The sequence below is a fragment of the Moschus berezovskii genome, chromosome 26 (assembly GCF_049115385.1).
Source record: "Moschus berezovskii isolate FMDL1 chromosome 26, NW_MosBer_1.0, whole genome shotgun sequence".
Taxonomy (NCBI): domain Eukaryota; kingdom Metazoa; phylum Chordata; class Mammalia; order Artiodactyla; family Moschidae; genus Moschus; species Moschus berezovskii.
Genome location: NC_142485.1, coordinates 35,748,397 through 35,820,485, shown reverse-complemented (window position 1 = coordinate 35,820,485; position 72,089 = coordinate 35,748,397).

Below are 72,089 nucleotides of genomic sequence, written 5' to 3'. Positions count from 1 at the left end.
CAAAACATAGAAGAAATACAGAAAATTAAAAAAAAGAAAGAAGAAATTCAGTGGAGCAATTTCCTTAATATAACATGCAAGTTAGACATTTCGTAATTAACTCTTCCCTTGTGTTCTAGCTTATGCAGATGTCAGTTATCTAATCACTGATTTATTAGATTGCAGAGATTAGATGCCTTCTAATGGCAGCTGTACATTTTGTGCTTCACTGACATTCTAGGACTCATCGCTGTGGTCTGGATAAGAAAACTCTTCACTTTGTGTTTCAATGATAGAAGGAAATTGCATACTAAATGTTTAACAGAAGAACTCTCTTTGAGTTTAACATCAAAACTACAAGTGGTTAGTGAAGTGTGAGGCTGAAGCTCTTATTCACTGAACTCATCTTCATGCCAGAAGAGGGAAAAAAGCCAAGATAACAAGCCTGCATGGATTTTCCAGTGATATGAATCAATTAAAATTCAGGAGGAGAGAAAACTAAAGTCCAATGCAATTTATTAATTTGTTTACAGCTGTTTGAATATGTAATATGAAAGAGGAGTTTGGGGAATCGCTGTAGATTGGGGGATATATTGATTTTGACGGTAGTGCTCAAAGAGACAGACAAGTGGTTTTGATGTATAAACTGCTACAGTGTAACTTGTTTAGTCTATTGATTCATGTGCTTTGATGGAGTTGTATATGCCTGCTGTTCTGGGACTCACTGAAAAATGAGATGCCATTTCAATGTGTGGAATAAGGAGTATATTTAGATGTGAAAAGCTGCTGGTTCCTTCTGTTATTTTACTGTTGTTTATTGCTCATTCAGCGAAAGATTTTTCAGTAGCAACGACTGCTGCTGCTGCTGCTAAGTCACTTCAGTCGTGCCCGACTCTGTGCGACCCCATAGGCGGCAGCCCACCAGGCTCTGCCCTCCCTGGGATTCTCCAGGCAAGAACACTGGAGTGGGTTGTCATTTAGGAGTGAAAATAATACATCAATAGTAATAATAATTTAAATATGCTCAATTAAAATAAAAGAAACAATACTGCTAGACTTCATAAAGGAAGTAGGAATTTTTGTAGATAATGATAGAATCTTAAGATAAAGCAACAGTTTAGTGATCACAAAGGGAAAACAACTGAGATATTATTGAGGGTAAATTCAATGTTAAAAACTTTATACTGCAAATAAAAAAAGATGTAAGACATAATTGTACAATGGGTTGAAAATTTCTTTTACTCTTAGGCTTCCTAGATGAGAAATTACTTACTCTTGATTTCACATCTTATATCACTACCTAGAAATAGGTATGATTGTCTTCCTAGATAATTTTTTTAGAGAATACATTTTGATATATATAGATTAAAAGTATACTTCAAGTAAATATATTTTTTTACTCAATGCTTCAAAACTAAATCACAGTAAGTAAGTTGTGATAACTGAGGTTTGGAAGATGCAACAGTTTTGGTGGAAGTTACCACTAACTTAGGGCTTCCCAGGTGGCACAGTGGTAAAAATAAATCTTCCGCCAATGCAGGAAACACAAGAGACACAGGTTTAAAATACGCGGCTTCTATCCTTGGGTCGAGAAGATCCTCTAAAGTAGGAAATGGCAACTCACTTGAGTGTTCTTGCCTAGAGAAACCCATGGACAGAGGAGCCTCTTGGGCTACACAGTCCGTGGAGTTGCAGAAAGTCAGACATGACTGAACATGTGCATACCCATCACAAAGCTACACTGTTCTTTTCACTGCCACACCATGAGGGCTGCAACATTTGATATCAAGTTATAAAGAATGTAGCTAGGGAGAGTTTGATTTACAATATCTTATACATGCACTCAATTATTAAGATGTTGAAAGAAATAATATGTCTTTTCAGTAGCTTATAGCTTATCTATATTTTATCAAAGATAAAATATTTCCTCCACTTTGTTTTACTTATATGCAAATATTTGAATATTCTGATTTTTATTCTAAAACAGAATTATTAAAATGAAAATATCAATATTGGAAGTCAAATCCTCCATAGATTTATGGTGTTTTTCTATGGTCTCTGCCTCTGAGATGCTCCCCAGGGGTATTTGTTGATTTTCAGTCACTAAGTTGTGTCTGGATCTTTGCGACCTTATGGACTACGGGCTTCGCTGTCCTTGACTATCTCCCAGAGTTTGCTCAAACTTATGTCTACTTAGTCGGTGATGTTGTTTAGCCATCTCAACCTCTGTCATCCCCTTCTCCTCCCACTCTCAGTCTTTCCCAGCATCAGGGTCTTTTCCAGTGGGTTGGTTCTATGCATCAGGTGGGCAAAGTTTTGGAGCTTCAGCTTCAGCATCAGTCCTTCCAATGAATATTAAGGGTTGATTCCCTGTTGTTAAAGCTCAATTTCTGTCTTTCCACTCTTCAGAGACATTTACTTATATTCCATAGTAATAACTCTAAGATACCTTCCCTTTTTTCCCTCAGAAGAGATTTCCTAATACCTAATACTATATGGAGAGTCCCTCATGGCTCAATTAGTAAAAAATCTGCCTGCAATGCAGGAGACCTGACTTTGATTCCTGGGTCGGAAATATCCCCTGGAGAAGGAAATGACAACCCACTCCTGTATTTGTGCCTGGGAAATCCCATGGGCAGAGGAGTCTGGTGGGCTACATTCCATGGTGTCACAAGAGTTGGACATGACTTAAAGACTAAATTACCACCACCAAGGGTACTGTGTAGTCTAATTCCCTGGAAGGAAAAACAAGATGCTATGCCACCAGACCCAAAACAGTGCAGCATCTCATAATCCGGGTGTCCTTCTACTATGGCACACTTCACTCTGTGTACAGTTAACGTCCAAGCATCATCAGAACAAGATGTTGCTCTAGTTGCTATTCTGTGAATAATAAAAGACCTATTGCTTTGCTTTAAGAATTTTGTGTCTTTGTATAACACACACACATACTTGTAGTATAACTCATTACCTTGCAAGTAGTAATATCTTCAGTTTCTAAGTTAACAATAAGACTTAAATCTACATTTGTAGAGATAACAAAACAACATTCAAAAGCAAAGCACAGAGATTCCAGTTTACAACAACATTCAATGTGTAGAGATTGAAAGATGACTCCCTGCTCCCAGAAAAGTTTATTCTCTAATTTACAAAACCTGTAAATATGCTACATTACAGGGAAAAAATGACTTTGCGTCTGCCTCCAATGCAGGAGACCCGGGTTCGATCCCTGGGTCGGGAAGATCCCCTTGAGAAGGAAATGGTAACCCCCTCCAGTATTCTTGTCTGGAGAATCCCATGGACGGAGAAGCCTGGTAGGCTACAGTCTACGAGGTCGCAAAGAGTCAGACACGACTGAGCGACTGAACGGAACGGAACGGAGGTGTTATTAAAATAGAGATGGTGAGATGGAGAGACTTCCTGGCTTGTCTCATGAATCTTTAAAGGCAAAGAATCTTTCCTGGATAAAGTCAGAGAGAGAGAAGACAGAGCAAAATGTGGAACATCCACAAAGCATGGGGCAATTTCAACTATTTGTTGTTGGCTTGGAAGATGAAGAAAGTGGGTCTTGAGTCAAGAAATGATGGCGACTTCTAGAAGTTGGGAATGGCCCCAAGATGAGAGTCAGCAAGCAAATGGGGACCACAGTCTTAACAGCATCAAGAAACTGAATTCTGCCAACCAGTGAATGAGTAAGGAAAAATTTCCCCATTTCCAAGGCTTTCAGGAAGGAAGGCAGCCCAACAACACTTTGGCTTTAGCTCAGCGAGAACTATTTAAGTCTTCTGAGCCACAGAACTGTGGTATAATGAAATTGTGTTGATGTTAAGTCTCAAAGTTTGTGATGGTTTGTAATGCCCACAATAGAAAATAAATATACTATGTTACCCTTTATCAAACTGACTTTGTTCACAATATCCATCTCCTCCTTCTTCCAAGAAAAGTTTTCTTATTTTCACTGGAAAGATCATAGCTCCCCCATCCAACCTGTGAGGTTGGAGTAAATTGATAATATCCTTCCCTGGTGGCTCAGAGGGTAAAGCGTCTGCCTGCAATGCAAGAGACCTGTGTTTGATCCCTGGGTCGGGAAGATGCCCTGGAGAAGGAAATGGCAACCCACTCCAGTATTCTTGCCTGGAGAATCCCATGGACAGAGAAGCCTGGTAGGCTAGAGTTCATGGGATTGCAAAGAGTCAGACACGGCTGAGCCACTTCACTTCACTTTATTTCTGAATGAAAAATATTTGCTCAAAGAATCACATATATTGAAAGGCCAAATGAGCTAAAGTGAAGTCGTTCAGTCTTGTCCAACTCTTTGTGACTCCATGGACTGTAGCCTACCAGGCTCCTCTGTCCAAGGAATTTTCCAGGCAAAAGTACTTGAGTGGGTTGACATTTCCTTCTCCAGGGGATCTTCCCGACCCAGGGATCGAACCTGGGTCTCCCACATTGCAGGCAGACACTTTACCATCTGAGCCACCAGGGAAGTTTTTTAAAGTCAGAAATAAACATATGGCCTAATAAAGAAATACTGGACTCTGCTGGAGTTTCTGCTAAGTTGTGTTTTTCTGTCTTTCTTTTGTTTGATGGGGTGAAATTAATTTTAAGGCTGTAACCACATTATGGCCATAAGTAGAGAGCCTAAAGTGAAGGGAGACCACAAAGAGCCTGAAAAGATATTAAAAGATATTCTTTTAATCCTCTTCTCTTAAGCCCAAAATTTCCTTTTCCCTGTTCCTATGGATTTGAGTTTCTCTCCTTGCAATAAAACAGTCTAACATATATATTACAGATTTTTCTTCCTGCATTTTGCACTTAAAATTCTGAACCTGAAGATAAATATCAAATTTAAGAACTTTCTATCACAGTATTTTAGGGCAAACAAATGAATGGGAAATTCACTTATGAGATTTATCAAAAGTAAAGAAGTGAAGAATCACCATATTCTTTGTAAATAAGAATCTTTGTGTGTAGAAACAAATAATCTGCATTTTTATAAAATTCTGAGGTTATTCATGAAATTCACTAGGATTTGAGAATAACTCCTCTAATAATAACAAGTTAAAATAGAAGACAATGGTAAATTTGAACAAATTCCAGAAGTTAGTGAAAGATAGAGGAGCCTGGTATGCTACAGTCCATGGGGTCACAAAGATTTGGACATGACTTAATGACTGAACCACAACGTGTTTTGTTTTCCTCTTCTTCATGTGTAAGAACATGCAGTCCAGGTTTGACACATGATACAGGATGCATGGGGCTGGTGCACGGGGATGACCTGGAGGGAGGATATGGGGAAGAGGGAGGTGAGAGGGGGGTTCAAGAGGGGGAACACATGTACACCCGGGGCAGATTCGTGTCAGTGTATGGCAAAACCAACCAATATATTAATGTAAAGTAATTTGCCTCCAATAAAAAAAAAAAAACATGCTAGAATGTATCTGTTCCTGTATAAAATTACAAAAATATAATCATAAAGATTATACATCTAATAATGACTACCTGCAAAGGTAGACTGGGATTCCTTTTCTTCTCATTCTTTGGTCACAACTAATCACACTCATTTTGGTAAACTAGTAACTTAATCTTCTTCTGTAAGAAAAAATTCTTTCTCTGGACTCATTATGTTTAAGGATAATTATCCCAAATCTCACTACAGATTGGATCTTTGATGTCCTTAAGGGACTCTGTATATTCTACTTTCTTAGCTCTGCTAGCTTCAACCAAGCACAGCCAGTGAGGCAAGGGCAGATATTACTATAGTCAGTGGTAAAATAAATACTCTACTCCCTTCCATGCCATGGTTAAAAACTCTCTTTTGGACCAATAGAGGAATGCCTTGAGCTTCTGGTGTTGGCTAAGTAAGGAAAAGGCTCTTCTCATCACTTGAGAATGAAGCCTGCAGAGCCAAGGTATAGAAAAAGAAATAACTATGACCTTGATGACATTGTCTGAGTCATGAAATTTAGTCTTGACTGAAGCCAGCACTATCCTAGGATTTTTCATTACTTGAATCAATAAAGTCAGTTTTGCCAAGGCCAGTTTGAGTTGGATTTTATATTACTTATCACATCTTGCCCTAGCTTTCAGTATTTCATAAATGCTATGTGATCTTCTATAAAAAATCATCAATATTTGTTCATCATAAAGTATTTATATAACCATGATATTCATATGGTTGAAATAAGTATTTTGAATAGAAATTTTCTTATTATGTATGTAATTCATAGATTTCAGTGTTTGTAGTTATTAAAATGTGACCTCTACAGCAACATCCTCATCAGCACCTGGGAAGTTATAAGAAGCAAATTTGAAAACTACTGATTTAAGGGAACAGAAAAATTACTATTATCTAGCTCATCAGTAGTTTCAATTTGGTACCTCACAATACAAAATAAAAGTGACATTGTGTAGCACTAAACATTGGTGAGCCTTTAGGGGAAATAGAGATTTACTGTTTATAGCAACATAATTCAAAAAGAAAGAAATGGGCATTGATTTTTCAAGATGTGTTATTGATAAAATGAAGATGGTTACCTCAATACTTGTACCATTTTTTAATCATTATAGGGTGAACTGTGGTAGCTAATTTTTCCCCTGCATATAAATTTGCCCAACTTCTTTATTTTACAGAAAACCTACAGCAATGGACATTTGGCTCTAGCTGATCTATGTATCAAATCTATCTTCCTGTGAAGTCAAAGTTGCCCAGTCGTGTCCAACTCTTTGCGACCCCATGGACTATATAGTTCATGAAATTCTCCAGGCCAAAATACTAGGGTGTGTAGGTGTTCCCTTCTCCAGTGGATCTTCCCAATCCAAAGATCAAACCCAGGTCTCCCACATTGTAGGCGGATTCTTTACCAGCTGAGCCACCAGGGAAGCCCAAGAATACTGGAGTGGGTAGCCTATTCCTTCTCCAGGAGATCTTCCCGACCTAGGAATCGAAGTGAGTCTTCTGCACTCCAGGTGGATTCTTTACCAGTTGAGCTACCAAGCAAGCCCTGATCTATCTTCCTGAGCGATGGACAAATGATCAAGTATTAATAATAGCAATTTTAAAAATTCCTAAACTGCTATGCAAACATTGGGAAAATTTGCTTCTTTCTGCTGACATAAAACTACACTTCAAATCATTTAGAAAGAATTTGTTGGCAAAATAAAGCAAAACACCCAACAGATAAAACCTGAGTTATTTCTTTGATTCTGTGAATTATGTGAGTACTCAGGACTTACTTAACATAAAATTTATTTTTGCTGAAGCTATTTGAGCTAGCTTCTGTCACTTGCCAGTAAAATAATCTTTGAAAATTTGCATAAAACAGTGACTATTAAATCTGCATATATATCACAGGGTGGAATGCAGACTGGTATATTAACATTCACCATTTTCCTCAATGCATTTTTCTCAAACAGTAAACACTTTCCCATAATCAATATCCTTATTAAATTTTGCCAATTTTTGACCTGATTGTCAATAACACAATGATGCGGATGGTCCCAAAGTTCCATTTTTTTTCTAGTCATTAAGGAATTATAGAATATAAATAAATATGAATTCTTCAATTAATAGGCTTAAAACAAATGTATGCCAGTACTCATTTAAAGTTATTATAATTCTTAAATATTATTCTTAATAAATAAAAATATTGCCTTAAAATATGGGCTGCATTTAACAGTGAGCCATCATAGACTCCATTTTTAACTATCAAAGCAATTCCTTTATGCATAGTCCTTTTACCATTGGGATTACTTAAATCGGTGGTTCTCAAAGCTGGCTAATTTAAGAATCACTTGGAGAATTTAAGAATAAAAACTTTTAAAAACTAAAATTAAAAACAAAACTTTTTATATACCTATCTCCATTACCAAACCCCAGAAATTCTTATTTCATAGAATTGGCATGGTTATTTGGTGTTGAAAATCCCACAGGCAATTTACTGTTTAGCCAGTGTTGCACAGTATTGATTTAAATCATTATATCAAATATAAGAATCATCTAACTGTATACAATAAGGAACTGTATACGATATCCTGTCTTAAATCATAATGGGGAAGAATATAAAACAAAACAATGTCTATGTGTGTATAACTGAGTCATTTGCTATATAGTCAAGATTAACAAAACATTATAAATCAACTATATTTCAGTTAAAACAAACTAAATAAAGCAAGAATAATCTAAGTTTGATGTTATATTAGGATTATATATGTATTTTAAGAAAAAGTGATTATATTCTTGATATATTCTTTTAAATTATGGTGACACATAAATTTATACCTATATATCTCTCATGTAACAAAATATTATTATTATTAATACTACAAATTGAATGTACTTAAGCAAGAAACATAGTCTAAACTTATCAACTCGATCAAAACTGCTCAAACTCTTATGTTACAAGTCTCAATTTGGGGAACAATTATAAACCCCGTCAGTAAATAAACAATTTAAGCCAATCTCCACACCATTGCTGTCACTTGGTAAGAAATTTATCACCAGTCTTCTCAATTCTATTGGAAAGCAGTTCAAACAGATGGACAGCATAGGTAGCAAAAAACATGTGCCATGTTAGGGGTATATCAATCCTTATTTCACAAACTTTGGTCATCTTTATTATCTCCATTGGAAAATGCTCACTGTTTAGATTGTTTTTTATTCATTAAATCTTTCTAAATTCTTACCTACATGAACTCTTGAGATATGCTTCTGGATTCTGGGCTTCATCTAACCTCTTAGATTCATGACTTGATGCTTTTAGTTTCATGGCTATATATGGGTCTAGAGAATATGGCCAACAAAAATCTGTATAGTCAAAGCTATGGTTTTATCATTAATCATGAATGGATGTGAGAGTTGGATCATAAAGACGGCTGAGAGCTGAAAAATTGATGCTTTTGAGCTGTGGTGCTAGGGAAGACTCTTGAGAGACCCTTAAACAGCAAGGAGATCAAACCAGTCAATGCTAAAGGAAATCAATTCTGAATATTCATTGGAAGAACTGATACTGAAACTGAAGCTCCAATACTTTGGCCACCTGATGTGAAGAACTGACTAACTGAAAAAGACCCTGATGCTGGGAAAGACTGAGGGCAGAAGGAGAACGGGGCAACAGGGGATAAGATGGTTGGATGGTATAACCGACTCAATGGACATGAGTTTGAGCAAACTCTGGGAGATAGTGAAGGACAGAAAAGCCTGTCGTGCTGCCAGTTCATGGGGTTGCAAAGAGTTGTACACGACTGTGTGACTGAACAACAACAACATCGAATATGTTACTCATGTTTCAATTTCTTTGAGAACATTGGTGTTAATATGACAAATAAGCTCAGTCAAAATATCTGAGGTTAAAGGTAAGATGAAACTATAAATTATAAGACTGAATTTATTATGTTGTTTCTCAATAGTTTTGAGGTTATTTCCTAAAGAAAAGTTTCAGAAATATTTTGCATAATGAAATTTCCTTAATAAGAAACTGCTAGTTTCTTCAGTATTTGAAACTACAAGAAAATTCTAAAGTCCATCAAGACATCATTATGTAACAAGAGCTAGAAAACTGAGGGGTTATTTTACTTAACTATTTGCTTCTGTTGTTGTTTAATCACTAAATCCTATCCAACTCTTTGCGATCTCATGGACTGTAGCCCACCAGGCTCATCTGTCCCTGAGATTTCCCAGGCAAGAATACCTGAAATTGAAAATTGATCATTCGTATCCGACTTTTTGCAACCCCATGGTCTATACAGTCCATTTAATTCTCCAGGCCACAATAGTGGAGTGGGTAGCCTTTCCCTTCTCCAGGGGATCTTCCCAACCCGGGGATTGAAACCAGGTCTCCCACGTTGCAGGTGGATTCTTTACAAGCTGAGCGACCAGAGAAGCCCTTGAGAAGGGAAGAAGGAAGAATACTGGAGTGGGTTGCCATTTCCTTCTCTGGGGATCTTCCTGACTCAAGGAAGGAACCTGAGTCCCCTGCATTGGTAGGTGGATTCTTTACCACTGAATCACCAGAGAAGCCCATGTTTAACTATTTACATTATGATAAAACAATTTTGTAGGAATATAACTGTACTGGAGGGCTACAGTTCATGGGGTTGCAAAGAGTTGGACACGAATGAGCACAGATGCATGCAGGTATGCACTCAGCTATACTTAAAGATTTGAATGAACTAAGAAAACTGTGTTTGTACCAAAGCTATTTCATGGACTCTTGTGGTAAAAAGAAAAAAAGAGATAAAAGACAGTGGATTACAATGCTTTATGGGATCAGTGGATAGCTTCCCAAAGTGGACTATTTGAGTAAGTGTCTGTATTTAAAAATTTACAATTCTGCAACTGCATTTCATAATTCCACCACCTAGGGGAGTATTAAGAGCATAATTACTAGTGGTAAAAGGTTACTAAACTTTTGCTGCCTGGTTGATATTAAAAGTTTTTAGAATAATAGCAATGAAAATTTAATTTATAAAGGGCATAAGCTACCTGAAATTTAGAAGTCATAAAAGATTCTGAAGTGTGGGATCATGGGTGATTAGTTTACTTTTATAAACTAATTCTTAAGTTATTTGAATCTTGAAAATAACTTTAAATATTTTTGATTTTTTTTTTGGTTTGGGAAATTATTTATTTTATTATTTATTTTATTTTTTTAATTTACTTATTTTAAATGGAGGCTAATTACTTTATATTATTTTATTGATTTTAAAAATGAGTCCATATCTAGTTCTATTTTCAACAAGCTTCAGGGCTGTCTAATACAAAGAATAATTTTTGTTGGATCAATAGATTACAAAGACATATTCAATATGTTTTTTTTTTTTTCTAATTGACCTTGTCATTTTGAAGTGTAAGTAAGAGTTATAGTGCCATGAGGGATTTTGCAGTTTTCTTAAAAAAAAGCAAAAAACAAAAAAAAACTTTGAAAAGATAATGTTATATAGTTTGGCAATGCAATTAAATGTTTGGAAGAAAACTATAGAAACTATTAAAATAATGAATACCAGACCACCTGACCTTCCTCTTGAGAAACCTGTATGCAGGTCAGGAAGCAACAGTCAGAACTGTACATGGAACAACAGACTGGTTCCAAATAGGAAAAGGAGTACGTCAAGGCTGTATCTTGTCACCTTGCTTATTTAACTTATATGCAGAGTACATCATGAGGAATGCTGGGCTGGTAGAAGCACAGGCTGGAATCAAGATTGCTGGGAGAAATATCAATAACCTCAGATATGCAGATGACACTACCCTTATGGCAGAAAGTGAAGAGGAACTCAAAAGCCTCTTGATGAAAGTGAAAGAGGAGAGTGAAAAGGTTGGCTTGAGGCTCAACATTCAGAAAACAAAGATCACGGCATCTGGTCCCATCACTTCATGGGAAATAGATGGAAAAACAGTGGAAACAGTGTCAGACTTCATTTTTTGGGGCTCCAAAATCACTGCAGATGCTGATTGCAGCCATGAAATTAAAAGACGCTTACTCCTTGGAAGGAAAGTTATGACCAACCTTGATAATATATTAAAAAGCAGAGACATTACCTTGCCAACAAAGGTCTGTCTAGTCAAGGCTATGGTTTTTCCCATGGTCACGTATGGATGTGAGAGTTGGACTGTGAAGAAAGCTGATTGCCGAAGAATTGATGCTTTTGAACTGTGGTGTTGGAGAAGACTCTTGAGAGTCCCTTGGACTTCAAGGAGATCCAACCAGTCCATTCTAAAGGAGATCAATCCTGGGTGTTCATTGGAAGGACTGATGCTAAAGCTGAAACTCCAAAACTTTGGCCATCTCATGCGACAAGTTGACTCACTGGAAAAGACTCTGATTCTGGGAAAGGTTGGGGGCGGGAGGAGACGGGGATGACCGAGAATGAGGTGGCTGGATGGCATCACCGACTCTGTGGACATGGGTTTGAGTGAACTCCGGGAGTTGGTGATGGACAGGGAGGCCTGGCGTGCTGTGATTCATGGGGTCGCGGAGAGTAGGACACGACTGAGCGACTGAACTGAACTGAACTGAATCTAAACAGTAATAGAAAATGAAAGTGTTGGTTGCTCAGTCTTGTCTGACTCTTTGTGACCCTAGGACTGTAGCCCACCAGGCTCCTCTGTCAATGGGGTTTCCCAGGCAAGAATACTGGAGCGGTCGCCATTCCCTTCTCCAGGGGGTCTTGTGAACCAGGGATTGAACCCTGGTCTCCTGCATTGGCAGGCAGATTCTTTACCACTGAATCACCTGGGAAACCCAAAAAGCAATAGGTCATTAAGGAAATAATGATATGAATATTTTAATGGTCTAAAAATTTGACTGTCAACAACTTATCTTTACACAAAATTATTTGAAGTTTTTTTAAAAAGAAATGTAGTTCAAATATTTAAGTAAATTAGAATAGATTTATATCGTTTCAAAATTCTAGGTGAAATATATTAGAGATAAATGTCAAGAGAATGACTAGAACTTAAACAATCAAATTGTGACATATCAGTCATTTTCTGTCATATGAATTTGGAGTAGGCCAGAGTCATGAATTCTCAATTCAAGTTGTATCAGTTCAGTTCAGTGCTCAGTCGTGTCCGACCCTTTGCGACCCATGAATCGCAGGACGCCAGGCCTCCCTGTCCATCACCAACTCCCAGAGTCCACTCAAACTCATGTCCATCGAGTCGGTGATGCCATCCAGCCATCTCATTCTCTGTCTTCCCCTTCTCCTCCCGCCCCCAATCCCTCCCAGCATCAGAGTCTTTTCCAGTGAATCAACTCGTCGCATGAGGTGGCCAAAGTATTGCAGTTTCAGCTTTAGCATCAGTCCTTCCAATGAATACCCAGGACTGATCTCCTTTAGAATGTACTGGTTGGTTCTCCTTGCAGTCCATGGGACTCTCAAAAGTCTTCTCCAACACCACAGTTCAAAAGCATCAATTCTTCGGCGATCAGCTTTCTTCACAGTCCAACTCTTACATCCATACATGACCACTGGAAAAACCGTAGCCTTGACTAGACGGACCTTTGTTGGCAAAGTAATGTCTCTGCTTTTTAATATGCTATCTAGGTTGGTCATAACTTTCCTTCCAAGGAGTAAGCGTCTTTTAATTTCATGGCTGCAGTCAGCATCTGCAGTGATTTTGGAGCCCCCCAAAACAAAGTCTGACACTGTTTCCACTGTTTCTCCATCTATTTCCCATGAAGTGTTGGGACCGGATGCCGTGATCTTAGTTTTTTGAATGTTGCGCTTTAAGCCAACTTGTTCACTCTCCTCTTTCAGTTTCATCAAGAGGCTTTTTAGTTCCTCTTCCCTTTCTGCCATAAGTTGTATAGAACTAATTAAAAAGTAAAATAAAAGAAATCACGGTGGTGATATAATTAAAAACACAATAAAACTTTTTTCCATTTTTATGCACATTGTACTCTTCTTTCAGGTTTGTGTTTTGCTTGGTTGACATTATTTTCAAGTGTTGTTATTAAAGTAATGTAAAAAAAAACACCACTAGCATAGACTGTCCATGCTGCTACTGCTGCTGCTAAGTCACTTCAGTCGTGTCCGACTCTGTGTGACCCCATAGATGGCAGCCCACCAGGCTCCCCCGTCCCTGGGATTCTCCAGGCAAGAACACTGGAGTGGGTTGCCATTTCCTTCTCCAATGTGTGAAAGTGAAAGTGAAGTCGCTCAGTCGTGTCCGACTCCTAGCGACCCCATGGACTGCAGCCCACCAGACTCCTCCATCCATGGGATTCTCCAGGCAAGAGTACTGAAGTGGCTTGCCATTGCCTTCTCCGATAGACTGTCCATAGATGATATATTTAACTGAAATTACCGAAGACTATGGACTGTGGACTGTGTTAGTCACTCAGTCATGTTCAACTCTTTGTGACTTCACGAACTGTAGCCCACCAGGCTTCTCTGTCCATGGAAGTCTCCAGGTAGAATACTAGAGTGGATTGCCATTCCCTTCTCCAGAGGAACTTCCCAACCCAGGGATCGAACCCTGTTCTCCTGGCTTGAAGGCAGATTCTTTACCATTTGAGCTACAAGAAAGTCATTACTTAAGACCATGGCACCCAAATTGCAGCACTCCTACTAGTTTTCTAGAAATGGAAAGTCTCATGCACTATGTCATTCTTAATGAATAAGAATGTACATTTAACAGCATCCCTGACATTAACATTCGAGAAGTACTGTTTAAGGTGTATTATTCCAGGCAAAAGCTACCTGATATATCCAGTGCCTAAAAATGTGCCAATTATGATTTCCTTCTTTTTCATTATTGATAAAAAATCTTAAAAACCAGCGCTTCTATCTTATCCTCAGTGATATGTAATACCTTCATTGAAGGAATTGTTTTTTAAATGAGTAAATAGATGAATGCAATAATATGAATTATTTATTGAATATAAGTGGAGGAAAAGTTTTAAGAGAAAGAAGGAACACTGAAGTTAAATGTGCGCACCAAACTCAGAGGAAGGAAAAAACTGGAGAGGCTGAAAGAAAGATGTTTCTTGGAAGTATAAGGGCTCACAAGAAGCTGTAGCAGTTATATTAACTTACATCTATCAACCCCTCATTCTCTATTGTTTGAAAGTATTGCACTTTCAGCTTGTAGTTGGGGAGTGGAATAAAAGAATCACCAAAATGGCTCATGATTAATATGGGCTTTGGCATGGCAGGGTTAAGTCCCCAAAGTTGAAGTAATGAAAGTATTTTCTGCCACAAAATGACAGCAAGTGAAAGGGACTAGGGCTGGAAAACCAAGGTGTAACAAATGTGGGATATTGGTATATCCATATCAGCCATGGGCATGTAGTTGGATAGTACGACGGAAACAGCCAGCATGTACGTTTTCGAACAGATAAGTGGCAACAGCAGCAGGAATAAAGACTTAATATTTTAGATTATGGGCTTCCCAGATGACACACTGGTAAAGAATTCACCTGCCAAATTCAGGAGCCACAGGAGATGCAGGCTCGGTTCCTGTGTCAGGAAGATCCCCTGGAGGATGAAATGTCAACCCACCACAGTATTCTTGCCTGGGAGATTCCATAGACAGAAGAGCCTGGTGGACTGTAGTCCACAGGGTATCAAAGAGCGTGCACTCACTTCATTTTAGATTACTTGGTAGTGGAGGGTGTCATTTAGATGAGATTCTATAGCCATAGGAGAGTTTACAAATTTATAGACTGCTCTTGTGAAATATTTCTTATTTTGCTTTAACACTTTCAATCTTAAAGATAATCTCAAGTCAAAGACTTTCTAAGCCACTGTGGATCAAAGTTCACTTTAACCCGAGCATCACAGAAATGGGAAACTGAAGTACAGGTACTATAAACAGATTAGCATTTAGTTTTTTTTTTTTTTTTAGGTAATTAATTTATTTTTTATTGGAGGCAAATTATTTTACAATATTATATTGGTTGGTTTTGCCATACATTGATATGAATTTGCCCCGGGTTTACATAAGTTCCCCCTCCTGAACCGCCCTCCCACCTCCCTCCTCCCTTTATCCTCCCTCTGGGTCATCCCCGCATTTAGTTTTTAAACATGGATGCTCACAAATTAGGAATTACTATTTTTGAAATTATAATTCCACGGATTTGAAATTATTCTTGCTTCACATAAATTTTATTGCTCTTGACATTCTGGCATTTAGATTCTTAAGTTCCTTACTAAAATATTAATACTGTATATATGTATATATATATTACAACCACTAAAAAGTCTATTAAAAGAGATACTCAAAAACACTATAGATTTTTTAAAAAATGGAATTCTAAAAAAATTTCAAGTAATCCATAGGAAACAAGAGGGGAAAAAAAAAGCTGAAACAATACAGAGAGAAAATGGATCAGGAAAAAAGGTCAAATTTAAATTTTAACATATGAATAACTGCATGTGAAGTAAAAGATCTACATATATCAACTAAAGAGGGACATTCCGTTCCGTTCCGTCGCTCAGTCGTGTCTGACTCTTTGCGACCCTGTGGACTGTAGCCTACCAGGCTTCTCCATCCATGGGATTCTCCAGGCAAGAATACTGGAGTGGGTTACCGTTTCCTTCTCCAGGGGATCTTCCCGACCCAGGGATCGAACCCGGGTCTCCCGTATTGGAGGCAGATGCTTTAACCTCTGAGCCACCAAGGAAGCCCATTAGTAGAGCATATTAATAAAAGAAATCAACCTGAAGCTGTATACAAAAAATTCACTTTAAATATAGTAGCATATGTAGTAGGAAAATAAAAGAACACACACACACACACTTACCATGGAAATGTTGACAAAAGAAAGTAAGATTAGTTATATTAATGTCCTATAAATTAGACTTCAGAGTGAAGAAAATTACTAGGGACATAGAGATTCAACCAATCAAGAAGTCACAGCAATTCTAAATGTTATTTATCTAAAATAACAAAATAGCTGCAAATTATGGGAAACAAAAAAATTCCAGAACTACAAGAATACATACAAAATCTAAACTTCTACTTGTTGCAGACTTCAACAGTCCTCATTCAACAAACAGCTGAAAGAACAACTAGACAGAAAATCAGCGAAGGCATCAAGCCCACCATCAACAGACAGCACCCAACCAAGATTTGCAGAACACTCTAACCAACAACAGAATAGGCATTTTTTCAAGCTACCACAGAAATTATATCAAGATTGGATGAAACCTTAACTATAAACCAAACCTCAACAAAATTAAAAGAATTGGACATGAAATTACACACTTCTAAATAATCCCTTGGTTAAAGAGAAAGCATTGAGAGAAGATTTTAAAATAAATGAACTGAATGAAAATGAAAATTTCAATATATCAAACTATGTGGAACACCACTAAAGTGCTGAACTGGAAATGCATGGCTCTATATGCTTATATCAGCAAAGAGGGGAGATCTAAAATCAATTAAATTCCCATCAGAAGAAAAACAAAAGTCAAAGTGAATCAGAAAGAAAAAATAATAGCAAAAAGAACAGAGACTGCACTGGAACTTATAAAGAAAAATGACAAAAACTAATGGAACAAAAAGATTAAAATGTTAACAAAATTTTCAAAATTCTAGCAAGACATGTAAGGAGGGAAAAAAGAAGATATACTACTAATATCAGGAGTGAAACAAGATATCAGTCTGCAGAAACAGACTCTGCAGACATCATAAGGATAATAAGGAAATATTTCAATCAATGCTACCCATGTAAATTTCACAATTTGATTTAGTGAAAAAGTAAGAACTACTTCAACAAGCATTTGATATAAAATAAATAATCTGAATAACCCTAAAGTAATGGAACTCATACTTTGACATGCCTGGAAAAAGAAATTGTCTTTTTGCTATCATTGGAGAATTCTATCAAGTGTTTAAAGAAGAATTAGCATCAATTCCATAGATTCTCTTCATGGGAAAAAAACAGAAAAGTGAAGGGAACACCACTCAACTCATTCTTTGAAGCCAGCACTACAATGACACTAAAGTCAGACTAAAGAAGTACAGAAAAGGAAAATAAATGAATAGAGAGAAGAGAGGGAAAGAAAGACAGAGGGAGACAGAGAGAGAGAGGGAGGGATGGACAAAGGAAGCAAGGAGGGGAGAAAGAAAGCTATAGACCAACATCCTTCATTATAGTATAAACATATTCAAGCAAAATATTAGCAAATTGAACTTAAAATATCCAAAAATAATTATACATCATGATCAAGAGCATGCAAGACTGATTCAATATTCAAAAATTAGTCATCAAAATCCACCATAACAGCATAAGAAGAAAAATATGTGATCATATTAATTTATGCAGAAATGTATATTCAACAAAATCAGCAAAATCCCATATCCATTCATAAGAAAACCTTTCAGAAACTTGGAGAGGGGAATTTCCTCAACTTATAAAGAACATTTAGAAAAACCCAGTATTACCACTATACTTGGTGAGAGACTGAATGTTTTCCTTATAAAATCAGAAACAAAACAGAATTTACCACTCTCATCTTTGCTATTCAACAAAATACTCAAAAGTCGAGTCAGTGCCATACAGGAAAAAAGGGAAATGAAAGGCATGTACAGTAGGGAGGAAGAAACAAACTGTCACTATTTTCATAACAGAATTTTCTGAATAAAAAGACGGTCGGACACGACTGAAGTGACTTAGCAGCAGCAGCAGCAGCAATCTCTAAGAAACTCTCTCAGACTTAATAAGTGAATTCAGCAAGTTCATAGGATATAAGATTAATACAAAAAGTAAAAGTATATTTCTATATAATAGCAATGACCATGTGGAAACTGAAATGAAAAATACAGTTTCATCTGTAACTTCTTAAAAATAAAAATACTTAGGTATAAATTTCACAAGACATATATAAGATTTATATGCTGATTACAACAAAATACTGCTGAGCAAAAGATATTTTACCTAATGAGCTAGCTGGATAGCAAATAAACACATGAAAAGATGTTAAACATCATTCAGTTCAGTTCAGTCGCTCAGTCGTGTCCGACTCTTCATTAGTATTAGGAAAATGCTAATAGAGACTACTATAAGAATCATTATACATCTATGAGAAGAGCTGGAAAATAAATAGTAACACCATGAAATGCTGGTGAAGATGCAGAGAAAATAGATCACCCATACACTGCTGATGAAAACACATTTTAAAACTTGCATCCAGGTTTGATGCATGAGACAGGGTGCTCAGGGCTGGTGCACTGGGATGACCCTGAGGGATGGGATGGGGAGGGAAGTGGGACGGGGGTTCAGGATGGGGACACGTGTACACCCATGGCTGATTCATGTCAATGTATGGCAAAACCCACCACAATATTGTAAAGTAGTTAGCCTCCAATTAAAATAAATTAATTAATTTTTAAAAACTTGCATTCATATGATTATGAATAATTATATTTTTCATGCTATTTGGAAGGCTTTATTGCATATTTTAGATATGAATTCCTTACTAATTTGAAATGTTGTGGTTACCTATTCATATTTTAAATATGTGAAAACTTAAAATAGTTACATTTTTAATGTGTACTCAATGGATAAATATGTGTACGACCTGAGCATGTAACAAAATTAAATTAATGAATTATGGATCACACTAATAACATATGAAACAGAGACTGTTCAGTCAAGAAGAAATTCAGTGGCAAAGTTAAGCAAGAGAACAAATAAGCATACCTGATTCTCTGCAGAAATCTTGAGGATAGATGTGGAACTCCATATGGAATGGGATCTGAAGCTTTGAAATAATCCTCCTTAAAGGACAATGGATTCACCAGATAGTATGTGCTTGACACAATTTTGAAAAAATACAGTATATTACTATTTTCAAATTAGAGCTATTTTTGTGAAATAAACAGTATTAGTTTCTTCAATATTGAAAAAAGGATGTAAAGCAAAGATTAAAAGAGAATTAGTGCATTTTTAACTTTCAATTATAATAGCTTTCCTTGTGGCCCAGAGTCTAATCTTATATGGGCAGCTCTTTCCCTAACACTGATATACTTGTACACTTTAATATATTTAAAAACAATATGTATTTGAAAAAGTAAGGGCCATCAATAATGCTTACAGCTGAAATTACTATTTTAGTTGGCTTAATCATGGGAATGTAATTTCATTGATTTTGGACTTGTAATTCTATTAGGTATAATTTCTAGTTTTCTAATTATTAAAAATAAAAATGAAGGAATTCTGTGAACAATTTGGAAGTTGTTTAATAATCTTTATTTTCTTTGCATGCATGCAAAAGATTAGTCCTGTCTGACTCTTTCAGTCCTATGAAGTGTAGCCTGCCAGGTTCCTCTGTCTGTGGGATTTTCCAGGCAAGAATACTGAAGTGGGTTGCCATTTCCTTCTTAAGGGAATCTTCTCGACCCAGGGACTGAACTTGCTTCTCCCTCATTGGCAGGTAGATTCTTTAACACTGAGTGACCAGGGAAGCTTTATTTCTGTTCAGTTCAGTTCAGTTCAGTACAGTTGCTCAGTCATGTCCGACTTTGCAACCCCATGAATCACAGCACGCCAGGCCTCCCTGTCCATCACCAATTCCCGGAGTTCACTCAAACTCATGTCCATCGAGTCGGTGATGCCATCCAGCCATCTCATTCTCTGTCTTCCCCTTTTCCTCCTGCCCCCAATCCTTCCCAGCATCAGAGTCTTTTCCAGTGAGTCAACTCGTCGCATGAGGTGGCCAAAGTATTGGAGTTTCACCTTTAGCATCAGTCCTTCCAATGAACACCCAGGATTGATTAATTGGCTCATTCTCTCATGCTCAAGTTCTGGAAACTTTTTTCAGATATTTTTGTTATCATAAAAATCCTACCACATGTCTTAAGAAATTCTCAGTAGAAAAATATAGAATCCTACTTGCAATTAAGATTGCAAATATAGAATCCTATTTTAGGTATCAATTCATGCTACTTCTGAAAATTAGCTTTTTAACAGAGATATCTATATCCTACTACTTTCTCTTTGAACTAGTCTCTGTGTTGTAAAGAAAGCACATTTTACTCTAAAATAAACAATGTTCAGTAAATAAAGATCTATAACATAACTTCAGTTTATTTAATATGCATATTAACAAAGCATAATGTAAATTCTTGTTCATCAGTGGACAAAGTATGACACGGTATCCATCATACAAGATAACTGGGGATACAGAGGAAAAAAAAAGCTCCTTTTCTACTTTTTAATTCCTTAATGTATGAAGACCTTGAAAAATAATCAATACTATGAATCAATATTTGGGAGAAATGTGTTACTATATTGGTCTGCATTTTAACTTTAATTGTTTTGATATATAGCTTGATGAAAGAATGCAGAAAAGAACAGATAATGAGAAGGACAATAATAGTAGACAACTGAAGCTTAATGAAAGAGTGTAAGCTGTGTCTATATAAATTGCATTTATTTTTAAAACATTTGTTTAGTAATTGTCCTTAAAAGCTATAAAATGTTTAAAATACATTATGAAAACTTGGGTCCCAGTTCCGCTACTGTCACACATAAGCTTTATGCCATTCAGCAAACTTCTTCAAATCTTAGTGAATCATTTGTTTCATTACTACGCTGAGAATTTAGAACCTAAAAAGAGAATCATTAGGAACATGTTAATATTTAAGATTATATAACTGATAGTAAAATTCCACTTAGAACAGCTTAATGTTTATTAGGCCATGTAATTTGCAATTAATTGGAGCTTATTGTGTGTCAAGTAATGTTGGCAAAACTACTTTCCCTTACTTCCTCCCTCAATCACTCATGTATTCTTTATGCAATTATTCAGTGCTCCATCTAAGCTTAAAAACACAATGGTGAAAAAAAAAATGGCAGTTGTTTAGAGAGGTATTCACCAACCTTCAGGTTTTGACTCTTTAAAGGTTTCAAGAAGATGTAGAAAGGTTTCTTTTGTTAAAGGAAAAATGACCTAGATTTCCAATTTCTATTTCCTTAGCAGTATGATAACGTGCAGATTTTCTTTTAAAACTGAACCATTTAAGAACCTTCTGAGTGTGTACTGAGTAATCCCACGTAAAGATTAGCTAGGATAAGATAGACTTGCTCATGATTCAGTTAGTCGTTATATCTGGCTCCTTTAGGATATTGATGTTTGCTTCTATATAAAAAGATCCCTAATTTCTATGCATTTTGTAAACAAGCACTTACTGAATTTAATGTGATGTGGGAAACACCTTTTTCTTAATTTTATCACATAGATTTAATTATTAAACTATTGTAACTAGCTTTGATTGTAGTATATTATATAATTAAGTCCAAAATTTACCATATAGATAATATCTAAAAATAAACTGAAGAACAGTTTAATGAGGAAACCCACTATGACAATTATCCCACAGAGTGTTTTAAGATTCAGGGGTATATAAGTCTCATTTGCTGGGTCAATATATTTATGTAGCACATTAAATGTTTCAAAACCTTGCAAATCAATAAAAGGGAGGGAAAATATAGTGACTAGCATATTCAATAAGTATTTATTACAAGTAAGTCTCCACATCATCAAATTCTATTTCTTAAGAAGACCTTGCAAATAGGAAATCATATGTCACTTCTTATACTGCATTATTTACAACCAAAACAGAAATCATACAAACCTGACTGATGAATTTATAGAGTAGAAAATGAAAGAAAGAAAAAAAAATTATCCAAGCATCAGATCAGAAGGAGAATCATAGAATTGGAGAATGAACTTATGGTTGCAGGGGGGTGGGATGTAGGGGAGAATGGGGGAGGGGATAGGTAGGGGGTTTAAGATGTACATGTACCCACTGCTATGTTTTAAAATGGCTCACCAACAAGTACCTACTATATAGCACACAGAACTCTGCTCAATGTTATGTGGCAGCCTGGATGGGAAAGGAGTTTGGGGGAGAATGGATACATGTATATATATGTTTGAGTCCCTTCACTATTCACTTGAAACTGACACAACATCGTTTGTTAATTGGCTATACCCCAATACAAATGAAAAAGTTAAGAAAAAAAACAAACATCCAATCATACAAGAAGTTTGTTCTATGTCTGATGCTGAAACATAGTGTTACATTTCTGTTCACACTTGAAAACAGTTCTAGTTCTCAGGGCAAATGTAATATGGTATTTTAAACATATATAAATTTTAAAATGCTTTGAGCTTACATAAATTATAACATATACAAGTTTTAGCTATACAGATTACACATGGTAATGATTTTTCCAAAGAATCTAAATGCTGTCTCTATTAAAAAATGTATGGCTCCCCTTGACAGTTCAGTTCCCCATCATAATTTATATAATCATCCATCTTTTCTTCTCACTGACTTTAAATGTACCATTATTTATATACTATATTCCAGAATTGTGTGAAGGCTACTTATAGAATTCTGACTTTGTTCTATGCACCTTTTTTGTTGTTATTGACTTGTTCAATTGTGTGCAACTCTTTTGCGACCCCATGGACTTTCATCCACCAGGCTGCCCATGTAATTTTCCAGGCAAGAATACTGGAGCAGGTTGCCATCTGCACCTCCAGAGAATCTTCCCTACCCAGGGATTGAACCCACATCTCCTGCAAGTCTCCTGCATTTCAAGCAGATTCTTTACTGCTGAAGATTCTTTGCTACAGGAGAAGCCCATTCATCTTTATATTGTCCTTTAATATCTGAAAGAAATATCCCACCTCTGCCCTTCCACTATAGACTTTTCAAGAAAGCTCTTAGCTGATCATGCTGATTTAATTTTTCATGTGGCCTTTAAAGCCAGACTCATTGTTTCATCTCCTGTCCACAAAATACTATTTTTATTTTTACTTCATTGTATTTATAGATGAACATACAGAGAAATGGTATTCTTATTATTTTGAATATTACTATGCAGAATGAGATATACGTTATATTTATGCCATCTTTGGAAACTTGGAATAATATTTTAAATATTTCTTCACATAGATCAAGCTCATTTTGTGTTATGTTTGTATTTAACATAGTTCTTTAAGAACAGACTTTCACACAGTTCTGGCCATTGTAAGTGGAACTTTCTTGATATATTTTCTATCTGATCTGTGACTTTTAAAGTAAAAGGTCACTGATCTCTGTAAGTTAATTTAGGACTTTGAATGCTATTGAAAAATAAATTGCTTCTTTAATTTTTTTTTTTCTTTTGAAATTTGCTTTAAAAGTAGTCAAAGCTATGGTTTTTCCAGGAGTCATGTACAGATAAGAGTGCTGGACCATAAAGAAGACTGAGCTCCCAAGAATTGTTGCTTTCAAGCTCAGGTGCTGGAAAGAGTCTTGAGATTCCCTTGAAGAGCAAGGAGATGAAATCAGTCAATGCTAAAGGAAATCAACCCTGAATATTCATTGGAAGAACTGATGCTGAAGCCGAAGCTCCAATACTTTGGCAACTTGATGTGAATTGCTGACTCACTGGAAAAGACCTTGATGCTGGGAAAGTTTAAAAGCAGGAGGAGAAGGGGATGACAGAGGACAAGATGGTTGGATGGCATCACCAACTCAATGGACATGAGTTTGAGCAAACTCTGGGAGATAGTGAAGGACAGGGAGGTCTGGTGTGCTGCAGTCCAGGGAGTCACAAAGAGTAGGACATGAATTAGTGATGGAACAACAAGTATAAGTTGAATATATTATTGTAGATTTATTTCTACTCTGTTCTACTGATCTACTTATCTTTCCTTTTGTCATGTTATGTATCTTAATTAATTTGACCTATGGTAAGGCTTGAAATCAAATAATGTAAGTCCACCAATATGCCTCTCCTTTTTCAGAACTCTGTTGTATATTCTAGGTTTCTACACATTCCATATAAAATCTAGAATCAGTTTATTGATATTCACAAGATAGCTTGCTGAGATATTGATATGTATTATGTTGATTGTATGGATAAAATTGGGAAGAATTAACATCTTAAGGGCATCAAGTCTCCCAGTTCATATGCATGGCAGTTCTTTATTTAGATCATCCCTAACATTTTCATCAATGTTTTATAGTTTTCTGCATATACATTCTTTATTCATATATTTTTTGTATTATTTCTACACATACAAGTCCTATATCATTAATACTCTTTTTTTATAACCATATTTAATTTGGTATTACTTTTATTATTTTGTAACAGAGTCAGTGGACACTGGTTGCCTCCAGGATTTGGCAAAATCACTTCACTAATTTCTTCCTTGCTTGATATCAGTATTTAGTATTGTCTCAAAGGGGCTCCAAAATCAATGCAGATGGTAACTGCAACCATGAAATTAAAAGACACTTGCTCCTTGGAAGAAAAACTATGACAAACCTAGACAGCAAATTAAAAAATATATATAGAACTTTGAATGCTATTGAAAATGAAATTGCTTCTCCCCCACTTTTTTTTTCTTTTTTGGAAATTTACTTCTTTATAATCAAAGCTATGGTTTTTCCAGTATTTGGAAGTGGAGGGGGGCATAGCAACTGACTCCAGTATTCTTGCCTGGAGAATCCCCATGGACAAAGGAGCCTGGAGGCTACAATCCATGGGATCACAAAGAATCAGACACGACTGAATGACTAAGAACAGCACAGCACATATATGGATGTGAGAGTTGGACCATAAAGAAGGCAGAAAGTCAAAGAAATGATGCTTCCAACTGTGGTGCTGGAAAAGATGCTTGAGAGTCCCTTGGACCTCAAGGGGATCAAACCAGTCAATTCATTGGAATATTCATTGGAAGGACTGATGCTGAAGCTGAAGCTCCAATACTTGGCCACCTGATACGAAGACCTGATTCATTAGAAAAGACCCTAATGCTGGAAAAGATTGAAGACAGGAGGAGAAGGGGACAACAGAGGACGAGCTAGTTGGATGGTATCACCAACTCAATGCACAATGAGATTGAGCAAGCTCTGGGAGATGGTGAAGGACAGCAAAGCCTGGAGAGCTGCAATCCATGGGGTTGCAAAGAGTCAGAAATGACTGAGTGACTGAACAACAAAGAAAGATTTATGGGAACAATTCTTACATGATCAAATGAGTGTTCAGTTACCATTTTTTTGAACAACAGTATTTTTTTTTAACTTACAAAATTTCTTACAGAAACATCTAAATGTGCCATTATTTTCTGCCATCAGATGTCGCAAGGGTTAAGTAGGATGTACATTTTCCATTAGAGATTATTAAAACTTGTTAGTTTATATTAGAAAATTTGAATAGCTTAACCAGCTGTATCTCTGTGTTTTTTTTCACTGTATATCAAATATCCTTTTTCTTCTTAAAAAAATGTGTCTGTTTTCCTCTAATGTGTACATGTAAAAATTATTTTTAATTTCAGGAATATTTTGCAGTATTCAATAATCTCTCTTTTCTAAACCTATTCTTTTAATTTTTTCCTCAAAGGCACCAATTAGGCAGAAGTTAGATTCCTTTCCCTGCCTTCCATTTCAATTATTTCACTCAGAATTTATTTAACACTTTGTTAATTTTCATTTCCTTCCTCTCATTATTCTCTATCATGCCTTTTATGTTTCTTAATTTACCATATTAACAGTGCTATGCCCTTTTGTACTGCTTTCATCTTCACATAAATTATGTTATGATTTTTTACTTTCATTTCTTTTCTGAGATCTACCACTTTATTTTTCACTTCCCATTATCTAATAATATTTCTTTAAATTCTTAGACTTCCTCATTATGCTCTTATTCATAACAGTCATTACATAATTACTTACAAAAAAAAATGCAAAACTTTTACAGAATATCTGCTCCTGTGATAGGCTTCAGGAAGGCTGTTGAAGTTAACACATTGGACTGATTCTTACCAGCTATGTTCCAGTCCCAGCCCCTTTCCATGCGTTCTCTTCATCAAAATATTTAAAAACTTAATGACAATATTCTGTAAACTCATCTATAGCAAGTCTCTGAGTCAGAGTTTACCAATAAGAAACTTGCGTGAGATTTGTAAACCAAAATAGACGCAGAAGCTATTACTGCTTCTTCAGTGATGGAAATCTTGTGGTCTCCCATCCAAGTACAATCAAGACTGACCTTAAATTCTCAGTTTTGCTAGAAAATCAGTTCTAGAGATCTGTTGTGCAATATGGTGTCTACAGTTAACAACAGTTACTGTGCATGTCAAAATTTGTTAAGAGGGCAAATTTCATGTTAAGCATTATTACCATCAGACAAACAAAAAACTCACAGAGAGACACCAGGAAACTTTAGGATGTGTAGGAAATTTTTACTACCTTGTTTGTGGTTATTGTACCATACCTATGTGTGTATGTTCACATCTGTCAAATGATAGACATTAAACAGGTACAGTTATTTATGTATCAATTATACCTTAGTAAAGCTGTTAAGAAGTAAACCTATGACCTTTGCAGATAACCAATGATATATTTTTCCAGCAGCATATGGATCTTCTTTAAGGAATGAGTCACTTCATTGCATCAGGGAGCTGAAATTAGCATCAGTTTCCTATGATTCCTACATTTCCAGTGGCAGCTTTCTTGGCATTTATTCTCCACTCAAACATCTTGGTAAGCCTCCAAGCCTCTGTATTTATAATGTTCTGATTAAAATATCTAGACTAGCCCTATCCTCTGATCAAAACCTATCAAGAAAGTCTGTAATTTTTTAGCTTACTTGAGGCTAGGTGATAATTACATCATAACTTCAATAAATTAAATAAACATTTACATATTTAAACAGAATCTAACGATATACTTTTTGACAAGTATTGTGGGAGTGGCAATAATTTACAAAGGAAATTGAGGTAACAGTTTCAGTAGCAGTAGCAGCATCTAGTACCCAACAATGGTGGAGTTTTGGTAGAAACTGCAGTGAATCTTTGCCATAAGAAGACTGATGTTGGACTAATTCCGTGTTACTATTTTGAGTATTATCTCTGACTATGTAATCAAATTTTTATTTCTCTAACAATCTTAAGCTTCCATTGATCTTAACACCCTTTCCTAATAATTTTATTTTTCTGCTTGAATTTTGCAGTTTGTTTTGTTTTTGTCTTCACACTCAACAACAAAACCTAAATGAAAGAGCACCTGGTGGATAATGGAAATACACAAAAAGTGGACTATCTGGGTGAAACTGGGCGAGAGCATCTGGACTGGTGGGATTAAGTATGGAAAAGATCCTGTTAAGGATAGGGATGACTTTATGGCAGTTCAAGGAGTGCAATGATAAACAGTTCATCAAATGATCCCCTTTCACCACGTGGAAAAATTAAGGTCATGTCGGAAAGGTCAGAAAATTTAAAGTGGCAACCTGTGTTCTTTGCCACCACTCTCTAACCCCCTATAAACTAATCTTTTCCTTCCCATGGCATTCATCGTCATTGGATATGCCATGTATGCTCTCACTTTGTTTGCCGTGTGTCTCATTTTATTAAGCTGTTGGGCTTCCCTTGTGGCTCAGCTGGTAAAGAATCTGCCTGCAATGCAGGAGATCTGGGTTCGATCCCTGGGTTGGGAAGAGCCCCTGGAGAAGGGAAAGGCTACCCACTCCAGTATTCTGGCCTGGAGAATTCCATGGACTCTCTAGTCCATGGTGTCGCAAAGAGTCGGACACAACTGAGTGACTTTCACTTTCCATAGGATAGAGATATTATCTCTTTGTTCACTGCTGTGTCCCACTAGCTTAGAACAGTGATTAAAAGAGAATAGCTTCTCACCATTTTGTATTGGATGGATAAATAAGTCAAAGATCATGGGAGAAAGTTGCCACAGGACAAAATTAAGTATTTGTACCTTATTATTACAAATAATATATAGAAAGGATGATTCTTTCAAATTCTTGGCTTAAATAAAAAGAATAGAAGGCTCACATTTCTAAGTTCTCTGTTTGGGCTAAATTCCAGAATCCCATAATTATGCTAAAGTATGTCCTTATCTTTTTCAGCCACACAGCAAAAAAAGAAAAAAAAAAGATGAAAAAAACAAATTTCAAATCCTCCATCTTCCAGTTTCAATAACACTTGAATTCATAACATTTTAGATTTTCTATGTAATATTTGGGAATTGACTGAAAAAGAGTAGGAGGTCAAATCTGAAGGTTTGAATTCATTCATTCATTCAACAAATATTTTTTGAGAGTTTATTATGTGCTGCATCCTGCTCTAGATGCTGAAAAAAGAAAAAGAAAAAAAAGCAAAACCACTCTGTCAGGTACATTATCTTATAATGAAGATTCTTCCTTGGTTGGTAGGATCATTTCTTCTTCTTCTTTCTGAAGATCCATTAGCAACCTCTCCTGAAAGAATAATCTGGCAAGAAGGACATATATGCAAGTCTCCCCCTTTTTTCCAGATTGCACCAGCTTAGATCATTCTCTGTGGATCAAGTTCCAACTCAAACCTGGGAGCAGAAAACTTACATGTAAGGACTTAGTGACTCTAAAGTTGTTATAAATGCCATTATTTAGAATAAAATCAGGAGAAGTCAACCTTTGAGGTTTCTGTAGGCTGCACAAAATTTAGGTTGAACATAATTTTAGTTTGGCTTGAGTTTATGAATATGAGTTCATTTGCCAGATATTCTGCACTCAGTGTGCTAGGTCAAGCAGATGGGAGTGTTTATAAACTCTCTTCTTGATTAGATGACATATTTGGATTCAGTAGTGGGCCATGAAAACTAAATTTGAGATGCCAGAAATTCCTGATTAAAATGTAGTAAACAGAGTTTATAAGCATAGAAGAATACAATATTTGAGTACATTTATCGGGTGAGAGATACCCACTGCCCCAATACAATGCCCTCAGAATGAAGCCAGAAGTCAATTTATCCACCAAATCCTTATGAAATCCACTCCATAGAGTCTATAGTGGCCTTTAAAAAGTGGTTGTAGATTCATTGTTCTCTGTAGGGAGATATTAATACTTCAGTTTAATCAGGCTTTCTGATTTCAACTGGAACCTCAGGATTCCCAGGACATCAAAGTCTGAGAAAGTACTTCATAAAACATCACAGATATGTTTCATAAATCTTGTTCCTCAAGTTCCTCAAATTCAATCCCTGCTTTCTTTAAAAAAAAAAGAAAAAAAACAGAGTAAATATGTACTAGGAAACTAAAAAAAAAAAAAAATTAACATATCAAAATATTCAAACTGGCTCAGTTCTTCATGGATTCTGGGCAAACTGAACGACTCTAAGGTCATTGCTGAGAGTGGAGCTTACTTTTCAAGAGATAAATACTTTTCTCAGTGAGTCTTTTAATCCTACCTAAAATAATTTTCTTTTTTGTCTACTATTATTTAATTTTTAATTGAAGGATAATTGCTTTACAGAATTTGTTGCTTTCTGTCAAACCTCAATTTTTCCTTATTTTTAAACATATATTTTTAATAGCATTAAGCAGAATTCTCGGTTCACTTCAGTTCAGTCACACAGTCATTCCCGACTCTTTGCAACCCCATGAATCGCAGCACTCCAGGCCTCCCTGTCCATCACCAACTCCCAGAGTTCATGCAAATCCATGTCCTTTGAGTCGGTGATGCCATCCAACCATCTCATCCTCTGTCGCCCCCTTCTCCTCCTGCCTTCAATCTCTCCCAGGACCAGGGTCTTCTCAAATGAGTCAGCTCTTCACATCAGGTGGCCAAAGCATTGGAGTTTCAGCTTCAACATCAGTCCTTCCAATGAACACCCAGGACTGATCTCTTTTAGGATGGACTGGTTGGACCTTGCAATCCAAGGGACTCTTGAGAGTCTTCTCCAGCACCACAGTTCAAAAGCATCAATTCTTTGGCACTCAGTTTTCTTTACAGTCCAACTCTCACATCCATATATGACCACTGGAAAAACCATAGCCTTGACTAGACAGATCTTTGTTGAAAAAGTAATGTCTCTGCTTTTCAATATGCTGTCTAGGCTGGTCATAACTTTTCTTCCAAGGAGCAAGCATCTTTTAATTTCATGGCTGCAATCACCATCTGCAGTGATTTTGGAGCCCCCCAAAATAAAGTCAGCCGTTGTTTCCACTATTTCCCCATCTATTTGCCACGAAGTGATGGGAGCAGATGCCATGATCTTAGTTTTCTGAATGTTGAGCTTTAAGCCAACTTTTTACTCTCCTCTTTCACTTTCATCAAGAGGCTTTTTAGTTCTTCTTCACTTTCTGCCATAAGGGTGGTGTCATCTGCATATCTGAGGTTATTGATATTTCTCCTGACAATCTTGATTCAAGCCTGTGCTTCCTCCAGCACAGCATTTCTCATGATATACTCTGCATATAAGTTAAATAAGCAGGGTGACAAATATACAGCCTTGACATACTCCTTTTCTTTTTTGGATCCAGTCTGTTGTTTCATATCCAGTTCTAACTGTTGCTTCCTGACCTGCATACAGGTTTCTCAAGAGGCAGGTCAGGTGGTCTGGTATTCCCATCTCTTTCAGAATTTTCCACAGCTTACTGTGATCCACACAGTCAAAGGCTTTGGCATAGTCAATAAAGCAGAAATAGATGTTTTTCTGGGACTTTCTTGCTTTTTCAATGATCCATCAGATGCTGGCAATTTCATCTCTGATTCTTTTGCCTTCTGTAAAACCAGCAGAATTCTCATATCCACCCTAATCCTTATATGATTCATATGAGCATGGGGGACCAAATTGAAACATCTTTCACCCAAAATAGTAAGCCAAAAGCAATACTATTTCATGTAGGGAATGAGAGTTTAGTGTCACCATCAGAGACACAAAATATTATTCTCTGGTTGTCGTCAAAGGAAGTTAGATGATTTGGGGAGAAAAATAGTGGTTTAACTTATTTCATTAATTGGAAATTTCAAATGCATACATTTTACCTGACATGTCCTCCTTATTTGAGCAAATCAATAGAGCCCTATGATTTGATAAAACCAATTAAACTGTCAGATTTTTTTTTCCCCTTTCACCTTCAATAGTTAGAGAGTATCAGAAAATGAAGGCAGAGACAACAGTATATGTTCATTTTATTACACTGTGTTTTAGTCACACTTTGGCTCTAAGACACAAATGAGAATAAAATGTCCCAACATGGCATAAAATCATAACATCTTCTCACTGATAGTACTTAGAGATCACAGGATATTGGGTATAATATACACTGTTAAGAATTAATTGGGGCATAAAATAGGAGATTGATTCCATAAAAAAATTAGGTGTCTAAGATTTCAGTAAAATTCCTGTTGGTCTAGTGTTCTGTGTGTGTTCCAGCCGATGTGTTAGTCGCTCAGTAGTGTCTGATTTTTTGCAATGCCAAGGACTGTAGCCTTCCAGCCTCTTCTGTTCATGAAATTCTCCAGGCAAGAATACTGGAGTGGGTTGCCATTTCCTTCTCCAGGGGATCTTTCCGACACAGGGATTGAACCCAGGTCTCCTGCACTGTAGGCAGATTCTTCACTATCTGAACCACCAGGGAAGTCCAAGTAAGAATGTAGACTGTTAAAAAATGAAAACAAAGTAAAAAATAAATAAATGAATAAGTAAACAAGAGATAGAGAAAGCAATCATATCTTTCACTATTACACCTGATGATTCACTGAAAAATAAAAACAAAACCTCTGTTACTCCTCCCCTACCCACCCCCCCACCACCACCACACACACACCACCTGGCCTACTGGGATTATCTGGCTTAGAATTTTTGCTTCCTAGTGAGAAATATTTCATTGGTATACACATTTGATTGTTTCGATAGAAAGATAAAGGTTTTACTGAAGTAGCAGGCAACAGCAAGAATTACCTTGCTGAGTAGGGAGTTTAATCTTAACTATTAATGGTAACAGGGATATTTATAGCTTAGGTCCAGAGGAAAAGAGAATTTTCCAGGGTATCCTCTGACAATCCTGTTGAGGAAAATAGTAAAAATCCAAGGGCTCAGAACACCCAGGAATCAAATTGTAGGTTATACCCCTGTATAATAAGCCATTGCATACTTTGGATATATTTTGAAGTATTTTTTAAATTCCTGAAGCAAAGTGGATGTCTATAATTCACTCCTGTGAATCCAATTACTCTTCTCATAATAATGAGGGTAATGATGATGACAGAAAATATTTACGTATTTCTTAATCTGTCTCTGACACTAAGTACCTTTTATAGATAACTAATTTAGTCCTACATTCTAAGGTAGATGTTATTCTTAATATATGCTCATCAGGATGTGTAAATCTGAAAGAAGACTTTTATAACCTTCTTAAAAATGTCTGTTGCTACTAGATGATGGGATAAGCCCTGCTACAAAAGTGAAATAGAGCTAAATTTAAAGACCAGAGAGGACAGAAAATGAAGTTAGAAGAGCTGCACTTCTACTGGACATTCTTATCCACTTTACCAAAGCCAACCACATGGAAATCTTGTGCATCATGTTAAAGGTGATGCCTCGCCTGTGACTTTTTTTCTCTTATTTTCCAGACGTGTTTTAATTTTACATTATAACGAGAGGAATCAAGAAAGCTACTGATTGCTAAGAAAACATAAATATCATTATTATCTTTACTCATTAAGTTGACTGAAAATTTTGATTGATCATCTTAAGATCCTCAGTATAATTTAATCAATTCCTGAAACTAAAAATGAACATTAAATTATTTGCTAAACTTTCAGAGGTACAAGAGAAAAAGGCTAGCTTTTTGAACATATAACACTAGTCTGGTGATTTGTGTACATCTATGAGCATTGATTTTTAAATTGGTCAGGACTTTTCTGAGTGATGGTAGGGAATACAAGGCAGGCTTCATATTAGCAAACACATAACAACTTCCAGCAGATGTTGCAAGAGGCTTCACTGATTTGTCCTACAATCAGCTGGACAATTGTTTCATTTTGATTCTCTATGAAAGCTAATGTATCCATTCTAGTCTGACAGACATGAATTATTCCTCTGATGAGTTTTCTGTACCATTCTAAATGCAACCTGTTAGCATTTTGAACAATGCTTTAAAAAAATACTGGTAATAACTTCTTTTTTTTTTTTTCTGTTTGTTTTATTTTATTTTATTTTATTTTTTGGTAATTAATTTATTTTTTATTGGAGGCAAATTATTTTACAATATTATATTGGTTGGTTTTGCCATACGTTGACATGAATTCGCCCCGGGTTTACATAAGTTCCCCCTCCTGAACCCCTCTCCCACCTCCCTCCTCCCTTTATCCTCCCTCTGGGTCATCCCCGCATGCCAGCCCCGAGCATCCTATAACATGCATCGACCCTGAACTAGTGATTCGTTTCACATATGACAACATACGTGTTTCAATGCCATTCTCCCAAATCATCCCACCCTCACCCTCTCCCATAGAGTCCCAAAGACTGTTATATACATCTGTGTCTCTTTTGCTGTCTCGTATACAGGGTTATCATTTGCATCTTTCTAAATTCCATATATATGCGTTAGTATACTGTATTGGTGTTTTTCTTTCTGGCTTACTTCACTCTGTATAATAGGCTCCAGTTTCATCCACCTCATTAGAACTGATTCAAATGTATTCTTTTTAATGGCTGAATAATACTCCATTGTGTATATGTACCAAAGTTTTCTTATCCATTCGTCTGCAGATGGACATCTAGGTTGCTTCCATGTCCTGGCTATTATAAACAGTGCTGCAATGAACATTGGAGTACAAGTGTCACTTCTATCTTTCTAAAAAATTTTAAGCACCATTGTTGAGTGAACATTTAGCAAGATTCAAAGGGTTTATAGTCTCACCTAAATTTGGGGTCATGGGAAAAACATATATATTCTATACATATAAATCACCTTACATCATTTCATTTTAAAAAGTCTTATCCATATAACCATAATGTTTAGCAAGAGGCAAATAAAAAATGTGATTTCTTTGAAATTTTCTAATATCCTAAATATAGGAAATGATATATGTAAATAAGAAATGCATTGCTTAAATAAGCCAATATTATGAGCCTCAACATTTTGAATTCATTTAAAATGAATGATTTTTCTCTTTTTTATTTAATATAAAGAAGTTTTTTGGCTCAGACTTGTCAACAAACCATGTTTCCTTAGAGTACTAAACACAAGCAAACAAAAACAAGCAAAAGTTAACTTTTAACATATATATTTAAATAAGTGGTAGTTTGGGATAGTCGTCAAACTGTACAATACACTTAATTAAAAAATCACTTTTATGAATATAACCAGTTTTTCCACTCCTGTTTTAAATTTACATTTAAACATTCCTGGAAGACTTTTAGTATCCTGTGATGACCAATCATTATCACTGAAAGAAGGGTAGGGATTATTTTTTTTAAATAAAAAGAGTAATCCAGATGAATTATACCAATTTTGTCAAAAGCAAGATGTAATGTAAACTAATAGGATTAATTATCTTATGAGTGACAAGAAATGCTGTGAAGGTGACCCATTTGACAAAGATATGTTGATTTATTATTTTGTTAATATTTATTTATTTTGGCTTTGTTGGGTCTTTATTGCTGTACAGATTTACTTTTTTAAGAGCTCCATGATTTAAAGAGGCCAGCTACTTAAATATATACATTTTGGTATACTTATAAATCAACTGTATTAATATAAACTCAAATTTTGCAAAGACACTAAGGAACATGAGAATGACTATTAGCAGAATACTTATCTCCAAACCCCAGTTATGTTTCATTGAGAACATTTACTGAAAATGCAGTTTGCTAAAAAGAAACAGAATTTGAGAATGAGCTTATGGTTGCCAGAGGGAAGGATGGGGGGAAGAGACATCTAGGGAATTTGGGATGGACATGGACACACTGTTACATTTAAAATGAATAACCAACAATGACCTGCTGTATAGCATATGGGACTCTGCTCAGTATTATGCAGCAGCCTGGATGGGGAGGGCGGTTGGGGGAGAATGGACACATGTATATGTAGGGCTGAGTCCCCTAACTGTTCTCCTGAAACCATCACAACCTTGTTTATCAGCTATACCCCAATACAAAGTAAAAAGTTAAAATAAAATCCAGTTTGTGATTCACATTCAGAAAACCAACAGATTTTATTTAGAATATCTAGAAGAAAAGATTGTTCACTTTGTGAATGACTTCATTTAATTTCAATAATCTCTTTTAAAGACCCTATCTCCAAATATAAGGGCATTCTTGGTGGCTCAGTGGTAAAGAGTCCACTGTCAATGTAGGAGCTGCAGGAGAGGCAGGTTTAATATCTGTTTCAGGAAGATCCCCTGGAGTAGGAAATGTCAACCCACTTCACTATGCTTGCCAGAAAAATCCCATATGAAACGAGGAACCTGGTGGGCTACTGTCCATGGTGTCTCACAGAGTAGGACACAACTGAGGAGCATATTTCTAAATACAGTCAGATTCTGAGCAAGTAGTTTTAGGACCCTGACATGAATTCTGGGGAGATATGATTCAGCCCAAACCAGGGAGCCATTGATAGAAGCTATTGAAAGCTTAACCTGTGGAGAAAACTCCCCAACAGGAGTTTTTGTGTAGGGTACAGCTATTATCAATTACATTTCTATCCTTCTCAAGCCCTTTTATTTTCTAACTAAAATCAAACAGAAGTGATAACAGTCTGTTCAAATCAATCCATCATCAAGCTCCCAAGGTGGAAAAGCATAGAGAATAGATGTGAAAGGACAACTCCATTTAGCATGGCAACCACTTCTCCACACATCAATTGTCTGACTGAAAAACTCTTATCCCAGCTCAGTCAGTCAGTCAGTCAGTTCAGTCGCTCAGTCGTGTCCGACTCTTTGCGACCCCATGAATCACAGCACGCCAGGCCTCCCTGTCCATCACCAACTCCTGGAGTTCACTCAAACTCATGTCCATCAAGTCAGTGATGCCATCCAGCCATCTCATTGTCTGTCATCCCCTTCTCCTCCTGCCCCCAATCCTTCCCAGCATCAGTGTCTTTTCCAGTGAGTTACCTCTTTGCATGAGGTGGCCAAAGTATTGCAGTTTCAGCTTTAGCATCAGTCCTTCCAATGAACACCCAGGATCGATCTCCTTTAGAATGGACTGGCTGGATCTCCTTGAAGTCCAAGGGACTCTCAAGAGTCTTCTCCAGCACCAAAGTTCAAAAACATCAATTCTTCGGCGATCAGCTTTCTTCACAGTCCAACTCTCACATCCATACATGACCACTGGAAAAACCATAGTCTTGACTAGACTTTGCTTTTTCGCATTTCTTTTCCATTGGGGATGGTCTTGGTCCCTGTCTCCTGTACAATGTCACGAACCTCCCAGCTCAAGGAAACCACAAATTTTGTATCAGACTCTGTATCATTAAGGATGATTTTACTTCGGTTATATTCCTACCTGAAATTAAGGCAAGCTTCAAATAAATTATATGGGGGGTGAATTGTAAAAAGAACATTTAATTCACATAAAATACAATTGCTAGAGTAATCCTTATTAAATTGTCATAAGACTTAAGATGTTAACCATAACTTCTTTCTTATAGCATCCATTTCATTTCCTTCCCACTATCTTTGACAGTATATTGGTGAGATAGAGTTACTTCTGGTGCAGTCATGAAAACATTCATTTTCTCAAGTTTTGAATCCTTGACGCTCTGTCCCTAATGTTTTCGCTCTTACTTTTTTAAATAAATAAGATAAAACTTTAATCAGTTATACCCCAATACAAAATGTTTTTAGTGTTAAAAAATAAAAATAAAATTAAAGAGAAATAAGATAAATTTTATTGGGGGTCATTTTAGCTTTACAGAAAGGATTTAAAGATGGTACAGTGTTCCCTCATACATACTTTATTCACTTTCCCCTAATGCTGACATCTTGCATAACATGCCACATCTGTCAAAACTAAAAAATAATGCTGGTCCATTAATTTATAAAATTTAATTTGTAAAAATTCATAAAACTTGAGGTTTTTATAAGGATTTTGCTAGCTTTTCTGTTAATGTCTTTTCTTCTGTTCCAGAATTCAGTCACAGATTGCCACTTTGCTTTCGTTATCAGGTGTCCTAAGTCTCTACTCTTCAGTCACAGTTTTTCAGACTTTCCTTGTTTTTTGGTTCTTCATTTTCCCATGACTTTGACAGTTCTGGATAACTGTAGAAAGGCACTCAGCTGGGGTGTGGCTGTTTTCTTTGTCCCACTGTTACAGTGGGTTATGGATTTTGAGGACAAATTAATAGGGCTGAAGTGCTTGTGTCTACGTCGTGCCAGGCATCCAAAGGTTGACACCAAAATGACAGATTGCTGGTGAAGTTAATCGTGATCACTTGGTTAAAGTTGGTTAGGGGACTGTTTGCTGAATTTCTCTATCATGTGTTACTATTTTCTCATTTCCATATTCTATCTTTGGAAGCAATTATTAATTCCAGCCCACTTTTGGGGAGGGATGAATAAGCTTCATTTCAAGAAAAGGAGATCATACATCATTTGGGAGTACTCTATAAAGAAGTTTTCTAACCTGAACTCTAACTCTCCCTTTGTCCCCGCTGGTAACCATTAACTTGTTTTCGATATTTGTGAGTCTGCTTCTTTTCTGTTATACTAATTTGTTATATTTCTAATATTTCACATGTAAGTATTACCACATAGTATTTCCTTTGTCTGACTTATAATGCCCTCCAGGTCAATATGCCTGAGTAATATTCCATTGTATATATGTCTACATGTGTATACAGACATACATACCACACCTTCTTTATCTGTTCATCTACAGATAAGACACTTAGGTTCTTCCATATATTGGCATATATAAATACTGCTGCTATGAACATTGGGGTATATATATCTTTTCAAATCAGTACTTTTGCTGTTTTTAGATATATTCCCAACAGTGGAATTGCTGAATCATATGGTAATTCTAATTTTACATTTTTGAGAAAACTCCATACTGTTTTCCACAGTGCCTGCACCAATTTACATTCCCTTCAAAAATGTATGAGAGATCCCTTTTCCTGACATCCTCACCAACATTTTTTGTGTTTTTTTGATTTTAGCCATTTTAACAGGTGTAAGGTGATATCTCATTGTGGTTTTGATTTGCATTTTCCTGATGATTAGTGATGTTGAGAATCTTGCCATGTGCCTGTTGGCCATCTATATTTTATTTTTGGGAAAATATTGTTAAAATGACAATCCTACTTAAGGCAGTCTACAGACTCAATTCAATCCCAATCAAAATACAAATGGCCCTTTACACAGAAAAAATACTTTTAAAATATTGAACTTAAACACACAAAAAATCAAAATAATCATGAGAAAGAAGAACAGAGCTGGAGGAATCATGCTGTCTGACCTCATATTATAAAATACAATGCTACAGTAATCAAAAGGGTTTGGTAATAGCAACAACAAAAAAAAGACATATAGATCAATAAAACGATCAGAAAGCCCCAAAATAACCCATGCACTTATGACCAATTAATCTCTGACAAAGGAAACAAAAATATACAATGGGAAAAAGACAGTCTCTTCAAGAAGTGTTGCTGGGAAAACAGAAAGCTACATGTAAAAGAATAAAATTAGAAATTCTCTAACACCATATACAAAAATAATTTCAAAATGGATTAAAATCCTAAACATAAGACTGGATATAAAATTCCTTGAGGAAAACATAGACAAAACACTCTTTGCCAAGAATTACAGCAATCCTTTTTGAATCTGTCTCCTAAAGCAAGGGAAATTAAAGCAAAAATAAACAAATTGGACCTAATTAAGCTTAAAAGCTCTTGCAAGGAAAAGCAATCCATCAAAAAAATGAAGAGACAACCTATTAATGGGGGAAAGTATTTGCACTGATATTACCAATACGGCATTAATATCCAACAAATATAAAAAAAACTCATACAGCTCAACGTCAAAAACAAAGAACCTGATTAAAAAATGGACCGAAGAACTTAATACAGCTTTTGTTTTCATTATAAATTTTAATCATTAGCCTTAGGATTCCTAGTCAAAACACTGTTTTCTAAAGTTATTTAAGTTAACTTGTTTACTTAAAACTGTGTTAGTGACATTTATTTTTAGCATTTTATCAAGAGCATAACAAAAACATATTCACTGACTTTGCTTCTGTTTTGTTACCTTATCTACTAACATTGTTGCCCTCACTTGGCAACCCTTTGAAATGTTTAACTGCATGATCCCTTTTTAGATGACAGATGTAGAGGAGTGAATTTGGTTTCATAGAACACATGCCTTGTTTCATACTTATTTGTTTTTTATTAGGTGATATATGTTTTTCATTAGGTTATACATGTATTAATTATACTTACATCTAAAGGTAAAAAACTAGCAAAGCACACATGATTAAATATAACATTAAAACTTAAATGTGAAAATGTCCATGAGGTTAATTAAGAATCTATAAATACAATAATCAATGACCAAATTTTTTCCTATAGCTAATGTTTGCACCTATATTCTGAGTCTCAACATAGAATCTAAGATAATGATTCTATTATCCGTATAAATTACCTTAATTTTCTTTGAAATTTTACAGTTTAATGAGATGATTTCCAAATTGGGAAATGAGTATGTCGAGGCTGTATATCATCACCCTGCTCATTTAAATTATATGCAGAGAACATCATGAGAAATGCTGGGCTGGAGGAAGCACAAGCTGGAATCAAGATTGCCAGGAGAAATATCAATAGCCTCAGGTTTATACATGACACCACCCTTATGGCAGAAAGTGAAGAAGAATTGAAGAGCCTCTTGAGGAAAGTGAAAGAGGAGAGTGAAAAAGTTGGCTTAAAGCTCAACATTCAGAAAACTAAGATCATGGCATCTGGTCCCATCACTTCATGGCAAACAGATGGGTAAACAAAACAGTGACGGACATTATTTTGGGGGGGGGGTGCTCCAGTATCACTGCAGATGGTGACTGCAGCCATGAAATGAAAAGATGCTAGCTCCGTGGAAGAAAATTTGTTACCAAACTAGACAGCGTATTAAAAAGCAGAGACATTACTTTGCCAACAAAGGTCCATCTAGTCAAAGCTATGGTTTTTCCAGTAGTCATGTAAGAATGTGAGAGTTGGACTAAAAAGAAAGCTGAGCACAAAGAATTGATGCTTTTGAAGTGGGGCATTGGAGAAGACTCTTGAGAGTCTCTTGGACTGCAAGGATATCCAACCAGTTCATACTAAAGGAAATCCTGAACATTCGTTGGAAGGATTGATGCTGAAGCTGAAACTCCAATACTTTGGCCACCGGTTCGAAGAACTAACTCAACTGAAAAGACCCTGATGCTGGGAATGATTGAAGGTGGGAGGAGTAGGGGAGGACAGAGGATGAGATGGTTGGATGGCATCATTGATTCAATGGACATGAGTTTAAGTAAACTCCAGGAGTTGGTGATGGACAGTGAGGCCTGGCTTGCTGCAGTCCATGGGGTCACAAAGAGTCGGACACAACTGAGTGACTGAACTGAACTCAACTGAACTAGATGATGACTGGGGTATCTTTTGTTCTTGTTCAGTTGCTCAGTCATGTTCGACTCTTTGCAGCCCCATGGACTGCAGAATTCCAGGTTTGCCTGCCCTTCACTATCTCCCAGAGGTTGCTGAAACTCATGTCCATTGAGTCAGTGATGCCAGCCAACCATTTCATCCTCTTGTTGCCCCATTCTCCTATCTTTCAGCTGTCAATTTAAATCAAATCCTTAGTTAAAATGTTCTAATGAAGAAAGGCACCTATATTTAAAGTTCTACTATTTCATTATGACTAAATTTTATTATTTAAATGTTAAATAGATAGTCACTTTGCCCTTCTCTTTCTCTCTCTTTAATATTTTTTCCCCTCCTACTCCTGTTGGCAGGTCAGGTCGTCTGTTATTTCCATCTCTTGAAGAATTTTCCACAATTTATTGTGATCCACACAGTCAAAGGTTTTGGCATAGTCAATAAGCAGAAATAGATGTTTTCCTGGAACTCTCTCGCTTTTTCGATGATCCAGCGGATGTTGGCAATGGAATCTCTGGTTCCTCTGCCTTTTCTAAAACCAGCTTGAACATATGGAAGTTCATGGTTGACATATTGCTGAACCCTGGATTGAAGAATTTTGAGCATTGCTATACTAGCGTGTGAGATGAGTGCAGTTGTGCTAGGATTGAGCATTCTTTGGCATTGCCTTTCTTTGGGATTGGAATGAAAACTGACATTTTCCACTCCTGTCGCCACTGCTGAGTTTTTCAAATTTCCTAGCATATTGAGTGTAGCACTTTCACAGCATCATCTTTTAGGATTTGAAATAGCTCAACTGGAATTTCATCACCTCCACGAGCTTTGTTCGGAGTGATGCTTCCTGAGACCCACTTGACTTCACGTTGCAGGATGTTTGGCTCTAGGTGAGTGATCACACCATCGTGATTATCTGGGTTGTGAAGATATTTTTGTACAGTTCTGTGTATTCTTGCCACCTCTTCTTAATATCTTCTGCTTCTGTTAGTTCCATACCATTTCTGTCATTTATTGAACCCATCTTTGCATGAAATGTTCCCTTGTTATCTCTAATTTTCTTGAAGAGATCTCTAGTCTTTCCCATTCTACTGTTTTCCTCTATTTCTTTGCATTGATCACTGAGGAAGGCTTTCTTATCTCTCCTTGCTATTCTTCAGAACTCTGCATTCAAATGGATATATCTTTCTTTTTCTCCTTTGCTTTTCACTTCTCTTCTTTTCACAGCTATTTGTAAAGTCTCCTCAGACAGCCATTTTGCTTTTTTTGCATTTCTTTTTCTTGAGGATGGTCTTGATCCCTGTCTCCTGTACAATGACATGAACGTCCATCCACAGTTCATCAGGCACTCTGTCTATCAGATCTAGTTCCTTAAATCTATTTCTTACTTCCACTGTATAATCATGAGGGATTTGATTTAGGTCACAACTGAATCATCTAGAGGTTTCCCCACTCTCTTCAATTTACTTCTGAATTTGACAATAAGGAGTTCATGATCTGAGCCACAGTCAGCTGCCAGTCTTGTTTTTGCTCACTGTATACAGCTTCTCCATCTTTGGCTGCAAAGAATATAATCAATCTGATTTCGGTGTTGACCATCTGGTGATGTCCATGTGTAGTCTTCTCCTGTGTTGTTGGAACAGGGTGTTTGCTATGATCAATGCGTTCTCTTGGCAAAATTCTATTAGCCTTTTCCCTGCTTCACCCTGTACTCCAAGGCCAAATTTTCCTGTTATTCTGGGTGTTTCTTGATTTCCTACTTTTGCATTCCAGTCCCTTATAATGAAAAGGACATCTTTTTTGGGTGTTAGTTCTAAAAGGTCTTGTAGGTCTTCATAGAATCATTCAACTTCAGCTTCTTCAGCATTACTGGTTGGGGAATAGCCTTGGATTACTGTGCTGAATGGTTTGCCTTGGAAACAAACAGAGATCATTCTGTCATTTTTGAGATTGCATCCAAGTACTACATTTCTGACTTTGTTGACTATGATGGCTACTCCATTTCTTCTAAGTGATTCCTGCTCACAGTAGTAGACATAATGGTCATCTGAGTTAAATTCACCCATTCCAGTCCATTTTAGTTTACTGATTCCTAGAATGTCGATGTAACCTGCCTCTTGAGAAACCTGTATGTAGGTTAGGAGCAACAGTTAGAACTGGACATGGAACAACAGACTGGTTCAAAATAGGAAAAGGAATACATCAAGGCTGTATATTGTCACCCTGCTTATTTAACTCATACGCAGAGTACATCATGAGGATCACTGGGCTGGAGGAAGTATAAGCTGGAATCAAGATTGCTGGGAGAAATATCAGTAATCTCAAATATGCAGATGACACCAACCTTATGGTCGAAAGTGAAGAGGAACTAAAAAGCCTCTTGATGAAAGTGAAAGAAGAGAGTGAAAAAGTTGGCTTAAAGCTCAACATTCAGAAAACTAAGATCATGGCATCCGGTCCCATCACTTGATGGCAAATAGATGAGGAAACAGTGGAAACAATGGCTGACTTTATTTTTCTGGGCTCCAAAATCACTGCAGATGGTGATTGCAGCCATGAAATTAAAAGGCGCTTACTCCTTGGAAGGAAAGTTATGACCAACCTAGACAGCATATTAAAAAGCAGAGACACTACTTTGTCAACAAAGATCTGTCTAGTCAAGGCTATGGTTTTTCCAGTAGTCATGTATGGATGTGAGTGTTGGACTATAAAGAAAGCTGATCACCGAAGAATTGATGCTTTTGAAGTGTGGTGTTGGAGAAGACTCTTGAGAGTCCCTTGGATAGCAAGAAGATCCAACCAGTCCATCCTAAAGGAGATCAGTCCTGAGTGTTCACTGTAAGGACTGATGCCGAAGTTGAAACTCCAATACTTTGGCCACCTGATGGGAAGAGCTGACTCATTTGAAAAGACCCTGATGCTGGGAAAGATTGAAGGCAGGAGGAGAAGGATGGATGAGGATGAGATGGATGAGTACTTGGATGGCATCACCGACTCAACGGACATGAGTTTGGGTAGACTCCAGGAGTTAATGGTGGACAAGGAAGCTTGGTGTGCTGCGGTTCACGGAGTCGCAAAGAGTTGGACACGACTGAGCGACTGAACTGAACTTAACAAATACTGTTGGAGGAGATCATCAGAAAGACTTGACCACCAGTTGACCCAGAGGTTGGATCAGATGATTGGAGGCTAGTTATCCCCTACCTTTTCCTTGGAATATACGTTCTGCTTACTGTTCCCATATTAACAGCTATTTCAGGGATGCAGCTTTGACAGAGTAATATGCTTTTGAGACAATCTGGCCTGAATAAGTGACTGAATGCTGTATTAGTCCTCTGAATAAACTTTTAAGATTCTGGCAGGCAGGTGCAGAGGTCTACTCCTTTTGCCCAAGACAAGTCTCATACGCAAGTTCCTTTGCTTACTAAAACTGCCACTTACCAATCTGGAGAGGTCAGCATCTTCCCTTGGTCTCTCCTTTCTCTCTGTGTATAGAGCCAGTTTTGAATTTCACCTGGAGAATTCCCAAGACTGAGGATCAACAAATATGGACCTGGAATAGTTGACATTAAATTAATTAGTAATAAATTCTTGGGCTAGAAAAATACTTTTGATGCATCACACAATGTTATTTTCAACTGAAATCTGTTAATTATTTTGTATTAATTAAACCAGATTAATTTTAATTATTGGAATCATCAAGAATGTCAGCATCTTAAGATAAAGACTGTAATAAACTCATTATATAATATATACATAATTATATAACAATCAAAGGGTCAGTCCAAAAAGAGGATATAACATTTGAACATATGAATGGATAGAGAAGTTGTAATACATAATCTACAGAATATATATATATATATATATATATTAATATTATTCAGTCAAAAAGAAGTTATTCACACATATATGCCATATAATCAAATTGGGAGAGTATTCATTGTTCTCAATAAATTAAAAGCTCTTACCAATGATATTTACTGATACAAACTTCATGAATTTAGTCAGATTAAAATAAATCTTTATGATATTTCTCCATTGTTATCTTCCTAGCACTCATCTTTGTACCTTCATTCATTTGTATAATACAATAAAAATGATTTTCAAAAATTTACACAGAAATTTAAAACTTTGCTATGTTGTTCATAAAACAAGGCACATTTTAAATTACATGTGTCATAGAAAAGTGAATTAGCGGTTATTTTTAAAACTGACACAATGTTTTTTTGAAAGTATGGGCTGAAATGCAAGGATCCATGGAATTCAAGTCTATGCTATAGATTCTCTTTCATATGCTAAATCAAGTGCATCTTGCAACATTAAATATTTCACAAACTGAAATGAACATTATAAACCAAGAAACTTCATAAACAGATAAACAATACAAAGAATATATACCATGAAATCTAACAGGATCTACAATCCAGTATTTTAATATTAGTTGAAACATACATATCTTTGTTATTTTAATCCATTACATTTCCTATATATATACTCAAGACTAGAGACAATTTATGATCATAATGCAAAATCAAACTGCTTTCATAACAACTGTATGAAATTCAGTGTTTATATATAATTTTAAAAAGAACGTGCTGTAAGTATCGTACATCACATTCTTTTAAAAAACTGCATAGAAAATCTTGATAGGTTTCCCTGGTGATTCAGTGGTAAAGAATCTACCTGTCTGCACATTTACACAGGTATGCACAGTACCCAATTCTTATGTATCTATACATTACAGTAAGAATTTCTCAGTAAAAATTTGAAAGTAATATTTTAGTTACACAGAAAATTGTAGCAAGTTCTGAGAGAAAATTCAAGTTTTTAGAACAAGAGCCACTTCATTCAGTTGTGGAACTTTTTTTATCAGATTTGAGTTTTTCCAAGGTAACACATATTAATAGATTGATACATAATACACAAAAGTATATTTAACTATGTTTTACTATATTTCACTCAGGGCAGGTAATATAATATTGTAGAAGTTAATGACTTAATAACTGCACAACGTTTAAATCAATTTGCAACAGCCAAGTTTTCAATGTGTTTGTTTGTGTTAGTCACTCAGTTGTGTCCAACTCTTTGTGACCCCAAGGACAATAGCCTGCCAGGCTCCTCAGTCCATGGAATTCTCCAGGCATGAATACTGGAGTATATATACAACTTCTTTATCCATTCATCTGTCGATGGACATCTAGGCTACTTCCATGTTCTAGCTGTTGTAAATAGTGCTTCAATGAACAATGGGATTACCATATGTAAAATATATAGCCAACTGGAATTTGTTGTATGCCTCAGGAAACTCAAACAGGGGTTCTGTAACAATCTAGAGGGGTGGGATGGGGTGGGAGATGGGAGGGAGTTCCAAAAGGGAGGAGACTATGTATACCTATGGCTGATTCATGTTGAGGTTTGACAGAAAACAACAAAATTCTGTAAAGCAATTATCCTTCAATAAAAAAATAAATAATAAAAAAAAATACTGGGGTAGTTTGCCTTTCCCTTCTCCAGGGGAATCTTTCTGACCCAGGGATCCAACCCAGGTCTCCTTCATTTCAGGCAGATTCTTTACCATCTGAGCCATCAGGGAAACCCTTTAAATGTATATATAGATATTAAATCTATATCATTCATTTATAATTTCCAATTAAAGGAAAAACATAACTAATGGAACAGTTTTATGATAAATATGCAAAATATAAACTTCAATATTTACATGAAATAATATTTTGTTCACTTAATTTGTATAAAATATCTAAAGGAATGAATAATTTCCTGCTTAACCACATAATAAGAATTGCTTTGTAAATTTAAACATCATCTAAAAATATAATTCTAAAGATAATAATAATAGAAGAAAAATCAGACCATTTTTGTATTTTCTAATTGCATATATTTTATCTGCCTGACTAGAAGTGAAATGAAAAGATAACCAGTTTTACTAATTAAAAATTGTTTTACGGCATGGCATTCTAGTATTTGAGTGAATGCACTTCAATATGGGTTTTAGTGAAAGTTAGTCATTAACTGCATAACAGAGCACCCCCAAATTTGGTGGCTAATGATTTACTTAGCTTATGATTCTAAGTATTACTATTTCAGCTGGGTTCAGCTTAGTGTGTTTTTCAGGGTGAAGCTGGATTCTCTCATTCACCTGGTGTCAGATGCAAAGTGTGTGTTAGCTTTTCTGATTTGGACTCATTTTTCTTACATGTGTAGAGCTTGGGCAGCATCATTTGAGATGACATATTTCTGGTGTGCATTATTTCTCATTCTATAGCAGACTAGACTATGCATCCCATGGGAGCCATAAATCCAAACATGCAGATTGGAAGTAAGCAAGGCTTGGAACTAGAACACCATCATTCTGATACAGCCTATTAGACAAATAATATCACAAATTCAGAGGGAAAGAACTAGGTTTCATGTCTCAATGGGAGTAATTGCAAAGTCATGAGGTACAGTCTGTACATAAGAAGAAAGTACAACAGATGTCCATTTTTGCAACTTACTACTGCTGGAGGCAGAAGAACTTTCTATCAACATTATTTAAAAAAAAGGGAATAGTTCTGATAAACAGAACACGTGGGACAAAAAACTAGGGAAGATTTAGTTTGTATTGATGAAATAACAATAATTTTACATAGAAAACAATGAGTTTGTACTTAGATTTATTTGCAGCTATGTAACTGTTGTGGGTATAACTTTAAATCTGTTCTAATCTTCAACACTGTAACGTGCACGTTTGCACACATACACACATACACAATCACAGTCCTCACTGGGAATCCTGCTTGAGAATGTCAGGTGGTGGCTGGTCATTCACTTAATATTTTATCAACTCAACTTGAAGTTTGATGTTTTAAACTGAGCTTTCTCTTAGTTCCTACTATATCTTTTCATTTTCAAATTTGCTTAATGTATATTATATGTTATTTTTCTGAACTTTTCTCTATGAATGTGGAAATTTGTAACTAAAGTGAATCTTACATAGATATATAGTTTTTATCTATCATTAACTCTTGAATGAATAACATAATATCATGGAAAAACAATAACAATACATTAAAATCATAGTTTAACCTCCAAATTTACTTTCTGATATTATGCTGCTATAACCTCCCCAAATATATTTATTTCTTATTGACCTGACAGATTCTGAATGATATAAATGGGAGGAAAATTTTGTTTCTTATTTGTATCAACATGAAATTCTGGGAGATTTAGAGACTCTGAGTTACTTCTATATATAGAGGCTTTGAATATATTGCTGCTGCTGCTGAGTCACTTCAGTCGTGTCCGACTCTGTGTGACCCCTTAGACGGAAGCCCACCAGGCTCCCCCGTCCCTGGGATTCTCCAGGCAAGAACACTGGAGTGGGTTGCCATTTCCTTCTCCAATGTGTGAAAGTGAAAAGTGAAAGTGAAGTCGCTCAGTGCTGTCCGACCCTTAGCAATCCCATGGACTGCAGCCTACCAGGCTCCTCCATCCATGGGATTTTCTAGGCAAGAGTACTGGAGTGGCTTGCCATTGCCTTCTCCGTTGAATATATTAGAAAATAAGGAATTGAAAAAATAGCAACACCAAAGGGGAGGTATTTTAAATGCTTCAGTTCAGTTCAGTTCAGTCGCTTAGTCGTGTCTGACTCTTTGCGACCCCATGAACCACAGCACTCCAGGCCCCCCTGTCCATCACGAAATCCTGGAGTTCACTCAAACTCATGTCCATCGAGTCGGTGATGCCATCCAGCCATCTCATTCTTTGTCTTACCCGTCTCCTCCTACCCCCAATCCCTCCCAGCATCAGAGTCTTTTCCAGTGAGTCAAATCGTCGCATGAGGTGGCCAAAGTATTGGAGTTTCAGCTTTAGCATCAGTCCTTCCAATGAACACCCAGGATTGATCTCCTTTAGAATGGACTGGTTGGATTTCCTTGCTGTCCAAGGGACTCGCAAGAGTCTTCTCCAGCATCAGAGTTCAAAAGCATCAATTCTTCAGCAATCAGCTTTCTTCACAGTACAACTCTCACATCCATACATGACCACGGGAAAAACCATAGCCTTGACTAAACAGACCTTGGTTGGCAAAGTACTGTCTCTGCTTTTTAATATGCTATCTAGGGTGGTCATAACTTTCCTTCCAAGGAACAAGCGTCTTTTAATTTCATGGCTGAAATCAGCATCTACAGTGATTTTGGAGCCCAAAAAAATAAAGTCTGACACTGTTTCCACTGTTTCCCCATCTATTTCCCATGAAGTGATGGGACCAGATGCCATCATCTTCGTTTTCTGAATGTTGAGCTTCAAGCCAACCTTTTCACTCTCCTCTTTCACTTTCATCAAAAGGCCTTTGAGTTCCTCTTCACTTTCTGCCATAAGGGTGGTGTCATCAGCATATCTGAGGTTATTGACATTTCTCCTGGCAATCTTGACTCCAGCTTGTGCTTCTTCCAGCCCAGCGTTCCTCATGATGTACTCTGCATATAAGTTAAATAAGCAGGGTGACAATATACAACCTTGACGTATTCCTTTTCCTATTTTAAATGCTTATATATAGCAAATAAACATCTTTAAAAAAATAATAATGCATATAAGTATGACTCTAGATATGGTATTAGGATGTGTAAAATTATAAATCCATGTCACACATAGTGTGATTATTTACATTTAAGTGGAAACATAAGCTTAAGAGCTATTTTCCATTCTGTGTTTACCAATGTGGATGGAAGTATAGGATAATGGAGATGTTTAACTCTAAGCTCCTTATGAATGTTCCTCTTCGCCCTTCTTTGATAAATGCTATATCCATCCATTTATGATTTTATCATTTATCTAGAAAAAGATAACTGATAAAATGGGCATTTATTTGAAGACTATATATAATTTCTATAAGCAACATGTTAGAGAAATATTTTCAGAGTCAGCCAATTCATTTTATTAACTAAAATTTTTTCATGCATGCTCAGTCATGTCTGAATCTTTGTGACCTCATGGAATGTAGCCCACCAGGCTCCTCGTCCCTGGAAATTTCCAGGCAACGATATTGGAGTAGGTTGCCATTTCCTCCTCCAGGTGATCTTCCCGACCTAGGGATTAAACCTAAATCTCCTGAGGTTCCTGTGTTGGCAGGTGGATTCTTTACCACTGAGCCACCTGGGAAGCCCAGGAAAATTACTAGATGAGGAAAATAAAACCTTCAAGAAATTTCAACAGGAAGTTAGGGATAATGGTCAAAAAATTCAGTTCAGTTCAGTCACCTGGTCTTGTCTGACTCTCCGCGGCCCCATGAATCACAGCACGCCAGGCCTCCCTGTCCATCACCAACTCCCAGTGTTCACTCAAACTCATCTCCATCGAGTCGGTGATGCCATCCAGCCATCTCATTCTCTGTCGTCCCCTTCTCCTCCTGCCCCCAAACTTTCCCAGCATCAGAGTCTTTTCCAGTGAGTCAACTCGTTGCATGAGGTGGCCAAAGTATTGGAGTTTCAGCTTTAGCATCAGTCATTCCAATGAACACTCAGGACTGATCTCCTTTAGAATGGACTGGTTGGATCTCCTTGCAGTCCAAGGGACTCTCAAGACTCTTCTCCAACACCACATTCAAAAGCATCAATTCTTTGGCGATCAGCTTTCTTCACAGTCCAACTCTCACAGCCACACATGACCACGGGAAAAACCATAGCCTTGACTAGATGGACCTTGGTTGGCAAAGTAATGTCTCTGCTTTTTAATATACTATCTAGGTTGGTCATAACTTTCCCTCCAAGGAGTAAGCGCCTTTTAATTTCATGGCTGCAATCAGCATCTGCAGTGATTTTGGAGCCCAAAAAAATAAAGTCTGACACTGTTTCCACTGTTTTTCCATCTATTTCCCATGAAGTGATGGGACCAGATGCCATCATCTTAGTTTTCTGAATGTTGAGCTTCAAACCAACCTTTTCACTCTCCTCTTTCACTTTCATCAAGAGGCTTTTGAGTTCCTCTTCACTTTCTGCCATAAGGGTAGTGTCATCTGCATATCTGAGGTTATTGATATTTCTCCCAGCAATCTTGATTCCAGCTTGTGCTTCTTCCAGCCCAGCGTTTCTCATGATGTACTCTGCATATAAGTTAAATAAGCAAGGTGACCATATACAGCCTTGACGTACTCCTTTTCCTATTTGGAACCAGTCTATTGTTCCATGTACAGTTCTGACTGTTGCTTCCTGACCTGCATACAGGTTTCTCAAGAGGCAGGTCAGGTGGTCTGGTATTCCCATCTCTTTCAGAATGTTCCACAGTGTATTGTGATCCACACAGTCAAAGGCTTTGGCATAGTCAACGAAGCAGAAATAGACGTTTTTCTGGAACTCTCTTGCTTTCTCCATGATCCAGCGCATGTTGGCAATTTGATCTCTGGTGTCTCTGCCTTTTCTAAAACCTGCTTGAACATCTGGGACTTCACGGCTCACATATTGCTGAAGCCTGGCTTGGAGAATTTTGAGCATGACTTTACTAGCCTGTGAGATGAGTGCAATTGTGCGCTAGTTTGAGCATTCTTTGGCATTCCCTTTCTTTGGGATTGGAAGGACTGACCTTTTCCAGTCCTGTGGCCACTGCTGAGTTTTCCAAATGTGTTGGCATATTGAGTGCAGCACATTCACAGCATCATTTTTCAAGATTTGAAATAGCTCAACTGGAATTCCATCACCTCCACTAGCTTTGTTCGTAGTGATGCTTTCTAAGGCCCACTTGACTTCACATTCCAATATGTCTGGCTCTAGGTCAGTGATCACATTATCGTGACTATCTTGGTCGTGAAGATCTTTTTTGTACAGTTCTTCTGTGTATTCCTGCCACCTCTTCTTAATATCTTCTGCTTCTGTTAGGTCCATACCATTTCTGTCCTTTATCGAGCCCATCTTTGCATGAAATATTCCCTTGGAATCTCTAATTTTCTTGAAGAGATCTCTTGTTTTTCCTGTTCTGTTGTTTTCCTCTATTTCTTTGCATTGATCACTGAGGAAGGCTTTCTTATCTCTCCTTGCTATTCTTCAGAACTCTGCATTCAAATGGATATATCTTTCTTTTTCTCCTTTGCTCTTCGCTTCTCTTCTTTTCACAGCTATTTGTAAGGCCTCCTCAGACAGCCATGTTGCTTTTTTCCATTTCTTTTCCATGGGGATGGTCTTCCTTCCTGTCTCCTGTAGAATGTCACGAACCTCCGTCCAGCGTTCATCAGGCACTCTGTCTATCAGATCTAGTCCCTTAAATCTATTTCTCATTTCCACTGTATAATCATAAGGGATTTGATTTAGGTCATATCTGAATGGTCTAGTGGTTTTCCCTACTTTCTTCAATTTAAGTCTGAATTTGGCAATAAGGAGTTCATGATCTGAGCCACAGTCTGCTCCTGGTCTTGTTTTTGCTAATTGTATACAGCTTCTCCATCTTTGGCTGCAAAAAATATAATCAATCTGATTTCAGTTTTGACCATCTGGTGATGTCCATGTGTAGAGTCTTCTCTTGTGTTGTTGGAAGAGGGTGTTTGCTATGACCAGTTCATTCTCTTGGCAAAACTCTATTAGCCTTTGCCCTGCTTCATTCCGTGCTCCAAGGCCAAATTTGCCTGTTACTCCAGGTGTTTCTTGACTTCCTACTTTTGCATTCCAGTCCCCTATAATGAAAAGGACATCTCTTTTGGGTGTTACTTCTAAAAGGTCTTGTAGGTCTTCATAGAACCATTCAACTTCGGCTTCTTCAGTGTTACTGGTTGGGGCATAGGCCTGGATTACTGTAATATTGAATGGTTTGCCTTGGAAATGAACAGAGATCATTCTGTCTTTTTTAAGATTGCATCCAAGTACTGCATTTCGGACTCTTTTGTTGACCATGATGGCTACTCCATTTCTTCTAAGGGATTCCTGCCCACAGTAGTAGATATAATGGTCATCTGAGTTAAATTCACCCATTCCAGTCCATTTTAATTCACTGATTCCTAGAATGTCTATGTTCACTCTTTCCATCTCTTGTTTGACCACTTCCAATTTGCCTTGATTCATGGACCTGACATTCCAGGTTCCTATGCAATATTGCTCTTTATAGCAGTGGACCTTGCTTCTATCACTGGTCACATCCACAACTGGGTATTGGTTTTGCTTTTGCTCTATCCTTTCATTCCTTCTAGAGTTATTTCTCCACTGATCTCCAGGAGCATACTGGGCACCTACCGACCTGGGGAATTCCTCATTCAGTATCCTATCATTTTGCCCTTTGATACTGTTCATGGGGTTCTCAAGGCAAGTATACTGAAGTGGTTTGCCATTCCCTTCTCCAGTGGACCACATTCGGCTGTGGTCCATGTGATCAGATCGACTAGTTTCCTGTGATTATGATTTCAGTGTGTCTGCCCTCTGATGCCCCCTAGCAATACCTACCATCTTATTTGGGTTTCTCTTACCCTGGGCGTGGGATATCTCTTCACAGCTGCTCCAAGAAAGCGCAGCCGCTGCACCTTACCTTGGATGAGCGTTATCTCCTCAAGGCCGTCTCTCCTGACCTTGAACGTGGAGTAGCTCCTTTCGGCCCTCCTGCACCTGCGCAGCCACCACCTGTTGGACGTGGGGCAGCTCCTCTCGGCCCCTGGCCCTTTCCTCAGGCATGGGGTAGCTCCTCACGGGCTCGCCTCTTTGCGTGGTCGGTTGCGCCAGGGCTGGCATCTCTTGCATCTGCGACGCCAATAATTGATAGTAAAAATGAAGAATTTTACATTGACTTGCTGTAGAGGATTGTTTCCTCTAGTTGTTGACCTACATTGCCAGGAAATATAATTGACCTCCTATAATTTTGATGTGGAGAAGGTCTCTATTAAGGGAGTCTCTCTTTCTTTTTTTATTTTTTTATTTTGTTTTTTCAGTTCAGTTCAGTCACTCAGTCGTGTCTGACTCTCCGTGACCCAATGAATCACAGCATGCCAGGCCTCCCTGTCCATCACCAACTCCCAGAGTTCACTCATACTCAGGGGGTAAGTGTCCTGGCCATGTATCATCTGTCTCCAAAAGCTCCAAAAGCTCTAGACTTGGAATGGCATCAAAGGTACTATTGTTCTAAGAGAGAAAAACACTTTAGCTTCAGGATTGATTGTAAAAATACAGTGATAATACATGTCTTCCTAGTTTCCAATGATTCACTGTAAATACTACTGCTCCTTATAGGTTTAAATATTATCAGAATAAATAATATTTTAAAAATAACTTAGGCATAAATCTTGTCAGGCTAGCAAGAGTAGCTCTAGCTTTTAAATCTATCTGTAACAAAAACATATAGGCAATTAAGCCTATAGTTTTCTCATCTGTAAAGTTTTATAGAAATGGTTTCAAAAAGCTGGATGTTATATTCTTAATATGATGAAGGAGTTGTCATCTGGTAAATTTCTTTTTGCTGAGTGAGGAACAAGATTACCAACTTGCAATTTGAATAGAGGAAGGCACATGGGAAACACATGAGAAACAGATCATAGAATAAGATAGTAAAGTTTAGCTGATGGGGTAGGGAAGTAAATTTGATACAGAAACATGGTTGGTTTGGGAGGGGGCGTATAATAGATGCCTAATTTTAAACTTGAAATAATTCATTTCAAGAGAACTTGGTCAATTAATTTTTATAATTATTTCCACATATGTTCACTTCCTTAAAGGCTTCTGTTTGTTACTATGTGAAACAGCACCATCTTTAATGCTTAAAAGGACCTCGGTGAATTGTCCCTCACTTACCAATTCTGACTTATATTCACCACACTGTTATTTGTAAGTAGAAATGGTTTCCCATCTTTAAAAAAGGTAGCCAGTTGCACTCTCAACAGGAAAGATCATGTAATTGTTCTTCATCAACATGTGCATGTTGTGCCAAGGTGTTTCAGTAGTGTCCTGCTCTGTGAGATCCTATGCGCTGCAGAGATTCCTCTGTCCATAGGATTCTCCAGGCAAGAATACTGGGGTAGATTGTCATGCCTCCAGGGGATCTTCTCTACCCAGGGGTTGAATCTGTGTCTCTTACCTCTCCTGAACTGGCAAGCAGGTTCCCCATGATAGTGCCATCTGAGAAGCCTGTATGAGTTCTATACTGTGCTTTAAAAAATATAAACACATTTCAAAAAGATTAGCATGCAAATTAGACCATATGTACTTTCCTAGAGACAGTAGCGGAGAAGGCAATGGCAAGCCACTCCAGTACTCTTGCCTAGAAAATCCCATGGATGGAGGGCTTCTGTCTGTGGGGTCGCACAGAGTCGGACACGACTGGAGTGACTTAGCAGCAGCAGAGACAGTAGCTGATCTGCCTATAAATTTTCAGTGGAAGTGCAGTGATTTCAACTGTTCTACAAAGTAACAAAAAGTACAGAAGCAGATATAAAATATAACAATAATGCTATATTATATGATAAAACTTCAAATTTTTAATTCTTTACCAAAGGCATTCTTATGTGAAAAAGGAATATTTAAATTCCGCAAATGAGTGATGGTAAAAAATTAAAATCTTGGTGCCCTGTCTTGATTTGTGCTGAGGTCCATTAGTACTTCACGTGACTATTTTTTGCATCATTTGCACAAATCTCAACACAGTGAAACATCATAGTTTTAATCTCAAGATGTACTGGAAGGATCTCAGGGTCTCTTCAGGGGTCACAGACCACACCTTAAGATATGCATTAGAAGAATTTTCATGTTTGCTTTGTTTCTATTGCTCTACTTCAAACCCCAAGTCGACCTAGGAAGTCTCGAGTTATTGGTGTTGTTTAGTCGCTAAGTCACATTTGACTCTTTTGCAACTCCATGGACATGCAGCCTGCCAGACTCCTCTGTCGATAGAATTCTCCAGGCAAGAATACTAGAGTGGGTTGCCATTTCCTTTTGCAGGGAATCTTTCTGACTCAGGGATTGAATATATGTCTTCTGCATTGGCAGATGGATTCATTACCACTGAGACATCAGGGAAGCCCATAAGAAATCTCATACATATTTTCAAATATAAACTCACAAAATATCTTGTTATGAGAAATCTTCTCTGACATATATGGTATCATCATCATACTATTAAAACCATGGACTTTCCTTGAGATTTTCATAACAGCTGATATTTCCTACTAATTTATTTCTTATTTGAATTTTTATCTTCTAAGAGATCACAGATTATAACATTAAATAACTGAAGCCCCAGGGAATGATGCAGGATATCCCTGAACTGAATGGCTTAATGGACACAGCAGTAGACAGAATAATATCTAAGGGGGAAATGTGCACAAAACTATGTCAAACAACATTCAGACCCTCCCCCTGAGGGACATGAAGACCTTTTGAAAGTCAATCAAAATCTACCTTGGGGACACACTTTCAAACTAGTACTCCAGGGCTGCAGTCTACAATCATCATAAGGGCACAGACATGATATGCATTCTAGTTTTGCACTTTTTTGCATCTTTCCCTCAACAGTGCCCAAATTGCATCTCTACACCTGGGAAACTGAGAACAGAAATTTCCAAAATACCATTAGGATGCTGTGTGACTAATTAATGCCAAAGCCAAATTCTTACTTAGCATTGTTAAGCCACAAGAAGTTGTTTATCTTCATTGGATTTATTTAGGCTACATGAGAAAGGAACTCGACAAAGATTAACAAAGAATTATCCAGGGTCCATGTGGGACTGCATCACCCTCCAGAGGTTCACTACTTCTGTCAGGAAGCTTTCCCAATATGGCCCCTTCAGGCTTAGGAATGCTGATGGCTCCCACTGTTACCAGTTATCTCTAGGATCCTGCACCTTTCCTTGTCTATTTCCCTGGAATTTGCCCACATTACAACAAACATCCCCTTTATTAAATCCTATGAAGCACACTTCTGAGATGAAGCACAAGTACAGTTTGGATGAAACCCAAGCTGGAATCAATATTGCCAGGAGAAATATCAGTAACCTCAGATATGCAGATGACACCACCCTTATGGCAGAAAATGAAGAGAAACCAAAGAGCCTCTTGATGAAACTGAAAGAGGAGAGTGAAAAAACTGGTTTAAAACTCAATATTCAGAAAACTAAGATCATGGCATCTGGTCCCATTACTTCATGGCAGATAGATGGGGAAACAATGGAAACGGTGGCAGATTTTATTTTCCTGGGCTCCAAAATCACTGCAGATGGTGAATGCAGGCATAAAATTAAAAGATGCTTGCTAATTGGAAGAAAAGCAAAGAAAAACCTAGATAGCATATTCAAAAGCAGATACTTTTTTTTTTGCCAACAAAGGTCCATCTAGTCAAAGCTATGGTTTTTCCAGTAGTCATGTATGGATGTGATAGTTCGACCGTAAAGAAAGATGAGTGACAGAATTGATGGTTTCAAACTGTGGTGCTGGAGAAAACTCTTGACAGTCCGTTGGACTGTCAAGTCCAAGGAGAATAAACCAGTCAATCCTAAAAGAAATCAGTCCTAAATATTCACTGGAAGGACTGATATTGAAGCTCCAATAGCTTAGCCACCTGATGTGAAAGACTCATTGGAAAAGACCCTGACGCTGGAAAAGACTGAAGGCAGGAGGAGAAGCGGATGTCAGAGGGTGAGATGGTTGGATGGCATGACCGGCTCAATGGACATGAGTTTGAGCAAGCTCTGGGAGTTGATGATGGGCACAGAAGCCGGGCGTGCTGCAGTTCCTGCAGTCACAAAGAGTCAGACACGACTGTGTGGCAGAAATGAACTGAACAGATATTTCTTTCACTCGATGGAGAAACAGGCTCATGTATCTACCCTGTACTCACTTATGACACAAAGTAAACAAACAAGCAAACACAGTTTCCAGGAGTGGTTTTTAACCACATTTTCCTTGCATATTTATAGTAGGTGCTCAATAAATGCTTGATATATTAAATTATACAAGCATATCCTCAATAGCAAAACTGACTTCCATCTCTTCCAACTATAAGTAAGTAGATAATTTCCCCTGAATTTCAAGAGTGGGTTAGGATATTCAGGATTTTAAAAAATGAATATCTCATTAGCTTGACAAGCCATCCATTTCTTACTAGACTTATTCTCAAACCTGGCTGTATAACAGAAAAGTATTATGCTCCAAGTACTTTTATAATCATTTCATGACCCATCCCCCCAAATCTCGATTTAATTAGTCTGGATTGGATCCCAGATGCCAGCAATTTTTTAAAACTTCCCAGGTGGTTGGTTCTAAAGGGCGTCTGGGATTGCAAATTTCCACTCTTGGCACTCTCCACATTTCCTTCGCAGGGGTAATAAATCTTTGCTTTAGCCACAGTAAGGTTGCAAATGTGAAGAAAAAACTATGTGGACCGTTGGGGAAAAGATACCTAGGGAAGTATTTCAAAATATTTTCCCTCTTAAACATAAACCTGTTGAATACATAAAGTGAACTGAATGTGCTTTTTAAAAAAATGCTATCCCAGCACCTAGCACTGTATGCTAAACATGCTGCTTTCAAAGGTAAGTTTAAAGAATGAAAAAACACAATTTTAGTCATATGGGAAATTGTTAGGATATGAATATACAGAAAATTTGGTGTTTAAGAGGGTGGACTCATGAACCCAGGATGTTGAGAAGATTAGTAACTGAAAATTACAATTGCCTTTTGGGTTATATGAGATATCAATGACAGCTGTGTGCTAGAAAGGTAAACTGTGATACTGACAAGACTCTGTGTCTGTAGGACTGCGGAAGCTCGTAATAGATCAGAATGACTAATGATAGCTGTATATTTTCACTGTACTTTCCCTTCCTTCCAGAATACATAAACTCAATCCCAAGCACAACACACTCTATGATGATTACATTAATTAAAAAAACAAAAAACTTAGGGGTTGACAGTGGAAGTGAAACAAACTTAGTAATCTAGATAAGAAAATTTAGACTATTCCATTCATACCTAATGTATTCTCAAACTCATTTTCCTCAACCAGTGGAGCTGAGGTTTACAAGTATTATTAGGGGTTATTACTCGAAAGTCCAGTTAAATTTTAGGCCACTGCCACCAAGAAAGGTCAGTAATCATAAACATGAGTTACATATTCTTAATAGAGAATGCTAATTTTTTGAAAACAGGATACAAAAGATGAAAATATGCTTAATTATGAGATAATGAAAGCCAGCAGTGAAAGATGAGACAGATGTAGACTATACTGATCTATTCATTTTATAATATCATAGATAGAAGGAAAAATATTTTTTCCTTCTATCTATATACCTCCGACCTCCAATTTCTGAATCCTTCCCTTTACACCCAGACACAATCTGTTTCACATTTTTTAAAACAATGAAAATAATTCTATCCTACATGGTAGACAGAATATCACCTGAAAATCACCTATTCAAACACAAATAGTGGTGGATAACATAACCAAAAATAGTTCAATTCAGTTCAGTCACTCAGTTGTGTCTGATTTTTGCTACCCCATGGACTGAAACACACCAGGCTTCCCTGTTCATCACTAACTGCTGGAACCTAGTCAAACTCGTGTCCATGTAGGCGATGATATCATCCAACCATCTCATCCTCTGTCGTCCACTTCTCCTGCCTTCAATCTTTACCAGCATCAGGGTATTTTCCAATGACTCAGTTCTTCACATCAGGAGGCCTAAGTATTGGAGTTTCAGATTCAGCCTCAGTACTTTGAATGAATATTCAGGACTGATTTCCTTTAGGATGGACTGGTTGATTCTTTGCTTTCGAAGGGACTCTCAAGAGTCTTCTCCACCACCACAGTTCAAAAGAATCAATTCTTCAGCACTCAGTTTTCTTATGGTCCAACACTCACATCTATACATAATTCCTGGAAAAACCAATGTTTGACTAGATGGACTTTGTCAGCAAAGTATGTCTCTGCTTTTTAATATGCTGTCTTTGTTTTCCATAGCTTTTCTTCCAAGGAGCAAACAGCTTTTAATTTCATGGCTGCAATCACCATCTGCAGTGATTTTTGGAGTCCAAGAAAATAAAATCTCTCACTGTTTCCATTGTTTCCCTACCTATTTGCCATGAAGTGATGGGACTGGATGCCATGATCTAATTTTTTTGAATATTGAGTTTTCACCTTGCTTTTTCACTCTCCTCTTTCACTTTCATCAAGTTCTTTAGTTTCTCTTCTCTTTCTGCCATAAGGGTGGTGTCATCTGCATATCTGAGGTTATTGATGTTTCTCCTGTCAATTGATTTCAGCTTGTGCTTCATCCAGCACAGCAGTTCACATCATGAATTCAGCATATAAGTATAGGCAGGGTGGCAATATAAAGCCTTGATGTACTCTTTTCACAATCTGATATCAGTCCATTGCTCTATGTCTAGTTCTAACTGTTGCTTCTTGACATGCATACACATTTCCTAGGAGGCAGGTAAGGTGGACTGGTGTTCCCATCTCTAACCAAAATAACCAATTAGTTATTCATTTGATCGTTAAGCTTAAACATGTTACTGTGTAATACTTATATAAAATATGTGCTATTAATACAATCTAGGTACACACACACATGTGCACACACATACACAAACACACCTAGGCATATAAACAAGCTATAGAAAAACAAAAGCAAAAAACTAAAATTTAAGATGTGCAAATGGAAGAGACAAAATTGTAGAGGTGCATGGTTAAGAAATACAGTGAACATCTCATCAAAAGCCAGGCAAACAAGAAAATCTTGGCTGAAATCTTTAAATTTTGAAACAGAAAAAATGTGCTGAATTACATATACATATTCAGCAAAATTACTCTCTAAAGGTGAACAGAAAGGAAGTTTCTTTTCAAATAAAACATGATAGAATTCATTACCAGCAGAAATGAAGAGATTCAGCTAGAAAAAATGATATGCAACAAAAACTTGGATGTATATTAAAAAAAGGTAATGAAAAATTTTAAAAAATGTAAAACAAATGTTTATCTTCTTTATCATAATTCTCTAAAGGATCATTATTTATTGCAATAATAGCAACAATTTTTGGACTATAACATATGGTTTGAATGACATGAATGACAGTAAATTCACAAGGGATGAAGATAAGTATTAGGAATGCTCTGTTGTAAGTATTCACGATACTCTTAAGGTCCTAAATGTATTTAACATTGGACTTAGATTATTTAAAATACATACATACTATAATTCATACATCAAGGTCAGATACAATAGAATGGTGAAATATTGTTCAATGAAAACCTAAGAGGGCAGAAAAAAAGAAAAAATAAAAAGCATCAGTTAAATGAATGATTTACTGTATAGGTCTCATAGACTCTGGAATATTTTTCAGTTCAGTTCAGTACTTAGCTGTGTCTGACTCTATGCAACACCATGGACTAAAGCATGCCAGGCCTCCCTGTCCATCACCAACTCCTAGAGTTTATTCACATTCATGCCCATTAAGTTGGTGATGCCATCCAACCATCCCATCCTCTATTGTCCTCTTCTGCTCCTGCCTTCAATCTTTCCCAGTATCATGGTCTTTTCCAATGAGTCAGCTCTTCACATCAGGTGGCCAGAATATTGGAGTTTCAGTTTCAACATCAGTCCTTCCAATGAATATTCAGGACTAATTTACTTTTAGGATGGACTAGTTGGATCTCCTTGCAGTCCAAGGGACTCAGAGTCTTCTCGAACACCACAGTTTAAAAGCATCAATTCTTTGGTACTCAGCTTTCTGTATAGTCGAACCCTCAGATCCATACATGACTACTGGAAACACTGCAACCTTGATAGATGGATCTTTATTGGCAAAGTAATGTCTCTGCTTCCTCATATGCTGTCCAGGTTGGTCATAACTTTCCTTCCAAGGAGTAAGCGTCTTTTAATTTCATGGCTACAGACACCATCTGCAGTGATTTTGGAGCCCCCCAAAATACAGTCAGCCACTATTTTCACAGTTTCCCCTTCTATTTGCCATGAAGAGATGGGACCAGATGCCATGATCTTAGTTTTCTGAATGTTGAGGTTTATGACAACTTTTTCACTCTCTGTTTTCACTTTTATCAAGAGGCTTTGTTTTCTTTCACTTTTTGCCATAAGGGTGGTGTCATCTGCATATCTGATGTTATTGATATTTCTCCCGGCAATCTTGAGTCCAGCTTGTGCTTCTTCCAGTCCAGCACTTCTCTTGATGTACTCTGCATATAAGTTAAATAAGCAGGATGACAATATACAGCCTTGATGTACTCTTTTCCTATTTGGAACCAGTCGGTTGTTCCATGATCAGTTCTAACTGTTGCTTCCTGACCTGCATACAGATTTATCAAGAGGCAGGTCAAGTGGTCTGGTATTCCCATCCCATTCAGAATTTTCCAGAGTTTACTGTGATCCACATAGTCAAAGGCTTTGGCATAGTCAATAAAGCAGAAATAGATGTTTTTCTGGAACTCTCTTACCTTTTCGATGATCCAGCAGATGTTGGCAGTTTGATCTCTGGTTCCTCTGCCTTTTCAACCAGCTTGAACATCTGGAAGTTCACAGTTCACATATTGCTGAAGCCTGGCTTGAAGAATTTTGAGCATTGCTATAGTAGTGTGTGAGATGAGTGCAGTTGTGCATAGGATTGAGCATTCTTTGGCAGTGCCTTTCTTTGGGATTAGAATGAAAACTGACCTTTCCCAGTCCTGTGGCCACTGTTGAGTTTCCAAATTTGCTGGCATATTTAGAGCAGCACTTTCAGAACATCATTTTTTAGGATTTGAAATAACTCAACTGGAAATCCATCACCTCCACTAGTTTTGTTCGTAGTGATGCTTTCTAAGGCCCACTTGACTTCACATTCCAGGATGTCTGGCTCTAGGTGAGTGATCACACCATTGTGGTTTTCTGGGTCATGAAGATCTTTTTTGTATAGTTCTTCTGTGTATTCTTGCCACTTCTTCTTAATATCTTCTGCTTCTGTTACATCCATACCATTTCTGTCCTTTATTGAGCCCATCTTTGCATGAAATGTTCCCTTGGAGACTCTAATTTTCTTGAAGAGATCTCTAGTCTTTCTTATTCTATTGTTTTCCTCTCTTTCTTTACAGTGATAACTGAGGAAGGCTTTCTTATCTCTCCTTGCTATTCTTTGGAACTCTGCATTCAAATGGGTATATCTTTCCTTTTCTCCTTTGCTTTTTGTTTGTCTATATTCACAGCTATCTGTACGGCCTCCTCAGACAGACATTTTGCCCTTTTGCATTTCTCTTCCATGGGGATGGTCTTGGTCCCTGTCTCCTGTACAGTTTCACAAACCTCCGTCCATAGTTCACCAGGCACTCTGTCTATCAGATCTAGTCCCTTAAATCTACTCACTTCCACTGTATAATCATAAGGGATTTGATTTAGGTCATACCTGAATGGTCTAGTGGTTTTCCCTACTTTCTTCAATTTAAGTCTAAATTTGCCAATAAGGTATTCATGATGAAGCCACAGTCAGCTTCAAGTCTTGTTTTTTGCTGACTGTATAGAGGTTCTCCTTTTTTGGCTGCAAAGAACATAATCAATGTGATTTCGGTGTTGACTATGTGGTGATGTCCATGTGTAGAGTCTTGTGTTGTTGGAAGCAGGTGCTTGCTATTTCCACTGTGTTCTCTTGACAAAACTCTATTAGCCTTTGCCCTGCCTCATTCTGTAATCCAAGGCTATATTTGCCTGTTACCCCAGGTGTTTCTTGATTTCTTACTTTTGCATTCCAGTCCCCTATAAATGAAAAGGACATCCTTTTTTGGAGTTAGTTCTAGAAGATATTGTAGGTCTTCATAGACTCGTTCAACTTCTTCAGCATTGCTGATCAGAGCATAGACTTAGATTACTGTGATATTGAATAGTTTGCCTTGGAAATGAACAGAGATCATCCTGTCGTTTTTGAGATTGCATCCAACGACTTCATTTCGGAATCTTTGTTGACTATGATGGATACTCCATTTCTTCTAATGGATTCTTGCCCACAGTAGCAGATATAATGGTCATCTGAGTTAAATTCGCCCATTCCAGTCCATTTTAGTTCGCTGATTCCTAAAATGTCAATGTTCACTCTTGTCATTTCCTGTATGGCCATTTCCAATTTGCCTTGTTTCATGGACCTAACATTTCAGGTTCCTATGCAATATTGCTCTTTATAGCATCAGGCCTTGCTTCCATTACCAGTCACATCCACAACTGGGTATTGTTTTTGCTTTGCCTCTGTCTCTTCATTCTTTCTGGAGTTATGTCTCCACTCTTCTTCCAGTAGCATATTGGGCACCTACTGACCTGGGGAGTTCATCTTTCAGTGTCGTATCTTTTTGCATTTTAATACTGTTCATGGGGTATCAAGACAGGAATACTGAAGTGGTTTGCCATTCCCTTCTCCAGTGGACCACATTCTGTCAGGCCTCTCCACCATGGCCCATCCATCTTGGGTGGCCCTACTCAGCATGGCTCATAGCTTCACTGAGTTAGACAAGACTGTTGTCCATGTGTTTAGGAATAGTTTTGAATTAGTACAAATTTATGTATGAAAATGATCATCTGCATAGAATGTTAAAGTGATAACTATAGACTTAAATACATCATTTTTTTTTCTTTTTTTTATTGGAGGCTAATTATTTTACAATATTATATTGGTTGGTTTTCCCATACATTGACATGAATCCGCCATTTTAAAATGTATCTTTTTAAAGAATCCTTTAGGAAACAATTAATATGCCTACAAAACACATCTTTATGAAATTTACCACCAAACTTAATAGGTCCATTTAAACATGATGTAAGGAATACATGGAAAATACCTATAAGCATGAATGTATCAGGTATGGATGCAGCAGGTTCAAGAAATTGTAATTTATATAGCTCTGCACATAAACATTATCAGGATCTTATCAAATATTCTGTGCCATTGTGATATTCAGAGATGAAAATCAGTTCAATATTTGCACATAACAGATTGCAACTTGTTGGGACATATTATATCATTCATAGAGACAGAGTTGTTGCTAACATTTCACGTTGCTCAGTTTTGATTTTTTCCCTCAAAACAAGAATTTGTTGGAAGCTATACAGTGGAAATCTCTGAGAATATAACAACCTGTAAGCCTGAGGGAGGAGGTAAATTCTTCCTCTGATTTTGTCAAACAGAACCTCCAAGGAATTGATAGAAAAAATACTGTGCCTGTGCCTTCATGCCTTAGAAAGAAGTAAAGGAAAAATCATACTCACCTCACTTCACCTGAAGAAAACACAGAATGTTAGTGTACAACTTTCTTCTGAAAAACAAGGATGGATGCTTTTCTTCAAAGGAACAGGCAGTGATTGTAAGTTAAAGGGAACCAGGATGCATTAGAAGAAAACGTATGTTGCACAGACAAATAATGAAGGGTATGTGGTTCTGTTCATATACATCTCAGCAGATGGGAATCATTTATTCAAGTGCTTCCTGCCATAAGGGCCACTGGACTCAGAAAGTAATAAATAAAGGAAAACAGAAAAGTGCTGAGTTATATGGCACTTTTGTCAAAACTTCAGAGGGATTTTTTTTTTAATTCATTTGTAACCTATTTGAATCTTTTATGGGGCTTCCCTAGTAGCTCAGATAGTAAAGAATCTGCCTGAAATACAGGAGACCTGGGTTTGATCCCTGGGTTGGAAGATGCCCTGGAGAAAGGAATGACTGCCCACTCCAGTATTCTTGTCTTGATAATTCCATGGACAGAGGGTAATCCATGCGGTTGCAAAGAGTTGGACACAACTAGGTGACTTTCACTTTCTGAATCTTTGTATGCTCCCCAAAATATGTCAAATCAAAAAGCAAATATGTCTACTAATCAGCCTTATTTAATTTTGTCTCTGTTGGGGTCAGAGACAAAACCACTAATATGATTTTATAGCATCTCCATATAGATAGCAGAGTTAAGCTCTGGGAATAAGGGTATGAGGTTTGAACACTGATTCTTAAAAAGTTTACATTTCATCACCCCTTTCATTCATTGCCTCTTTGTATAATAAGGAACAATATGTGCTAACTAAATAAACTTAAAATCCTCTTTCTTTATTAGAGATATTAAAATATAAGCTACCATATATAAATATATAAATATGAATATTTTACCAAACCTAACATTAGTCTGTTAGCTTATGATCACTGATTTAATTATTCAATGTAAACTTTAACTTGAATTTTAAATTTCAGCTCAGTTCAGTTACTCAGTCATGTCCGACTCATTGTGACCCCATGGACTGTAGCACACCAGGATTCCCTGTCCATCACCAACCCCTCGAGCTTGACCAAACTCATGTCAATCGAGTCAGTGATGCCATCCAAGCATCACATCTTCTTTTCTACTCTTCTCCTTCAGCCTTCAATCTTTCCAAGGATGAGTGTCTTTTCCAAAAAATCAGCTCCTCACATCAGGCGGCCAAAGTATTGGAGCTTAAGCTACAGCATCAGTCCTTCCAATGAATATTCAGGACTGATTTCCTTTATGACTGACTGGATTGATCTCCTTGCAGTCCAAGGGACTCTCAAGAATCTTCTGCAACACCACAGTTTAAAAGCATCAGTTCTTTGCTGCTCAACTTTGTTTATGGTTCAACTCTCACATCCATACATGACTACTGGAAAACTGTAGCTTTGACTAGATGGACCTTTGCAGGTAAAGCAGTGTCTCTACTTTTTAATATTTTGTCTAGATGGTCATAACTTTTCTTCCAAGGAGCAAGGATCTTTTAATTTCATGGTTGTAGTCACCATGTCCAGTGATTTTAGAGCCAAAGAAAATAAAGTCTGTCACTGTTTCCATTGTTTCCCCATCTATTTGCCATGATGAGATGGGACCAGATGCCATGATCTTAGTTTTCTGAATGCTGTGTTTGAACCCAACTTTTTCACTCTCCTCTTTCACTTTCATTAAGAAGCTTTCTAATTCCTCTCGCTTTTAGCCGTAAGGATGCTGTCATCTGTATATCTGAGGTTATTGATATTTTTTCCAGCAATCTTGATTCTAGCTTTGCTTCATCCAGCCTGGCATTTCACAGGATGTACACTGAATATAAATTAAATAAGCAAGGTGACAATATACAGCACAGATGAACTCCCTTCACAATTTGGAACCAGTTCGTTTCATGTCCGGTTCTAACTGTTGCTCCTTGACCTGCATACAGATTTATCAGGAGGCAGGTCGGGTGATCTGGTATCCCCATCTCTTCAAGAATTTTCCATAGTTTATTGTGATCCACACAGTCAAAGGTTTAGAATAGTCAATAAAGCAGATGTTTTGCTAGAACTTTCTTGCTTTTTCTAAAGTCCAGTGGATGTTGGCAATTTGATCTCTGTTTCTTCTGCCTTTTCTAAATCCAGCTTGGATATCAGTATGGTTCACATACTGTTGAAGCCTGGCTTGGAGAATTTTGACCATTACTTTACTAGCGGGTAAGATGATGCAATTGTGCAGTAGTTTGAACATTCTTTGGCATTACCTTTCTTTGGGACTGGAATGAAAACACCTTTTCCAGTCCTGTGGCCATTGCTGCATTTTCCAAATTTGCTGTCGTATTGAGTGCGGCAATTAACAGCATCATCTTTTAAGATTTGAAATAGCTTAATTAGAATTCCATCACCCCCAGAGCTTTGTTTGTAGTGATGCTTCCTAAGGCCCACTTGACTTTGCAACCCAGGATGTCCGACTCTAGGTGAGTGATCACACCAGCGTGGTTATCAGGGTCATGAAAATCTTTTCTGTATATTTCTTTGGTATATTCTTGCCACCTCTTCTTAATATGTTCTGCTTCTGTTAGGTCCATACCATTTCTGTCCTTTATTGTGCCCATCTTTGCATGAAATATTCCCTTAGTATCTCTAATTTTCTTAAAGTGATCTCTAGTCTTCCCCATTCTGTTGTTTTCCTCTTTCCTCTTTATTTCTTTGCATTGATCACGGAGGAAGGCTTTCTTTTTTCTCCTTGCTGTTTTTTGGAACTCTGCATTCAGATGGGTCTATATTTCCTTTTCTCCTTTGACTTTAGCTTCTCTTCTTTTTTCATCTAAAGCTTCCACAGACAACCATTTTTCCTTTTTGCATTTCTTTCTCTTGGGCTTGATTACTGCCTTCTGTACAATGTTTAAAACCTCCATCCATAGTTCTTCAAGCACTCTGTCTATCAGATCTAATCCCTTGAATCTATTTGCACTTACACTGTATAATCATAAGGGATTTGATTTAGGTCATACCTGAATTGTCTAGTGGTTTACCCTGCTATCTGCCATTTAAGAAGAAAGTATGATTTTTAATCTACATTCTTCTTAAATTGCAGAAAGTAGGGAACACCACCCGTAGAATTTTAAATTTAAACTAAGGTATTTGATTAGCCTAATATTCTAATGTCTACCTAAATGAAAGAAAAAAGAGTGATTTTTAAAAACATCTGTTACTAACCATTCAGTGCCTAAGAACACTTGTTGTTCTTTTTGTTATTGTTTAGTCACTAAATTATGCCCAACTCTTTCTGACCCCGTCAACTGTAGCCCACCAAGTTCCACAGTCCATGGGATTTCCCAGGCAAGAACACCAGAGTGGTCGATCAAATACATGTCTCCTACATTGGCAAGTAGGTTCTTTACCACTGAAACACAAGAGAAGCCCACCTAAGAATGCTAACAGCTTTATAAATAAGAGGAGGAGAAGGAGAACACAACTATAAATGCTTTCACTCTGCATCTGTTCCCAGGTTTTCTCAGTTATGTATCAAGAAAATATATTGGCTAAATAATCAGGCTTCTAGCTCCATAAGAAATGTTAGAAATAAATGAGACATAACTATATCAATGGCAAACCACTCCAGTACTCTTGCCTGGAAAATCCCATGGATGAGGAGCCTGGTAGGCTGCAGTCCGTGGGGTCTCTGGGGGTCGGACACGACTGAGCGACTTCACTTTTACTTTTCACTTTCACACATTGGAGAGGGAAATGGAAACCCACTCCACTGTTCTTGCCTGGAGAATCCCAGGGATGGGGGAGCCTGGTGGGCTTCCGTCTAAGGGGTCACACAGAGTTGGACACGACTGAATTGACGCAGCAGCAGCAGCAACTATATCAAAAGTATACTATGTCAGGATAAACATGAAGATGTAAAACGGAACATCAAAATCACAAAATGTCAGGAAAAGATGTAAAAAATGTATATTTTTTGGAATTACCAGTCTAAAGCAATTAGATATAGGAAACTGAAGTTAATATTAGTAGGCTGTGATGATAAATATATATATCACCATTATGTATATATTTCCTTCTTTTTCAACTCTGTTGCAACTATTTTCTTTTTTCCGTTTCTCTGAATTGGAATTGAAAAGGCAAAAGGGATTGACAGGGGAAATAGGCAGATATCATATATAAGTATCACCTACTTGATAAGTGCTTAGAGATGACCTTGCTGAATATTTTTTTTTTAAGTTTTTTGACAGAAATCCAGGTATCCTGGGTTAGGAATGCAGTCAAATGCATCATAATTACATTTCATATTTTTAAAATTAAACATCTCATGTGTCAATCACCACACTGAATATCAGAGAACTGAAATAGCTAGACCCTGCCTCTTTGAATAAACCTTGGATATAAGATCCTTTGTTCTGGATATTTCTTTTATAACTTAGCCTTGAAACTCTCTAAATGTGTCATCAAGCCTCTTACTTATATTTCTGTTTACATAATTTATTTGCGTATCTGTCACTGTCACTGGCCAGTGAGTCCCAGTGACTAAGTTCTGTCTAATACCTTTTAGTATAGTCACATTATATAGTCTCTGGCAATTAGTCAACGTTCAATATATGCCTGCTGGCGATAATGGTGTCCCTGCTCTAAAATGCAAAATATTCTTTCTTTACTGAAGTCTCTAAGTAAAAATCCTGGATCCACACACTTTAAGAAGTCTGATACGGCATATTTTTATAGTAATACAATACAGTGGCATTGAGCAATTTACAAATGAGAAAGTGGATGGATGGATGGCTTTTCTGGTAAGACCATGTTATTTACTATTCTGTGACTTTAAGTCACCTTTTCTTTCTTTTTTTTAGATTATATTATCAGCAGCATTTGTAATATCACTAATTGTCTCCTGGAAATCTTTCAAAATACTCAATACAATGTAATGGTATATTTTAAAACAAGGGAAAGGACCCTAAACAATTATTCAAGTCCCCAAATTTATCATTCCTCCAACAAGAAAGAAGCGTTAAGTGACCTGGTTGCATAGTTACTCTACTTTACCAAGGAAACAATAAAATACTACCTAGGGCTCAGTCTGATAAAGAAATATAGATTATCAACTGCTTATAAAACCAAGCATGTGGGCTTCAACCAGATTAAGAAATGTTACCATTTGCAAACATTATGGGGAAATCAATAATTTATATTATAAACCTTAGTGGTTTGGAAGCCAAGGGTGGACATCATCTATTGATGTTTAGACAATATGTAAAGCACTATAAAAATGTTTTTAACATTCTGTGGTGGATGTGAACAGCACCACAGCACAGATTTTGGGGCTGTTTTATCCTTCATGATTGTATTTAAAGGAAAAAATTTCTAGGTTAAACAACTTAGAGTTGTTTACAGTACAATGCAATTCTCATTGTTTAGAAAAAACAGTTTCTGTTTGGGGAGGGGTAGGGACAAAATCTAACATTCTAGGAAGTAGAGAATTAAAACTTTAATTCTGAATTTTATTTATTTCACTTACTGTGACAGGCAAGAGGCAAAAATTGAAATTATAAATATATGAATTATGCAGAGAAATTCAAAAGTTGTATATTTTTAAGCCTTTTCTGTCACAGTGGTAGCCACTACCCTTGCAAAATAGGGTTTTAAGTGATTATATCACCATAGTTACATATATCAATTCACATTAATTTTACAGAACTTACTAAAACTAACATAAGCTAATAACTGTATAAAGCATTTTATAACTATTAGCTTTTGTTTTTTTTTCTTGTCAAAATTGTCAATATTAATAGTACCTAACTGAAGTCGTTCTTCAGTATTCAGTTAGTTAATATTTGTAAAAATGTTGAACACACTGCTCATAAATAGTAAAACCTAATGAACAATAGACATTATAATCATTGACCCAGGAACCAATATTCTATTTAGTAAAATATATTTATAGTACATGCAAATGAAAGGTAATGTGAATGAATTCTGATTATATTTATAATAATTGCTCATGAAATAACAAAAAAATCAAAATGTTGAATCTGGTTCCATATTTTGAAAGAGCCATCTGATTAAGAATTCAGTTCAGTCGCTCTGACTCTCAGTTGTGTCTGACTCTCTGTGACCCCATGAATCACAGCAAGCCAGGCCTCCCTGTCCATCACCAACTCCCAGAGTTTACCCAAACTCAGGTCAATCGAGTCAGGGATGCCATCCAGACATCTCATCCTCTGTCTTCCCCTTCTCCTCTTGTTCCCAATCCATCCCAGCATCAGAGTTTTTTCCAGTGAGTCAACTCTTTGCATGAGGTGGCCAAAGTATTGGAGTTTCAGCTTCAACATTAGTCCTTCCAATGAACACCTAGGACTGATCTCTTCTAGAATGGACTGGTTGGATCTCCTTGCAGTTCAAGGGACTCTCAAGAGTCTTCTCCAACACCACAGTTCAAAAGCATCAATTCTTCAGCACTTAGCTTTCTTCACGGTCCAATTCTCACATCCATACATGACCATGGGAAAAACCATAGCCTTGAGTAGACAGATCTTTGTTGGCAAAGTAATGTCTCTGCTTTTTAATACGCTGTCTAGGTTGGTCATAACTTTCCTTCCAAGGAGTAAGCGTCTTTTAATTTCATAGCTGCAATCAGCATTTGGAGTGATTTTGGAGCCCCCCAAAATAAAGTCTGACACTGTTTCCACTGCTTCCCCATCTATTTCCCATGAAGTGATGGGACCAGATGCCATGAGCTTTGTTTTTTGAATGTTGAGCTTTAAGCCAACTTTTTCACTCTTCTCTTTCACTTTCACAAGAGGCTTTTTAGTTCCTCTTCACTTTCAGCCATAAGGGTGGTATCATCTGCATATCTGAGGTTATTGATATTTCTCCCAGCAATCTTGATTCCAGCTTGTGCTTCTTCCAGCCCAGTGTTTCATATGATGTACTCTGCATAGAAGTTAAATAAGCAGGGTGACAATATACAGCCTTGACGTACTCCTTTTCCTATTTGGAACCAGTTTGTTTTTCCATGTCCAGTTCTAACTGTTGCTTCCTGACCTGCATATAGGTTTCTCAA